Source organism: Homalodisca vitripennis, chromosome 2, assembly GCF_021130785.1.
Source record: "Homalodisca vitripennis isolate AUS2020 chromosome 2, UT_GWSS_2.1, whole genome shotgun sequence".
Classification (NCBI taxonomy): Eukaryota; Metazoa; Arthropoda; class Insecta; order Hemiptera; family Cicadellidae; genus Homalodisca; species Homalodisca vitripennis.
In genome coordinates, this window is record NC_060208.1 from 19,920,048 (window position 1) to 19,976,179 (window position 56,132).

The following is a 56,132-nucleotide window of genomic DNA, read 5'->3' on the forward strand; positions in this document are numbered from 1 at the left end:
GTTACTTTAAAATAATTAATTTTAATGTGGATTTTATTCTTTGATATAAAATATATATTGCCTTAATGTGAAGATATAAAGTTTGTTAGGTGCGAAGTGTGGAAGTATATTTCAGAAAGAAACATATACAAATTTATTTTAGTAGTATTAAAGTAATATGCATATACAATAATAATATACAAATATACTAAAATGTGAGTCATCCAGACCCTGAAATCCTGTGAGTATGAGATGAAATGTTTTTGCTCTGGTTTTTTGTAATTTTGAGTATTTACTGAAATGTACAATACGAAAATAACTATTACAATGCGGTGACTATAACTTAGTTTTTGTTTTAGTGTATGTATTGTTCACTTTAAAATTAATAATTTACTATTGTTTGGGATACAACAATGTATAGCTTTATTTGTATAGTTTATTTTTAGTACAAAGTGACAACATTAATTTTCATTTACTAAGAAAATAAAGAAATGCCACGAATTCAAACATTGTATTACACACACACACAAAAATATAAAAGTGAATAATTAGGAATTTAGTTATTTATGATCAATAAAAATTAATGTTCTTGCACAATCTTTTATTAAATTTAGAAAATGAAAAGGCAAATAACTCGAGCAGATTATTTTTATACTGTTTATCATTATAGAGCTTCATCGTCACCTTTTAAATTAGAATTCTGATGAGTAGAATAAAAATAATATTCACAGCTTTTATACGTATAAACTTCAATTACTTTATACATTTTATAATTACATGAGAATATTTTAAATTTAAAGAATAACATTGCACTTCTTCAGTTATGTTATACCGTATTAAGATCAATGTACTAACAACAGAGAAAATACCTTTTCTGTGATCCTTTTAGGTTTAATTGGAATTTTTAATTTTTAAATAGTCTTATTTTTATATCAGTCTAAATATTTATTCACAGAGTTAAATAAGGCAATGGATAGAGAGAAACAAATTAGAGTGCTTAATTGTATAATTCATTAATTGTTCCTCATTAATGAATTATGATTATTTGTAGCTATAAAAAATGCAGGCAGGCATATATAATATATACAAAATATACACAAAAGTTTGTTCTTATTCCTTTGCTTGTAGTTAATTATTGATGATGGATAGTTTGAAAATACATGTAACTAGATTTCAGACGTTTTCAATTTCTTTTGTTACAAAAATAGAACAGTACTTTTCGAGAATTGGGTATTAACCTCGGTTTCAGGTATCCAAAACTTCTATGGTATAAAATAAAGCAAACCAAAAAGAGTAAAAACCAATCAATGTAGGCCTATAAACTCGCCAAGTTGAAAACTTGGCAACAGAACAAGTTGCAGAATCAAGTATATATCTGGAAGTCCTGTCTCTTACTTTCTCTGGGGTATGCAACATGGATTTGTGCAATTCATTTAACTATTGCACCTACTTTATCAACATAAAATTGCGTCATAATGTTCCTGTATTGAGGTAGAAATGTGAACTTTGGTAGTGCATGAAGAGGCCAACGTATACTTTTCAGAACAAAGTCAAAGAAAGTCTTATTTTACCAGATTAAGTTAGAGCTCTCTAATACTTGAACTTAGAACCACTGGCTTAAAGGTGACTTCCGAATCACCACCAATGGTCGGGCAGGCGGGCTGCTTGCAAGGACAGGATCGCTCAGCGGCCACTCATCCAAGCAGCAGTCACGCTCGACGTTGCCAGATTTGGTTATCTTGCGATAACCGCCGTACCCGCTACACTGCGCCATTGGATAAATAGAGCACTGGAGTAATTTGAAAGATATGAAGTTAATCGTACTGTAGCTAGTAAGTAAAATAATTTTCACAGAGCGTCATAATTTTTTGATTTGGAGACGTTTACTACTGATCGTAAAATACACTATTTAAATACATTAAAGCGTAAATATTTGAATACTATCAATTTTATAGTTACAGTGGTTGTGACAATGTTGTATTGCTATATGCATAGTGAGGAGATGTAGTGATATGATCGCTCTTTTATAAATTAATATAGTTCGATATGACACAACTAAATAATATTACAGTTAAATAATAGTGAAAGAAAAAGATTTGTCCGGACATTTGCTATCGTTCAGTGGAACAAAAAATCAGTAACACTACGTTTTGAGATCTGCAATCTGATCTCTTCTTCAGGTAAATACTAACCTAAAACAACAAACAAGGCTAAAATAAACAATAGACTTTTTGCCAAAAGCCTAATTTTTGTTTCACTGAACGATGGCAAATGTCCGGAAAAAATCCTTTTTCCTTTAAAATCCTTCCATTGTCAAAAATAAACTTCAAATAAATAATAGTAATAATTAAATATAAAAAATTAATAATAAAACCAAATCAAAACTATTATAACCTATAGTCAGACAATAAATTAAAACAAAATAATTAAAAAAATGTAAATAATTATAATTATGAATTAAAATTATTAATTTATTCCCAACAAATAACATTGAAATAATTAAGTAAAAAGGTTCCGATACAATGATGATTAAACATGAAGTAAGGACGGAAGTACCGAGTTTCACAAGGACAGGTACCGTCGTGATTCTGTGTGAGGCGAGATTTATAGCAGAACTTGGCTCGGTGGCGGGGCAACTTTGGCGGGAATAAGGCAAGTTTTCAAATTAAAGCGCATTTCCACATCACATATACCGTGTGAGAGACGAGTTAAACTCAAGTCCGACTCTGTGCAGATCTGTTCTTCTTCGGAGATCTACTCGTACTTTGAATAAGTAGTTTGTCGAGAACGAGGTCGTTGCGACTACATATATTGTACAGGGTGTTCCGGAACTCATCTGTGATAAATTGGGGGATAGTGCTTTTGGTCAAGGTAGGCCCAAAATGTTATCTACGGATCGGAAATGGCAAGTCTACTGCATGTCTTTCTGTACGAATGAGTTTCTTTCACATTAAAAATCAAACGATTTCTGAGAAATAGTAATTTACACGCATTTTTAAAGTCCTCTTGTGTAATAATGTATTTTGTATAATAATGTCGTTTTTATAATTTTTACTAACTGAAACCCAACAATTAAGATAGGGCCTCGTATTTTAAAAGTAACTTGGAAAGAAACTAAGAAAACTCATTTGATTATGTGTATTTTTATAAGAAAATAAAAACTGTATTTTTCAACGTCTTTAACATTCTTTCGTTTTATTTCATGTCCAACCCAAAATATAAATAATAATAAAACTCCAAAGGAATAAAGAAGTTCAACAAAATTACCCTAGAGCCTGCTATTTTTAAGACATTTTAAAAATAAACTAAGAAAACTAATTTGTGCTGATAATATACTTTTTATGAAACTTCGTTTGAGATATTTAGGCTGGTTCAACCAAGAAAATTATTTTTAGCCAACCCTAATTAACAAAGTACTAAGATAATTTTGTTTTCTTCGATATTTGCAATATCTTAAGAGTATGGATCTTTTTCAATAATATAACATAACAATATCAAATACTACATTTCGTTATGGGTAATTAGTGTTTCCTCCTTAAGGACAGTTTATTAAAATTGTCCAATTTACTCCAAAGCGTATTTTCCAATTTGACTGTTGGTTGAGTGGTTTTGAAGATTTTACAATTTCAAGGTATGTTAGTGTTTTTAATCCCACCCTCTCCCCCAATTTGTCAATTGTTAAAACCAAAATCAACACTGTGTTTTCCATTCAAACAACCAGTTGTAACTAATTAAACACACTGCAAAATGATGTTCATATGAATTGCACCTGTATGTCAAGACTTAAAATTGGCCGTAAACTGACGAAACCCAAGGTCAGGGCAGTAAGAATCCTTAAGGCCACGCGCTGTTTAATATTTTCCGTCATAATTTTGTTTTCTCCCCTGCTGACCGGTTTCCATATGTAGGTTTTAATCTCGGATGAACAGCCGCAATAGAATGAGTAAGTGGAGAGGCTGCCAGTAAACAAGTTTACGGCCACCTACAAGCCGTAGTATGCATCCTATTGTGCGACGGTGGCGCCCCTAGCGACTGATCCACCTACATATCCAGAGCACGTGACCGCTTCACATCATGTACAAGTACAATGTACTGAAATACGCACGTGGCACGAGAACTATAACATTGCGGTTTTGCAAATCTGAAACTGTAAATTGTTAAGTCTTTCTTGACCAACGTGTGATTGTCTGTCTGTCTGTCTGTCCGTATGTGTGGTAACCTTGATAGAAAGGACCTGCAGTTTTGGAACTTGGTACATATGGTTCTCTTAGTCTAAGGAAGAAACCTATTGATTTTGAGGGCAATAGATAAAAGGACAGTCTGCCTGTCCGTCCGTTTGTCGGTGCGATGCTTCTATCGCTTCGTACAGCTGGACTCTTCGATACTTTTGTATGGATTTATTCTTCTCAATCACAGCAGATTTTTGTTACAAATATTCAAGGGCAAGTATTCGTGAAACACATTACAGAACTCAAAATTCGTATTTATAAATCAAAAACTATATTTACGAAAACTACCTACTTAAATTGACAATACACCTCAAAAGTTAAAATAATATTTTGTGATTCAAAAAGAAAATTATTTGCTAAAACAGTGATTTTTACGAGTAACCATCCCAGAGTAACCAACCCAAGGTCAGATTTGGCCATTTATAAAGGGGTCAAACAGTCAAATGGTTTTCAATGATTATGCGCCTGGCTGGTATGCAATTAACGAAATACAGCAAATAAGTGGTGTTGCGGGGATGAAATTGAAGGCGTCCCAATAGCCGAAAACTACTGTCAGTTATTCAGGTCTCCGCTCCACATGCCATTAAGGGTTCAAATATAAACTACTGACATATCAGGATATAATTAAAAAATAACACTAAATTTGTAATAACTCATATAATAATAACAACTTGCATATCAATTTCAGTGCTTAGGTAAACTCAAGTTCAGAATTTAAAGTTTTTGTGATTCCAGGAATTAATGGCACAACCACCGTGCAGTTTTGGACAAGTTACTGGTTATTGGAAGAGACTCATTTAAAAATACTAAAGTTTCAGGATTAGTCCTTAAAATACCATAAACATTTGCATAACCTTCCATGTAACTTCGTTTGTGATCACTAGACATAGGGTTGTTCTTCGACCAACGGTATAAATGACAGAGATAACTTTGAAGTCCTTATTTCCTTAAATAATAAATACGTAGCTATCTATCTGACGCTGTCACAGACTTGACTCCTGAAAACTGGAGTCATGTTCGTCTGAAGAGATGCCAAAGAAGTCAATGGCGAAGAAGCTCAAAATTAACTTTGTATGTAGTTTTGATATAAATAGGTGTGGCAGTCTCGTTGTCTAATCAGATGGACAATTGAGTGCATTACGATCTTTTAGATACGATCTCTACGATCTGAACGGGAGCTAAACCCAATATTCACAATAAAGACGTATTTAATTGTATTTCATTTAATTTTCACAGCTTTAAGCAACATCTTAACGAGTAAAAAATATGTCAATAGACAGCGATCGTATTCTACGTATTGTAGGAATGGTCGTGTAGTATTAAAAGGTGGGTGGCCTGTAATTCAGTATGAAAAGCTGAGAGAAACATCTAGTGCAGTAGAATTAAAATTATTCAATTTTTAATATGTGTTTGTGTTTCGTGGTAAATCTAGCTGTTTAAATTGATGAGCTATCGCTTAAACGATATATATTTGTCTCAAAATCAGTTATCTGTTTTACATCGTCTTATCAAATAAGTCTGTTGGTTTCATAAAATGTATTTATCACTATTTATACAATTCGCTTGGGTAAATACTGAATAGGTAATTGTACGAAATACACTATGTAACCGTTCCTAAAAATTATGTATTTTAACATTTTATGGCGACAAGAAACATCCACGTGTTTTTTTATAAATCTAATCATAAACCGGCAGAAGAAGCAAAAATGTTGAAACGGTTTTTATTGAGATCCAGTTAAGACATTGTGTTGAGTCACATAATTGAACAATAACTATAGCTTACTCAATTGCTATCTAAGTTAAACTGTAGCAAGGTTTTCATCTAATTATTAGTATTTATTATTTTCTTACGCAGCGAAATGTGCCTATTTTTTGTTTTCCACAGTAAATATACTTTTCATGAGAATACGCCTGAAATATTAAGATATAATACCTTAAATATCACGTAAATGAATGTTTTGCAAACTCTTTTATGGAATTAATAGCAGTTACTCAATTTCGTAGGCTTTGCACGTTTATGAGCACTTCTGGTTAATGTGAATTGTACTTACGACACCAATGATGAGTTTGCATTGTTACCACGACCAAAAGAATATGTCAAAAAGTGTATATTTATGACCATTGTAATATACTCCAGCCTTAGTATTGTTTGTGCCACAGTTGGTTTTGCTTTGTTCCCCCGATCAAGAACATACATATACACACACACAGGTCTCAGAAGCCTATTTCTGACAAAAGACTAAGATGGGTTTTATAACAGCCTCTAAATTTATAGTAAAGGTTAGACAACTTTATCTTTTATATCTGCATTACAGTACTAATCAAGCACTCCATACTAAAATGTTCAGTTAAAAATACATATTTACTAAAACTTTTAATTTTCTTATCTGGATATGAACTTACTCTGTGCTCATCAGTGGTTGCAGGAAAGGTTGAAATAAGATGTCTTGTTACTATCAAGCTCACTCTTTGCTTTCAACTATAAATGTAAACAAATTGGAAATATTGTTAAATTATATGATTTCACTGTCATAAAACAATGTTTACATAGAACAGTTGATTACATTTAAGAGGCTCTGGCAGATTAATATTTCGCAAATTTTGAGCCCCAGATAGGATTTTCACTACTTTAGAGACCAGTGAGGCGTAGCCCAGAGGGATTTTCGAAATAAGAATAGGCCTATTTTCATACAAAGGAACCTAAGGATTCGCACGTAAAATTTCAGTACAATCGGTTGAATAGTTTACGCGTGAAAGCAAATCAAACAAACAGAGGCACTTTCGTATTTACAATAATATTAGGATTACAAGAACTAAATCCTAAGTTTTAAACCGTGAATTATAATCCAGCCTGTCCTCTCTAAGACGATGTCAGCTAATAAATAATAAAAAAAATTGCTTTTGGCACAAGGCGTAGTGTTGACCAGGAAGCCAGTACTGCTCACTTCCGGTGTGAATAAAACGTTGAGCTTCCGGTTAACATGAAAACCGTCTCCGGACGGGACGAAACTTCAAAAATTATTTTCCTCGGACCTCCCAACCCCTTGTCTTCACGACAGTTTGGTTTCGATAAAATCTTTGTTCGACTAAACGAGCCAGAGGGGGCGCGGTTTAAACTGAAATGTCTGATTGTAAGCAGCGAGGATGACGTGTTTTTGATATGACCACCCTTCTATTCCACACCCTCTCGGCAGGTCTCAAAGAGAACTTTTCAGGGGCTTTGTCAAATCCAAAAGCTGCCCTTGACGGAACTGCCTCCCTTCCATTTTCACAAACTGATTGATTGGCTCCAGAGCTTCATTAGAAGTAGTTTTGACGAAGTTTTATTATTGTCTGGATCTGTGAAAACAGACCTTTGAAAATTAAACTCTTGATGAAAATTGTTACTGATGATCTTTACTTTCCAGCTTTCAAGTTCAAAACATGCTCAAATTCTGGAACATCTCTGTTACTTTCATGCAGTGAGGCAAAAGTTGATATCCTTACCTTGTATTTGTAATAATGAAGTGGACAAAGAAGAATTGCGCAATTTTCCCCCAAAAATCAAAAACTGAGAGAGGGACAGGGATTATTACAAAAAGAGTGATGTGCTATAAAAATAACAAAGTAACTTTGAAGTATTATAGAAAGATTTTAAGATTTAATTTACTCCGGCCCCCCACCACCTAATTCACGTCATAAGTTTAACAACAAGATGGATAAAAGATCAATACGTTTTTAATGTGCAAGAAGGGGCATTAATGTTAAGACGTTTTATGGACCGAATCTATTTACCGATACTTGCTGAACAAACCATTTTATTCCATCAATTACGTAATGACATTGATAACTGCACTATTACGATACGTAACGCCATTTGTTGAACAAACCACCTTATTACATCAATTACATAATGAATATCTTAACTGCACTAATACGATTACGTAACGGCACTTGTTGAATAAACCATCTTATTACATAAATTACGTAATGAATACCTTAACTGCACTAATACGATTACTTAACGCCACTTGTTGAACAAACCACCTTATTACATCAATTACATAATGAATATCTTAACTGCACTAATACGATTACGTAACGCCATTTGTTGAATAAACCACCTTATTACATCAATTACATAATGAATATCTTAACTGCATTAATACGATTACGTAACGCCACTTGTTGAACAAACCACCTTATTACATCAATTACATAATGAATATCTTAACTGCACTAATACGATTACGTAACGCCACTTGTTGAATAAACCATCTTATTACATCAATTACGTAATGAGTACCTTAACTGCACTAATACGATTACTTAACGCCACTTGTTGAACAAACCACCTTATTACATCAATTACATAATGAATATCTTAACTGCACTAATACGATTACGTAACGCCATTTGTTGAATAAACCACCTTATTACATCAATTACATAATGAATATCTTAACTGCACTAATACGATTACGTAACGCCATTTGTTGAATAAACCATCTTATTACATCAATTACGTAATGAATACCTTAACTGCACTAATACGATTACTTAACGCCACTTGTTGAAACAAACCATTTCATTCCATCAATTACGTAATGACTTTCTTAACTGCACCAGTTGATTACGTAAAGCCACTTGTTGAATAAACCATTTTATACCATCAATTACGTAATGACTTTCTTAACCGCACTAGTACGATTATTTAACGTTTCAGCCATTTCGTCAATATCGATTGCTCGATTGTGTGATATTTGATCTAGGGGGTCATAAGATACGTACAGAACAACCTGATGCAGGATGAGGTCAGTTTGGATAGTGAATAACGAACAAGGCACGAGTTTACTACTTACACTGTCAATGTAACTTCAATCATTGTTTATTGGGGAAATGCTTAGTTTTTTTATGGAAAACGTTGGAGCAAGCTCTATAGTGCCTAAAATCAATATGACGCCAATACATCTGCTCTTTGAAAGTTTTGATATAGAAAAGATTAGTGTCGGTTACAGTGTATATGAATTAAATAAGGTCTTAAAATTGCTTTACTGCTTTAATTTATTATTTTTTAACGTGTGCTAGCAATGTAAAAGACCACATGAGAAGTTTATGGCGTACAATTCAAACCTATACGCCTCACTGAAGTTAGTAACCAACCAAGTTGATTAACCAACGACATTCTTTAGTCACTAGGTCTAGTCCACGGTAGTACTAGGTCTAACTGTCGGATCGTGCTGAGGACATTTTTTTCAAGTGAGATTTCTGTATTTTATGGGAAGGACATGGCGTACAATTCAAACCTATACGTCTCATTGAGATTAGTAACTTTGATTATCCACTAGTATTTATTAGTCACTAGGGTCTAGTTAATGGTAATACTAGGTCTAACTGTCGGATCGTGCTGAGGACATTTTTTTTTAATTAAAATTTCTGTATTCTATATTATTATGTTAAGTGTTCACTAACCACTCCTATCATCGCGCAATACTTAATGAAGTTTAAATTAATGAAATTTAAATTGTATCCAAATTTATAAGCAATAAAATAACCATGAATATAGCAATAATGGTTTTTAATAATGCACTATGATAATTAAAATAGTAAGTAAGTAGCTTAGTAGGAGTTTAATTATTCATTCGTACTCTACACAAAATTCATTCTTGGATGTGTACTGTACTTTGCTTTCGCTCTTTTTTTTGTACTTGAGAAAGAACGTTGCGCGTTGGGTAGGGCTAAACTTTACATTGGGTGTGTTATATATATGTATATATAAAAGTACTCTAGGGCAAAAAAATATTTTGAACTATTAATGTTTGGAGGAATTTGAATTTGAGTTCCTCAAACTGGAAGTGGTAGTATCCTAATATCTCTCATGCTTATTTCACTTTCTACTGATAAACCATTATGTGTAACTAACCTTACATGCTCTTTAACTGTCAGTACATTTCTATACGTTATTTCTCAAATAAAAAGGCTATTAACTATTTTTTTTTTTACTTTAAATTTGTATTCAAACTTTGTATTAATTTAATTAGAACAAAGCGTGCTTAAATTTACCAGAGTAGTTTTCATGAGCCCTTGAAAAATAAATAAAATTAATACTGGATTTAGTTTTAATTGTTACAAAACTCTGACTCGGAGCACAAGTGAATGATCGAGGGCATTGTCAACCCGCCAAAGGGAACGCATTGCCTGGGAGTAATGGAGGGCGAGCCCGCTCAGTATATAATGTCAAGAACGAAATGTATTTCTGGAGAGGACAAAGGTTTAATATCTCATCTCGGAGCTAAGACAGGTTTCGGATCGAGCTCTCATTTCATCCGCAAAGCCAGGGCTTAGAAATAATCCGGGCCGGCGGACGAGCGTCCCGGTCCCGTGTTTGTGGGAGGGAGAGAGAGAAACGCAGGTCAGTCAATACATTAATCACCTGAGGGTGGGTGGGAGGGATTGGGTCGTTTATCTAATTGTTGGGACAACCTCCGAGCGGAGACCGATTGGACCGAATTAAGCCGCGATTAGAAGAGACAAGGTCCTCTCGCCCTCGATTGTTGAGTGGAGGTGCACGCTCACGCACGCACGCACGCACGGGCACACACCTCCACAGTTAGGGTCGGGGATAAATGTCCGTGACGATCGGGAACAATTGGGGATCGCTGTTTGGCTGATCGTTCGTCTTGCGGGCGTTTTACTTCAACACGTTGTAGAAGAGGGACTGGTCTAAACATGAATAAGGGTCTAATGATTATGTTGAGCTATTTGTACATTCAGAAGACAAAAATCTTAGTACTAAAACGTTTAAATTATCGAAGTGAACCATTCAAAAAATAAGGCAAAGGGGAAGGCAGAACGGAGAGAGGATTACTAAGAATATATGTATATTTATTCATCTTGTGGAATTTGGCATAATACAAAAAAAAGGCATGGAGAAAAGGTATGATGTACAATGTACTTCGTGATCCATCACTGTAGTAATCGGTAGTATGCTAAGTGACCTATGTTTCGACAGTACCAGCGATATTAGTACCCCAAGAAAACTAAAGAAGGGTCTACCACAAGGATTAGTCCTTGCTCCATTTCTGTTCATATAGTTCAATGCAGATACGCTAATAATTATGTGAAGGAATTTTGAATACGACGATGAATGCATTCTTATAACAACGATGCGTAACTTATTTGAAGGGCAGGAGAAACTCTTTCAAAGATGTAGACACAGTGGAACGACATCTTACGTTATAACTATGACCGTCAAGTTTTAGTCTGAAAAATCAAAAATATTGATCTCATACGAAGGTACTACTAGAGGGATGTCCTTTACAATAGAAATATTGTTACTAACCGTCCATCGAGAGAGCATTTAACAAAATTTCAGTCCAAACGGGCGGATACATATTCTGTAAGGTATTTTTAAATACAGAAAGTTGGGCTACAGGGCACCCTACACTTACGTTGTATGAAAACAGTATAAAAACATACGTGGCCCAAACCAAAACGTCTTACTAAAATTAAGAAACTAGTCTACAGAATCAACTAATGTTGCACTTTCTCGTCAATTGTAGTTCCTAGAACCGGTCGTCGGATAGCGCTGTAAATGATTGTATTATACAACCAACCTATACAACGCAGTAAATAACTAGTCTGAATCTGGCTTATTTTATGCGCCAATCAACCAATTTTATGAATTAGATTAGTTCAGTTTTTTTAGAGTAAAATATTATTCCGTATGTTGCGTATAGAATGCTCTTCGCCAGAGAGCTACAATTTCTTGAACTTATATAAAAAAAAAAAACTGTTTTTGATCACTTTACAATAGTTAGGTTTATTTGATTATACTGCAGTGTTAAGTTTAAAAATTTTCTACTCACTTTGTGATCAACACGAAGAAATATGTGAGGGTCCAGCAGAGTTCCCTGCAACCCCCAAAAATCCCTTACATCTTAATTCCAGTTTTCAAAAAATCGAAATTGGTAACCCAAATTTAGTGATCTTCGGAGTATACAAAAAGCAATGTAACCAGCGCAATTTAATAAAAAATTAAGGTTGGTTATTGTATACATTTTGTTTATTTCTGAAAAAATAAACAACACACATTATTATTGGCGTTTTGCACTTTTATTAGTGATATATGTTTTCAGTGGATGTAAATATGAGCCACTGTTACCAAATGTAGTAATAATTAAATACAACAACACAACATTCAACGAAACTAAATCAAAACACATGAATATAAAAAATACTAACACAAAATATACAAATATAATGTACAAAATACACAAACTCAGATCTTCCAAAAATCTTTCGTGTTATGGTGTATCTTGTAATTGATATCGCTAGGTTTACATTATCACTTGTTTTGTATGTAATTAAAATCTAAATCCTGTTAGCCGAAATGTATAGCTATCTTTTACCTATACTTTTTACTTACATTTTTTTCTGTTTTTATGACAATGTTTTTTATAATAACTGATGGTATCAAGCAGTAGGTAATTGACGATATATACCATTGTGCTTATATTAAGTAGAGTTTGTATGTTTAATACAGCAACAGAGTTGTAGCAACGACTGTTTTACATTACTCATTATTAAACATTACTCAGTGTAATGCGTCCATCAGAAACAGCGCAGACTCAAGTCCAAACCTTAGCGCTTTTTTATCAGTACCATCGACCTTGTACTGTATAGACTTGACAAGATCGTAACCCTTTATTTTGTTTGATAAGATCCTCGCACAGATCAGTAACCCATGAGGACTGGCAGAATATTGCTTAAAAGAGAACGTGCAAGCAATGGAAATATGGTAAAATCAGACAGACAAATCATAAGAATATACTTAAATATGGAAATAAAAATTTCATTCACTAATAAAAATCATTAGTAAACTCAATAATGTCTAATGGAGTACATACACTCTTGGTGTACAGCGTTATATTTTTAGTAGTAGTGTTAATTCAATATCAAGTTTTGTTTTTGTTTTATAGTTATTATTTATTTTTAGTATCTTACATATGCGTATAAAACCCGGAAATAACATTGTTACTAAATATTCTTTTTATCCCCATAAAGGGGTTACATTTTTTAAAAACTAGTTGTTACAATCACATTACATTCATTTAGTTCTTACAATTTTATTAATAGTCTACTTTTTTACTTCTCGCATATTCAGCTTTTACAAAAGCCCATCAGTTGATTGTGTAGAAAACGTACATTTTGTTCCACTATTTCTATTTTGTGACCATATCTTATTATGAATTTCACGTTAAGTAATTAATTTCTGTTAATAGCTGAGGGTTTGGCAGTTCTTCGGAAAGCCCGAAGAGATCGCCACTGTACAAAACGCATTGACTGCACTCTAGCGGCCAACAAGTAAACTTACTCGAGATGGGTTTCAATTGTTCAATGGAAGACCAATTGTCAATGGATAGGCTCATCGCTTCAGTTGTGTTTGAATATTTGAAAAAGTGTTTGTCTACAGAGATTGTTGTTAGATTTACGATTGATCTTTACTACTACTACTCTTGTTACTCACTGTGCGGGGTTCAGTTTTAATTCAAAGGGATTTGGGTTTTAATGTTGAAAAATGTAAACAATACAATATTCTTTATTTTTCACGATTATTCGTAAAGTTGCTCACAACATTTGTTAACACCCGAAGAAAGGTGTGCCAGAAAACAAAAAACACTTTTGATTTTGATTTTATCTTAATGGTCTACACCAATTTTTGAATTATTAAACCGTTTTGAAGGGTAATTCAATCTAAATCTTAAAGATATTTTAGGTGAGATAATTTCACGTGTCCTAGCTTCAAAGTTTTTCATCGCCATCAGTTATTTACTTCATCGTTTACGTATTCAAACCAGACTGTTCAAAAAAGTATGCATCAGCCGGACGTTATCACATTTTATGTGTAATGTATACATTTTATGTATTTTTATTATTTTGACGTGACAACGTCTTAAATTAGGTTGCGGCTCGGAGTCACTCATGAAAAAGTGTAAACGCCCGGTAACGTTACGATGCCCGTCCAGTGGTTCCGCCGCACGGGATAAAGCAGATAACTATGTTTATTCGTGAAAATGTGGAGTGCTTAGATTCGTCATTTACAACAACTACAACAATATAAAGGTAAATAATTGTACACTGATATTTCATTATCGTAAAAATATTGATTGATTATTTGTTAGATTGACACAAAAGTTGAGAAACTGAGTTTATAGGTTATGTCATACTATTGACAAATGTTGATAGTGTTAAGTAAATTATTAGTTTAAATCACTCTGCAATCAATCGTAATTCAGCCGATTGATTGAAGAAACAGCGCGTATTGCTAGTCAAACATTGCTAAAACATTTAACAAACAAATTATAACCTCTAACCTGTCATAACAGTGCGACCAAAACAAACGAACTAAACCGACCAATCACACGCGCGGAGTTAGAATTTAACTGTGTTAGCAAGAATTTCAAATTCCAATTTTAGTAAATGTTTTATTCGACTTTAGCATTTACAATAACAAATTTTAATTAATTTCAAATTATGTACAATGTTTTAGTAAACAAAATATATTTCTATAGTTAAAATTTGTGCAATTCTTATTTTCATTCAATTCCTTGTTCCGCGATTTAATAATATTCATATCAATAAATATTCTACCGAGAAAAAGACGTTGTCACGTAAAATCTTCGCCCCGTAAAACCGACTTTACAGGCAACCATAATTTTTTTTTTTTATTATTTATTTTTTTCTATAATATTATTTGTTAATTAAAAACATTCATTAGCATCAATAACAGCTCATACTTCGAAAAGGGTTATATCAACTGACTTTCTGTCTCAACGCGAATTCAATCGGAGAACTCGAAAAAAGTAACATTCATTCAGCTCAACAACACAGTTGAACACTTTAATGAGCTTAATCTCAAAACCAATTCAACAAAGTCAAATTTTCATCCAATCTGTTTGCGAAACAAAAACGCAGACAAAAGTCCGACAGTAATGTAAGACGATACTGAGATTAAAGAAGTCTACACAACAAAATTTCTTGGAATACACCGTTATCGAGGGTTGACTTGGGACTGTCACGTAGACCACGTTTGCCCAAAACTATCCTCAGGAATATATGTTTTGAGAAAACTATCCGAGTATTTCCCGACCCAGATATTGATGACGGCATACTATGGATTAATCTACCCACATCTATCCTACTGATTAGCTTTGTGGGGAGGTTGCGTAAACTCAAATTTTTTCAAGAATCTCTTCATTCTTAAAAAAAAAGCTATCCGAATAATTGCCCAAATTGCGTAGTAGAGAGTCGTGTAGGCAAGCTTTTAAAGACTAAAACTGTTGACATTGCCCTGCCTCTATATTTTTAGAGACCTATCTTTTTTTAAATCTAATGTAATGCCATAATAGGTAGTGACATACACTCTTATGTTAACTAGAGGCAGGAACAACTTACCGAACTGGGACACACATGACGGTACTGTTTGAACGTTTGCCTTCCCAGGCAGGAGTTCTCTTTCTCAACAGATTACCAAATTCGATAAAAAATCCCCAGTGCCGAAGGCATTTAATGAAATTAACTTTAGTCGCAAACGCTTTTTACAACACGGACGAGTTTATGGCATTTAACTGGGACTAGGCACTGCTCGATTGGCAGACTGACTAGGGACTAGAGATGGACAATTCGAATGAGTGAGAGAGTGTGACGGCAAACAATGTATGTATGAAAGAGAATATTGTGGTAGTGAATGGAAAATTTTAGCTCTCTTAAAATTTGACGATTCCGATACATTTCCTGTAAAAATGTCTTATGGACATTATTATTATTATTATTATTATCAGTATTCAGCAGTTAGCCCAAAACAGGCCTATAAATTACCGTAGAAATTAAAACACGGTATTTGTATAGGCTATACTATTTTCAGCTCTACTAGTAAGTTTTATATTTCCTTGTAATAGGTTCAGTGTTTTATTGTAACTTAGTCAACTGTTCCAAGTACGCACCAACATTCAGTTATCAAAGAACTAAATCATTATTTATCTTAAAAATAATCAGAACAACGCTAGTCCACTAATCAACATAACACTCTCTCTGAGGTTGCGTGCGAAATTTTAAGTCTTTAGCTCATTTTTTTCGAGATGTCATTAGACAGAAAATCAGGCGGAAAAGAAATTTTGACAGTCCTCCAGGCAAACAGGTGAGGAATTTTACTAGCCAACTGATGTATTATGCTTCAATAATGCTCAGCCAAATCCCATGGCTAGAAATGCACCATCATCAAAAATTATTGTTGCCTATGTTAGAAATGAAGTTGTTTTTTCAAAATTTAAAGTGTACAGATGACATCGTTCTCGAGATGTTCTGTAAACACTTAGGCTACGTAAACGCTCTGACAAATCCCATAGAAGGACATGCCATAATCAACACGTTCGATAAGTAGAAATGAAATTACGTGTACAGTCCATCGTGTTTTAGATAGATATCCAGCGGAAAGCAAAACTCATGCGCAAATGGATAGACAAAGAAAAGGAATTTTGCAAGAACCCTTATTAACAGCAAAATATACAAAGTTTACAGCTCAATTCATTATCGACATCACCCTGGGATATAGGCTTTGCCAAGAACGTAGCCAGGAAGAAATTTGGGGGGGGGTCCAGAAGTGGACAGAGAGTAAGGCCCCATTTTGTTCCTTAAAAAAGCTCTTGACCCGTTTCATTGTTGGGAACGATCTTTCAGCAGTACATGTCAGTAATAGTGAATTATAATAATAATCGTTTTACTAAAAAGGTAATTTAAAAGATTTGTAATAACTTATCGAAAATTTGAGGGAATCCGGACCCCTTGGACCCCTTCGCTGGTTACGGCCTTGTGCTTTGCTAACGCTCACCCATATCCCATGGAGGGGCATGCACCATCACCAAACTCTATATTGTCCATATAGGCCTACTAATAAACCGATACAACGAAGTACTGTCAAATCGAAAAAGTAATCTCATTCCATGCGTTACTAAATCGCATGTTAAACACAAAAGACTGTACTCAGTATATTAAATATTGGTTTATTGAACGATTTTCACTCTACCATTATGGTTGTCTACTACACCCATGTCAAATGTTTGCTTAATGATCAGTCAAATCCCATGCAAAATAACTCCATTCATAGTTATTGAAATGTTTCCTACAGAATGAGGCGTCATGCAACATTTCTATAGTTCTTTCTTAAGTCAGTTCTTAAGTAGTTTAAGTCTTAGTTTAGTCAGTTCTTTCAGTAAGATATCGAGCAAACAGAGACAGAAACGAAAATTGTCCCATCCCTCGAGTGATATAATTCAATAATGCCAAGCTAGTAATGGTAATGTAAGTGAATTCAATTTGCTAATTATAATTTAATCGTCTCTAAAATTCATTATAATGATCCTTTCGCTCTAAGAAAGTTTTGAATTTCCAAGCTGGTTTAAAACGAAACATGGGTGTAAAATAAAGATAATAAATATAGAAGGTTACTATAAACATTTCAAGATAATCTGTATACACTTTTAGTGTATATTTGATTTAGAAATTTTTAATAAAATAAATGTAACGAAGGAGGTAATTAGAATTCAATTTTTTTCAACTAATGAATCAGATTGAAATCATTTGTCAATCCGTTTTGGTATTATAAATACTAATATAAAATCTAAAACTTTGCGGATAAGATAATAAGCATTGCAGTAATCCTTACAGTTATGATTATTAGTTTAAAAAATAAATGTAAGGAGATAAGATGCAAAAATATTTTTACATTAATTGTACATAACATATACAGAGGAGCGATTCTGCTGCATCGATTCTGCCAGAAGTGGCTGACTCCAAATCCTGCCTGCACCGCCAGGACACGGGCAAGGACCACCCGAGGACCTGTCGGCATAATGGGCTCTCCGGGGGGCTTCCTGAGACCTATCTTGTTTACATTGGACGAGGAATGTGCCTGCAGACTCCTTTGTTCCCTCTGCCCGAATTGATGTTTGTAAGTGATGTGAGTTGCATCGCTTGGAGATGGAAGAGGTTCAGTGATTTCGGTTCAACGAGTCCGTCACGGTCTCAAAAGTACGATGTAGAATTTTCGACCAATCGTTTTATTTCATTATTTGTTATAAAGTTTAAAAATATAATGGTGCTTGTCATGAGAATGTGTGGATGTTACACTTGTCTTTAAACATGAAAAACTTAAGTGGATTATCTAGTACAGGTGGATTATCTAGGTTCCCTCCAATTTGTTTGAATCAATTACAGAGAAATTTAAAATAAAACTGAAAATATGGAATGAAATTCGTTCCATACCAGCTGAACCAGATTGCCTTAGGATAACACCACTTAAAGCTACTAACAATTTATATTTACCTCTTTGGCTTGTGCTAGACTACAAATTATAAGGTAGAAGATAATTACGAACTAATTATCTTCTAGACGAAGAGGATAGATTCAAATCCTCAAAACGTTGTATTATTTATTTTATAACATATAACGATTGCATTTTCCAAAATCCTATTATATTTTCTAGACTTCCATCGTCAATAAAAAACTTGAAACAAAGAACTACAAATTAATTCTGGCGAAGGCCAATTTTTAGTCATACCTGTTTCCAAAAAATATTCTGTACGCGCTGCAGACTAAAACCCACTAACGAAATACAGAAAGTAGTCTTCCTTGCCTGCTCCGCTCTGTCCTCCAGCAGGCAAAAACTGGATACAAGGGACAAGCCCCCATACTTCAAGATGGGGTGACAGATAGACTGTGGCTATCTTAATCGATCTTCTCGAAATTAATCGTTTTCCTTTTACACAAATACCAATACATGTGGCAACCATTAAAACCACACAAATCTAGAATACAGAAGTATCCCTGGAACATTGTTAACAGCGCTATCCAATGGCCATACCTAGGAACTGCAATTGATGGGACACATTGCATAACTAACGATCCCTATTGACTAGTTCTGGTTACTGACCTCAATGTAACTTTTTGTCTGTATTGTTTTTTATTGTAGGTGTTCATTTATTAAAAGTTATTCAACATGAAAGAAAGGTAAACGAGAACTGTTGTGTTCAGTGTGATTCTTGACTTCAGCCCCAGTTAATCTTCCTCTTAGTGCAGCGTCTGGAATATGACGCTGTCACAGACTTGATTCCTGGAATCTGGAGTCATATTCGTCTGAAGAGATCCAAAAAAGACGGTGACGAAGAAGCTCAAAATGAACTCTTTACATCAGAAACACCTAGACCACAAAATGTAGTGTGATCTAGGTAAATATGTATCCTCATTGTCTCTTTATGCACATAGAGTCAAGTCTTGGACAGCGTCAGATTCCAGACGCTGCACTAAGAGGAAGCTAAACATTCACATTGAATCAACCCTTCCAACCATAGCTACGTAATGTGCATTGTGTTCACTTAGGACTGATCTTAGTTCATATTCTATCGTCTTCACAGTGCAGACAAAAAAGGATTTGAAGGAACTTTAGCCCAATTTTACATGTACTCGTATGCGTAGTACAAGACAAATTATTGTGCAGGCGGAGGAAATGTATTTTGTTATTTTGATGCAAATATAAATCTTTAAAAATGTGGGGGTTTAGAGAAAATTGGATGGATTTTAGTAGAGGCAGGAGACCAAAAGGGTGACACAATGAATAGTAGGCTGAGCTTTACCGATGCTTATCACTTGTGGGGCTGGGAAATTTAATTTCTATCTGTCAGTCTACCTGTCTATCTGTCCGTATCTCGAAAACGAACCGACCTACGTACATACTTGAAGCTGTGCACATGTCTTCGTTTCTATATGAGGAATACTGAGTTCGATGATGGTACAAGGACTGACTTGGATTTGGCTGAGCGTTAGCGAATATTATTATTGATCTTATAGATAACCATGATGGCAATGAGGAAATAGCAGAATAAATACATTTGTAAAAACCCCAGTAGATTGTGATTCTTGAAAAGTGTTATTATTTGCTAAACACCCATGACTGTAGAAGTTATGAAATGTTTGACATTAAGCGGTCAAAGATGTTACACAAATCTTAAAACAGATTTCACTGTAATGAGGCAGTTAGAAATTATGTGCAAAATGATCCCCCCTCTTTTTTTGTAATTTCTAGGATGGTGGAGTTCAAGATAGCCGTCATGTCGCACAGCACCTAAAATGCTCCAAACCAGACGCCGTCAAAATTTTTTTACATTGTTTGACATGTATAATTCCGGACTTTATAATACAGCCTTTTGCTTCACCGTGCAGAAATTTTTCAAGTTCGCAATTTGTTATTTATAGCTTTCCATACACTTTAAAATGTCTAATGTATTCCACAAGTAAGTTATTTTCGCACTACAATTTTTAGTAACACGAAAATCCACCATCTCCTTGGTATCTTTTCCTTTGACAGGTCATCAATCTTAAGATACGAGAATTTTGCAGAATATGGTAGAAGCACCCTTAGGAAATTATAAAATTGGGAACTCCAATCTATCCCTAGCAAGATTTCTAAAATGACAGAGGTAGTTAAAAAATATACTGGGAGATATCGTTCAGTGGCAAACCTATTATGACCTGAATTCTACCTGCAAAGTGCATTAGTTTGATTTTAATAACTAGTTTTTCTTTCATTAAATACATGTTTTAGTATTGTGCATGGAGTTAACACCACAACACGGTGATTGATGACTTATGCATTTCACAACGTTTTAGTATGATTTTTTTTATTTTAACCTAAATTGTAGTTATATGTTAGGTTGGTCATCCAGCTGAAGAAGAGATCAGATTACAGATCGTGAAACGCAGTGTTACTGGATTTTTATCACTAAACTATAGTAAATGTCCTGAAAATTATGGGTCAAATATTAAATAAATAAGTCAATAAAACATAGATACAATTTATTAATACAATTTACAAATTTTACAAGTAAATGTGCAAATTAAAACTCTAATGTTACATTGGCTTGAATATTACGTATAAGCATTACACTAACGATTTATAAACATATTTACAAACGTATGTACAGCACCGTGTTCAATTACATAAACTACGATTTTCGCAATATTCTCAATCGACTTTTAGATCGATTAGAATATTGCTTCATCAGAATATTTCTCTTAGAACTGCTAATGTACTTCAAGTGCACAGTTGAGAAGGTCTGATCAGGAGTAGATAGGCTATATCCATTTCCGAGAATACGAGAATTTCCCATTTTATACATTTAAACGTAATAAATGAAGAGTCTTTGTCGCGAAACCTCAAAATTAAACGTTAATTATGTTCAATTATATGCTTCCACTCATAATTGGGTAGTGTAATTATCGAATTTGAAAACTGCATTGAAATAGGATCAAGTGGCGAATTTAGTACATTTTTTCGGAGGGAGCTGAGATACTGGGGGGTTTACTACGTTTAACTTATACTCTAAAAGCACGGGCTGGGGAATCTTTCCCCGGTAAATTATTAAGCTTACGACCTTATAAATGTGTTTTAGCTTAAAACAAACTACTGGCTGCAATATTAATGTTTATCTTTCAAAATTTCGGAGGCCTAAGCCCGCTGCACCCCTCCCTTCACCCCATGTATCTTTTACACCCAGGATATTTTAAGGATCGAAATACTCGTGGGTGACCTATCTTGTGCACGAATAAATGATAAGTCACATTTCTAGGAATCTTCATTTTTCAATCAACTCCCTATTAGTGTTGTATCTAAAGTTCAGACTTGAGATATTGGTCGTGTATATGGCAACATTAATGTGCTTGTTAATTTGGTGATGAGGAATCATGAGGGTCAGGATAATCTGATGAAAAAGTCTCGAATATTTACCTTAATACAGTTACAAAATAAGTACTTCAATCCCGATTGTTATATGAAAAGAAACTGTTATTCCTTCTAAAATCTTCTTTAGGTTTGTTTTACTTATTGATCATACGAACTTCAATGCAGCTTCATATATATCGTTAGTAATCACGAGCGGCACCAGCAAGTTGCCATCGTTCAGTGATACAAAAAAATCAGTAACTCTACGTTACGAGATCTGCAATCTAATCTCTTCTTCAGGTAAATTACTAACATAACACATAACATCTGCAGTCTGATTTCAAAACGTAGTATTAGTGATTTTTTGTAAATGTCCAGATAATCATGTTTCTTTCACAATCCTTCCATCGTCAAAAACAAACTTTAAACAAAGACCATCAATATCTTTTTGCTTTCATCTTTTTCATTGCTGTCGCGGGGACCTCTACCAATAGAATTGCGTGAAATGTACGAATGCGACGAACCAGAACTGGAGTCTCCAGAACTATGTTACTGTACTATGTTATTGTACACTGTTCCCTACTATCTCGAAACCATTGTTCCTATGAGGACGGTTAATATTAGAGACGCGAAAGACTTCCGGTGGCAACTGGTCTGTCCCGAGATGGCTGAAGGAGATCCTAGGAAGTGGCTGAAGAGTGGAAGCTCGCCCGAGCACTGGACCAAGGGCGGCTGGAAGGCAGTAGGGCGCTCGCGAGGTCCCCATGGGGCGCTGCTGGCGTCCGATTGTCCCAGGAATAGCAGAGGTGTTCCCCGTGGAGATATCTCCACTCGGGCCAGCTCGTACTGTACGGATGGCACAAGGAGACCCAAGGGGGAACAGCCATGCCAGGGGGTCACGTCTCTTGGCACACCAACCTACGGCAGAGGAACTTGGTGTATTTTGAGAGAAAAACACAAAGAGAAAGATAACACGTAATGATAGTAACTAAAAAAGTAAATTAATTAAATAATATAACAGTCAGTAACAATAACTATTTTATCACATATTTATTAAAGAAGCCCTCTCTAACACTTAACCTGGGGAACAACGGCTTAAAGGTGACTTCCGAACCACCACCGACGGCCGGGCAGGCGGGCTGCTTGCAAGGACAGGTTCGCTCAGCGGTCACCCATCCAAGCAGCAGCCACGCTCGACATTTCTTGATCCGGTTATCTTCCCATTACCGTTGTACCCACTACACTGCACCATAATATTAAAAATACTATTTTAACCCTTTTAACCCCAGCCATTTTTCCATGGACTTGCCAGAAAGCCCATGGCGATAAGGGTCCGTAGTGCAGAATTGAGGCTTATTTTTGAAGATAACTTTTTAGGTTTTTGTTTTAAATTGTTCACAAATAAGTGTACTCTTAGATGTAATAGTTAAAAAGTACTTTTACAGAATGATTTGTTTTTTTAGCGTATTTATACATAAAAAAATTTTAATTTTTTTAAATTTTTTATAGTTTGGACATACTTAAAATGGTAGAAAAAAATTGTAGCCCCTGAAATAATGAAGCAATTTTGTTGTACACATATTTCTTACTACACAAACAAAATTTGAAGAACTTTCCTTGATAAATGCAGGAGATATATCCAATTAATTGTATTGCTGCATAAGCACTTCTTCATATATTTCCACATACACGTCAGTTAGAAGTATACAGATATGTCTTGTTACTTGTACACAAAATTCCCTTCTGGCAGGAACATCTTCAAAAAAATTGTAGAGAGCCCTAAGAAATTTAACTAGATTCCACTTAACCCCTGATTTGAACACATTTTTGAGGATGTGCAAACCACAGGTGCCTATAAATAAAAAGTATAGGATCATCATCATTATTCTCAGTCTGAAGTTCCTACTCCAGATCTTTCACAGACTTTAAATTTACATTAAGTCTATCGATAGACAAAGAGAAATGTTTTTTTTTTACATTTATGTGCTTTGATTGACTTCTGAATTTTAAAATCAAATTGCTCCCAGTGCTTTTAGTCAAAGAATTAGAGGTAAAAATATCTTGTGGTCACTTCATGACTTACAGGATCCCAATACCTTAGTGCAATACCCATTTACTATTCTGGCTAACTTTATTCATGCTTTCGTCCAATATAGAAACTAAGGCAGATGATTCCTGGACTTCCTTGTCCAGTAGGTCTCGAAAATACTCAACAATACCAAAGTTCACCAAATAAACCAATTTTAATACGCTCAAGTGAAATTTTTCCTGCGATTTGACTATCCATAAATTGACTCAAACACTTTGGATGCAACTCCTGATAGCAGGAAAACCAGCCTAAAACAGCTACCACAAAATTTTCCAGGACCAACTTTTGAATTTCAATGACTTTCCATGACCTACTTTATTTCCATGACTTTCCAGGAATTCCAGAAGCGTGGCCACACCTATGTATATTGCGATAGAGTTAAATAATTACAGAGTTTTGGAGTTAGACTTGCATCATAACTGAAGTAATGTTAAATCCAATTTACTTCACACTGATCTCCCCACAAATCACTTCAATTTCAAAATCGATAATTAATTATGAGAGTTTACAGCCTTATATATGGCATTTATCTTAGTCAGTTGAAATATTTAAGAAACTTATTCTAGAAATCAAAATAAAACATTGTCTTCTTCAAAGCCTTTATCCACCAAATCACCGGAATCATGTTCATGACCAAATTCAGCCACAGAGATCATTGTAAAATATTCATATTTAATATGTTTATTATGTAATTGTTGAAATTAGTAACTATGGTTATTACACATTCAGCAAAATATCATTCTAAATTCCAAGTTAGTGTGACCTATACATAAAATCTGAAGTATTAGTAAAACATTCACTGGAGGAAAAAAACTACAGTTCACAAGAAATATGCTACACCTATAAACGTTCCATCCGGGTCTGAGATATTTGTTCAATATTTTGAATATTCTGAAATCGGCTAAGCTGAAACGAACACTTTAGATGTCAGTGAGCGGCTGGGACATCAAACCCATGCAGCAAAAATTCTCCGTTGATTAAGAAGATTTTAACGGACACCAACACTAAATGTCAGTGAGCAGCCGGGACAATCAACCCATGCAGCAAAAATTCTCCGTTGATTAAGAAGATTTTAACTGACACCAACACTAAAATGTCAGTGAGCAGCCGGGACATCAACCCATGCAGCAAAAATTCTCCGTTGATTAAGAAGATTTTAACTGACACCAACACTAAATGTTCAGTGAGCAGCCGGGGACATCAACCCATGCAGCAAAAATTCTCCGTTGATTAAGAAGATTTTAACGGACACCAACACTAAATGTCAGTGAGCAAGCCGGGACATCAACCCATGCAGCAAAAATTCTCCGTTGATTAAGAAGATTTTAACGGACACCAACACTAAATGTCAGTGAGCAGCCGGGACATCAACCCATGCAGCAAAAATTCTCCGTTGATTAACAAGATTTTTAACTGACACCAACACAATGTCAGTGAGCAGCCGGGACATCAACCCATGCAGGCAAAAATTCTCCGTTGATTAAGAAGATTTTAACTGACACCAACACTAAATGTCAGTGAGCAGTCGGGACATCAACCCATGCAGCAAAAATTCTCCGTTGATTAAGAAGATTTTAACGGACACCAACACTAAATGTCAGTGAGCAGCCGGGACATCAACCCATGCAGCAAAAATTCTCCGTTGATTAAGAAGATTTTAACGGACACCAACACTAAATGTCAGTGAGCAGCCGGGACATCAATCCATGCAGCAAAAATTCTCTGTTGATTAAGAAGATTTTAACTGACACCAACACTAAATGTCAGTGAGCGGCTGGGACATCAACCCATGCAGCAAAAATTCTTCGTTGATTAAGAAGATTTTAACTGACATCAACACTCTAAATGTCAGTGAGCGGCTGGGACATCAACCCATGCAGCAAAAAATTCTCCGTTGATAAAGAAGATTTTAACTGACACCAACACTAAATGTCAGTGAGCAGCCGGGACATCCAACCCATGCAGCAAAAATTCTCCGTTTGATAAGAAGATTTTAACGGACACCAACACTAAATGTCAGTGAGCAGCCGGGACATCAACCCATGCAGCAAAAATTCTCCGTTGATTAAGAAGATTTAACGGACACCAAACACTAAATGTCAGTGAGCAGGCGGGACATCAACCCATGCAGCAAAAATTCTCCGTTGATTAAGAAGATTTTAACTGACACACCAACACAATGTCAGTGAAGCAGCCGGGACATCAACCCATGCAGCAAAAATTCTCCGTTGATTAAGAAGATTTTAACTGACACCAACACTAAATGTCAGTGAGCAGTCGGGACATCAACCCATGCAGCAAAAATTCTCCGTTGATTAAGAAGATTTTAACGGACACCAACACTAAATGTCAGTGAGCAGCCGGGACATCAGCCCATGCAGCAAAAATTCTCCGTTGATTAAGAAGATTTTAACGGACACCAACACTAAATGTCAGTGAGCAGCCGGGACATCAATCCATGCAGCCAAAAATTCTCTGTTGATTAAGAAGATTTTAACTGACACCAACACTAAATGTCAGTGAGCGGCTGGGACATCAACCCATGCAGCAAAAATTCTTCGTTGATTAAGAAGATTTTAACTGACATCAACACTCTAAATGTCAGTGAGCGGCTGGGACATCAACCCATGCAGCAAAAAATTCTCCGTTGATAAAGAAGATTTTAACTGACACCAACACTAAATGTCAGTGAGCAGCCGGGACATCAACCCATTCAGCAAAAATTCTTCGTTGATTAAGAAGATTTTAACGGACACCAACACTAAATGTCAGTGAGCAGCCGGACATCAACCCATGCAGCAAAAATTCTCCGTTGATTAAGAAGATTTTAACGGACACCAACACTAAATGTCAGTGAGCAGCCGGGACATCAACCCATGCAGCAAAAATTCTCCGTTGATTAAGAAGATTTTAACTGACACCAACACTAAATGTCAGTGAGCAGCCGGGACATCAACCCATGCAGCAAAAAATTCTCCGTTGATTAAGAAGATTTTAACTGACACCAACACTAAATGTCAGTGAGCAGTCGGGACATCAACCCATGCAGCAAAAATTCTCCGTTGATTAAGAAGATTTTTAACGGACACCAACACTAAATGTCAGTGAGCAGCCGGGACATCAACCCATGCAGCAAAAATTCTCCGTTGATTAAGAAGATTTTAACGGACACCAACACTAAATGTCAGTGAGCAGCCGGGACATCAACCCATGCAGCAAAAATTCTCCGTTGATTAAGAAGATTTTTAAGTGACACAAACACTAATGTCAGTGAGCAACCGGGACATCAACCCATGCAGCAAAAATTCTCTGTTGATTAAGAAGATTATAACTGACACCAACACTAAATGTCAGTGAGCGGCTGGGACATCAACCCATGCAGCAAAAAATTCTCCGTTGATTAAGAAGATTTTAACTGACACCAACACTAAATGTCAGTGAGCAGCCGGGACATCAACCCATGCAGCAAAAAATTCTCTGTTGATAAAGAAGATTTTAACTGACACCAACACTAAATGTCAGTGAGCAGCCGGGACATAAACCCATGCAGCTGAAATTGTCCATTGATAATGAAAGATGTTAACTGACACCCAACACTCTAAATGTCTGTGAGCGGCTGGGACGTCAACCCATGCAGCTGAAATTGTCCTTTGATAAAGAAGATTTTAAACTCACCCTCTAAATCTGTCATCAGGCCCGGACCAGAACTCATATCAATAACATATTACTTGCACGACAAACTATGTTTTCCCCAGTGTAAACTTTTCACTAACCCCTAAAATTTTGGTAATTTACTGTTTATAACTAATTCTTAAATTCTGTAATAGCTTAGTGGACTCAAGTATTGCCTGTACTTGGGGGGTGGCGGAGAGTAGCTCGCAAATAAAAATGTTGATAATATTTCTTGTTTTTATTTACAACACTAGTATGAAACTAAAAATGAAATATCTGAGTTTAATGAACCAAAAATTTTAAAAAATTAAATATTACTATAATTAGTGTATTCAAAAGTACGTGAAACTAATATTTTTTTACATTCTTGCTGTCTGAATATTGCCAATGGATACGTGACAGTTTGTTGAATCGTGTAAATATAACACATATACCTTCAAAACCCTTTAATACTTTCTGGAGTAAATATATATATATATATATATATCGTCAGTAGAAGTATACAGATATGTATACTTGTTTTTGCACTTTTGAAATAATAACAATTGTAAAATAACACAAACTAATTGTAATGGTTTGTAAGACTAAAACTTGTTTAATTTTTCAAAAAAGTAAATAAAATAATATTTACAATATATACATTTTATATAAACAACTCAATTCATTGTCTTCAAAAATAGCACAATCACCACTAATAATAGGGTACTTTGGGATTATACCGACCACACCAGTATGAAGAACACAAAAATATAAAATTTATAGAAACAAACATGATAGAACGAAAAAACAACTCTTTAATTAAAAAATTACAAGCATTTCCAGGCATTGTGATTGGTATTGTTGTCGCTGTTATCTTATCTTTCTCGAGAATCCCGATTACGACAGGCCACGCGGCATCACGTGATTTTCACGGTACATAATTGCCTTTCCATTACAATTAAATTTATATTTCTGATCAGATCCTCTAGAATTTGATATTTTACTGATATGTACTATCTCGAGGGATGTTTTTCTTTCGTTGAGATCAGCGCGAAGGCATGGCACTCGCATTTGGGTGGCGGAGTGTGATCAAGAAATAAAAACAAGTTTTGAGTGTTTTTTCAATCAATAAAGAGTTTAGTTTTAGTTTGATCATGTTTGTTTTTATTGAATTTTTGTGTTTGGAGAAATGTAGAGGTAAAACACGGAAGTACAACAAAGCGACGCACCAGCTGAACGGGCGGCGAGACTCTGCAATCACGTTATCTACTACACCGCTCGACTTTGACCTCTGTCTAAGGATGGGGAGGGGTTTGCGATAAGACAATTCCTGTTTTATATTGACGAAATATTTGTTCTACGCTAATCTAGTAATCAGTAGAAGCAAAATGTCAAATAACGATTCATGTCTGGGTTTGGTCGGTATAATCCCAAAGTACCAATAATAGTGTTTATCAAAGTGTTTTTCACTCACTGGTAACTTTTCTCTACGACGTTTACTCATGTTTTTTTTTTACTAATAATACAATAAATCACACGAAAAACAACCGCTTTCAATCACGCAAACTAATTGAGGTTATAAGTCCAGCATACAACAACAATGCAACTGAAGTCGTCTGACAGCTGACATCGACAAATAAACTACGCTCAATGACGACGACATACAATGCCAATTGGAAGGTTTATTGTTTTTGCATGTAGCCCGTTTCTTCACCGACTACTATACCGAAACTGATGGCATTTGGACATATTATTAGCCAGCTACATTAAATTATCAAGACGTCCGGTATATCGGACGTTGGGGCTAAAAGGGTTAATACTGAGTACCTTAATTCATTTTTACTTTCGATTTCATTGATTAAAATGTATTTTTAGACACATTGAATTATATGTTTCAATATATATATATATATATATATATATATATATGTTTTTCTTTGCTGTATTTAACTAGTTTAATATTTGTATTAATACGCTCTAAAGTAATATACGAAATTCGAATTTCGAACTTATCAATAACAACCAATTTATTTTAGAACACTTCTTAATTTTTCTTACAAGTTAAATTTAGAAACAGTGTTAAGAAATCATCTTATCCATATTCATTACAGCTTTGAAATAAATTGTATGTTGCCTGGACACTGAATTGTAAATATGCAATGGAAGTGGTTTAAAATTTCATTTTACGATGGGAATTTACCTGTCCTTTTTAAATTACTCTCATAACTTAATGGTATTATTATTAGACATAAAAAGTTGCAAATAAATTTCCTAATTTTTAAAATTTGTTCTCTCTTTTCTCTGGTCCTACAATTCATTTTCAACTTGGTATGTATGTGTGTTACAATTGAATTGTGTATACGATAGTTTAGCGTACACGCTAGTTCTGAGCTTGTTTACATTACACAATTCTGATTCTAACAAACCTTCCACTCCTCCTCCGTTCCACAACCTCCACTCCGCTGGAGGCTGTCCCTTAGCCCTTGATCCAGCAGGATAACCGAGGCTCCTTCCACGTGGAAGTCGAAGTCGGCGGCCCCATGGACCCTGGAGGGGCCCGGTGTCTGGGAAAAGTGACCCCTTACAGAAGCGGTGAGAGTAGCCTGCGTGCATTTGGGGTCACTGAAAAACCTGCAGACAAGACCTGGAGTCAAGAATCTGAAAGTTTCGCTAAGACCCATAGCTTAAGTTGAAAAAGATGCTTTAAAGCAGGAAAGATTGTTAATTTGGACTTAGGAAGGAAAATTACTTCAACTAGGAATGATTTACATTGAAGTTGTGCTTTAATATTAAAACATAAATACCAATCTTATATTTTTACAAAATGTCGTAGGGAAAAAGAATTGAAACTAAATTAAGGCCTGACAGTAAAATATATAATATTTGCAATTACGGAATAGTTTGCAGAAAATATGGACTAAGGCAAAAGTTTCTTGAAATTTCGATGTAATTTTGAACGAGGTCAAGGCTACAGCTGATACAGGGATCTAATATACTCTTTGATCCATGAACCACGATTGGGAGTTTAAATGTCAAATAAAACTTGAAAATCCTTTATGTTTCCATCTTACCTCTTTCGATACTTTTATGTATTTGTTGCTATTGCTTATTTTTCTCAGGCTCGTAGTGTACTAGGGCTTTAGTATTTTGGCAAGTACCACTATACCAATTCTTTTAAAAATCATTAGATGTAGGCTTATAGTAAAGTATTGTAAGTGTGACTTAGAAACGTCATTTAAGAATTAAACTTTTATCAAATTTGCCATTGAATAAATTTGAAGCCACGTCAGCCGAGATACAGTTTTAACAAATATTATGAGTCTTTAAGGATCACGGGTTTTTTGAAACATTTATTGCGAAAGCTTCAAGCATTAAGTCAATGGGTTTATTTTGCAGTACGAGTTTTTAATTCAATATCGGTGTGTTTACGCGGTTATCCTATAACAAACCTGTAGGTGGCACTCCACTGATGGCCGATCACCAGAAGTCTGCGGCTGAGGAAGATGCCCAAAGGTCGGCTCTCACAGCGTGCGGAAGTCCATTCCCCAGCGAGCAGAGGGGGCAATCGGGGTTGCGACAGAAGCTGGGGTGGCGCTCTCTCCCACCCCTTGGACACGGCATGGCATACGTCACATCCACCTATCTGGAGAAGGTCAACATCGTCAGTTTTTGGAAGAAACTTTATCAAAATTCTGGCTAATAACGATTAAAATTTTACAAGTCCAACAAGGATGTTGCTCTTTCCCACAAATTTCCAAAAGTCCACGTCTATGATGTTAGTGAGATCAAGGGGATGCTAATTTAGTTTAGGAAGGCAAACGAAAAATTAGTTTATGTGGATGCAAGTATGTTTCCAGACAGTAGCGTAAGTTGGGTGGATGAAGGGGATAGATCCACCCTCTCAAAAACCCCCAATTTAAGAATTATACACATAACAACAATCCAACTTATTTTAAATACAGTAATTAATGATTTAACTTCAAAGTAGACCTTCCTAAAAGATAAAAATTTCGATTTAATCCATAACTCCCTCCAGTGTGATGCGCTCTTCAATCAGATTTATGCTTCCCCAAATCCAAGTCTTTTTTACGCCACTGGATCTATAACATTGCTTTAAATAACAACCTTATCTAAATGTTTTCGTTATTTGAAGACCATAAAATAATAATGATGTAAATCAGAACGATAGTGTAGACATTTTAACTTCGTAGCAAAATTTGAGAGTCAAGTCGCGTTTGAGAAGAAAAATCTTTAATAAGTGGGTAACTAAGTGAAGATTATAAAAGAAGGCCCTCACACGCAATATTTAGATGTAATTCCTGAAACATTTTTTAAATTTTAATGCTCCAAGAATGTTTAATTTTATTTCCATTAAAATATATCATCTAGCACCATTAAATTGTTTAGAAAGTTGTTATTTTATTGTATAATTGCGAGTGCGTTCGAAAACTTTTTGAAATTAATAACATCGTATGGTGAACCTTTTAGTTCGTTTTTATACCTTTTAAAGTTATTTCAAATTAGTCTCTTTTATTCTATATTCATGAATTGTTTTATACTATTTGTATGGACTATTAATATAGCGGTTCAATCCTTCTTCGGGTTTTCTTGTACTGTGTTAGTTTGATGTAATGTGCATCCTTCATCTGGCTTTTGCCTATTGAATGTTCCAATTTACTGACAATTTTATTGTGTTTTATTGTGGTCTTAAGTTCTTTTCTATTATTAAGTTTTCATTTGGTTGTTTGAAGATTATATTATTATTTATTTATTTTTAAGCAAATATTGTATGGTTGATGGTTTTGTACTTATGTTTGATTTTTTGTATCAATTTCCTGTAAACGTTGTTAATATTGAGAAATAATACTTTTTTAAATTAAATGAAAATGATTAAATGCTCTACCCTGCATGGTATTTCTCAAAAGCTTCATTTTAACAAAACCCATAATTTTAATAGCAATGATGAAGCGAGGTGTCAGGAAGATGTAACTCCGATTTCTGAGGATTGATAATTAAATGAGTTTCATCGATAGGCGGAATGTATAGATAAGTTGATGATGTTGATGCTGTGATTATATTAGTTACAAAAGTCCCAACATACAGTAGTCCAGCCGTTGTGAACATTAGCAGAATTAAACTTCAAAATTAACTTTTTATTGCATGTATTAAAAGTGTGACCTCCCATCGATATTCTAGATCCTCTCTGCTCTGTGACAACATTGTAGTCTTCTCTCTGCACAGGGGTATGCTCGAGTCCAGACGAGAAAAAGGAAGGTCTCCCAGACAGACAAGACGAACACGGCTCCTGATCCGCCGTACCTCATTACCTCCGACAAGACGAGGTACAGCTGAAGGATGGACAAACGGAACGGCGGACTAGCCGAAATTGATGGGCGCGGCATCTGCTCTGGAGTTCCAAATTCGGAATCGAGGACCTTCTGACTATTTATAAGACATGTCAGACATTCACTACCCGCTTTTCGGAAACTGTTCCCTTATTGAATGGCCTTTTAGAGATTCAACAATCATCCTCCGACTCGTTATCTATCAGTTGGTCACTACTTCTGCGATCCACCTAATGATTTAAATTGGAAAACAATAATGCTTCCGTACATTGTTCCATTTTAGATGAAATATATTTCGGTTTATAACAAGTGAAATGGTAATAGTTCCGAATAACTAAACCATTGATTATGTAAATCAGTATTTTAGATTATCTACCTCAAGTGGGTTACTCAGGACATTGAATATTGAATCGGATAGTTTTTAAATTGAAATTCTAGGTAGTAAACAAATTTACTTAAGTACAGAATATTGAAACAAATATAATTCATTCAGTAAAAAAGAAAGTGTTTTAAACAGAACATAGTATTTATTTTTTATTATTTCCCTCAATCCAGGAAAAATAAATAAAGTAATAAATTCACATAAAAGCATCTTCATTAATAATTTCAAAATTACTTTAAAGAGTTTCTGAAGTACACGTTCTAAATTTTAGTTAAAAAAAACTAAATTGTCACTAGTTTACCAACTCTATCTAACAAAAATAAGTTATTTCAGTATTGTTGTTATATCGCATGTATTTTAATATTGATATCTTTGCTACCAGTAACTGAAACGTTAAGTCTAAACTGCTTTGGTTATCAAAAGTAACTTCCGTAAAGAATGACTCCAGTGAGAAACAAAGATTCCAACTGACGACATGAAAAGCTAAAATAATCTATAGTTTAACGACAGCATTTAGGGAATCATAAAGACTGCATATGGATACATTAATAGCCCTGTTTTTCTAGTTTACTACTATATAAAATACAAAATAATCAATTATAGATGTTATATAATTTACTGTGAACGTCAGCCCAACCTCGCGTACCGCGATTTTAACACTTGGAAGTTACATGGTAAAACTAATGAGGAGTTAAATCCAAACGAAGTGCACATCATCCCAGACCGATCAGAGGTAAAGTAAAGTAAAAGTAAAGATGTATTATTTTACCAGGTGAAGTTAGGGCTGTCTCTAACACTTAACCTGGGGACCAACGGCATAAAGGTGACTTCCGAACCACCACCAATGGCCGGGCAGGCGGGCTGCTGGCAAGGACAGGATCTCTCAGCGGTCACCCATCCAAGCAGCAGCCAGGCTCGACGTTGTTTGATCCGGTTATCCTGCGATAACCGTTGTACCCGCTACACTGCGCCATTGGCAAGAGATAATGGTCATAGCTGATTACTAAGATTTCAAAGATAAATAAAGATGCTAAATAATAAAAATACTTATTAAATTATAAAAAATATGTCCTTTTTTATTCATAATTATTGTTATTCAGTTACAAAACAAGTTTTATATTTACGCTGTTTTTATATTTCATGAGTACAATACAAATATTTAGAGTTAGATTTAAAAATTTTTTTAAAGTGTCTGGTACATGTAATAGATACACAACTCCGGATTTTCCATATGACAACTAGACACTATCATTAACAAGATCTTTTATGTTCACACAATTAATTAATCCAGGATTAAGCCTTAGACGGATTATTTAAACAGGTGTGGATGCTTTAGGCAGATGGAAATAGATGAGCATTCCGCAAGGTCAGAAAGAACAGTTAGTAGGGAGTTGGCAGCAAGGAGAATTCCAGAGGTGGCTTCGGAGTCACCATATCTTGGATAGTATCCAAATAGTTCGTAACCACTTAGACGAAACGAAATCCAAAGGGAAATTTATGAGATAAACGGAGAACTTTGCAACTATCGGTTGGTCTGTTAGTTGAATGTATAAAGCCTCCATTAATGTCTTTTTAAAGAAACGATTTTCCTGACTTATTCATTCCAATTAATACCATGGTCTTTTAAAAACTAGTGTTTTGTTTTCATGAAGTGAATGTTTTAGTGTGCATGAAGGTTATACACGACATGGTTGTTGTGATACCTGACTTATGCGTGTCACAACGCTCTGGTGTGATTTTTCACTTAAACCTAGATCGTAGTTATGTGTTAGGTTAGTCATCAACATGAGGAAGAGATCAGATTGCAGGTCTCGAAACGTAGTGTTACTGATTTTTAGTATCACTGAACGATGGTAAATGTCCGGAACAAGAACGTAGCCAAGAAACAATTTGAGGGGGGTGGGGTCCAGACAACTGATATTTTCCTATAGTGGACAGAGAGTAAGGCCCAATTTTGTTCCTTAAAAAGTTCTTAACCCGTTTCTTTGTTGAGAACGATCTTTCATAAGTACATTTCAGTAATACTGAATTAATTAAATAATAATAATAATATTCGTTTACTATAAAGTAATTGAAAAAATGTGGGGGACCCCTTGCTGGCTACGTCCTTCGTACGGAATGATTCCTTCACTAAATGTTTCCTCAATCACACCAAGTGATGATATTGACATTTTGTAGCACCTTAATGAAAGTACTTTTGGAATTCCAAATGAAATAATTTTTTGTACAATAATAACAAGACGGGATCCTCCATACCTGGTCTGTACGCAAGAGAGGAGTCTGGAAGGAGGTGGGTCGATAGTTGGAGCTTTGGCCAGAGCTAGATTGAACATCCCCTAAGAGTAGCTCCAGCCAGGGGCGGCGCGAGAGAGGGCGGGGATCCGGAGGTCCATGGGGTCGCCGCTGAACCCTCACCAACTGAACTTCATAGAAAGTTGCGTGCAGAGCAGATAAACACTGCATTATCTCAGGCGGTATCAAATTCGCCTTGTGTTTCCCTAAACAGTGATCGTCAAATAAGAAAAGCTGTTGTGAAAATGTTAAATGTATTGTCAAATATAAACTGACGTTCGACAGCTTACCAAGAGAATTGATAGCCAAGGGATTCCTTTTCCTGAAGGAGTTGAAGGCGACCAGAGGCGACAAATTGTCAGGACCCCAGTGCTCTGGTTGAGTGAGGATGACGTGCTCTCGGTAAGGACGCCATCTTCTCCGTACTTGGCCGGGACAAGTGGCGTTGATCCTGGATGCCAGGTTTTCTGCCATCTAACATATTATACGCTTTGAGATATTAGGTAGCCTACAATATTAGTAGTATAACTTAAGCCATACAAGTGGATATTTGAAACCAACTTTTCAATACTACATTTTGAGGGTGATGATTTTTAATTCGCAGTCGGGATTGATGATAACTTTTGTTTGAATAGTGATGCTTCTTTTTTTGTTCTCTTAGGACAAGAAGCGAATAAATTGCACTTAGTCCTGTAAGAACCTTAGCACTGCTTCCGGAGTGATAGGATATTGAGGATGAGTAAGGTTAGGGGGTAGGGGTCGCCTCTTATATAGGAAGAATTGGAGCACTAATCTTAAAGTCATGTTCCCCCCGTAAGAAGGGTTGGCCAGCTCTGAACCAGCCTCTCCAGTCAAAGCAGGCAGGAGGTGGCACACAATTGTTTAGGCTAGCAAGAACCTCTGATACTTAGGGAACGAACCCCTCCTAGGGAATTATGTTTGCACCCCCAAATCTCAACATTTGCGGTTAGTGATGTGGCGCTTCTGGGCATCCATAAAATTACCCAGATTTAAGTGACACATCGGTTTTTGTTGTGCCCAGTGGTAGGTTCAACTGGAGGGTATAAACCAGCCAGAAGTGAACCTTGCGGGTTGTGATGCTTCTTACTGTATTTTGAATAGTTAGTGACTCTTGTTAATTGAATAGGGGGGTAGGGGTCGCCTCTTATATAGGAAGAATTGGAGCACTAATCTTAAAGTCATGTTCCCCCCGTAAGAAGGGTTGGCCAGCTCTGAACCAGCCTCTCCAGTCAAAGCAGGCAGGAGGTGGCACACAATTGAATATATATTCTATATATATATATATTCACAAAACTCTAATATATATTCCTTTATAGGTTTTCTAGAATTGTTGGATTTGAAAAGTGGCATTTGAACCACTGTAATAAACTCAAGGTGCAAGGAATTTATTCTCAAAACCTTATGACTCAGTGAATTCTTCAGTAGACGCTGAAATCATTCAAATATGTGTCCTTCACGGACTTACCTCGGTATTGTGGGCCGTGACGGTGACCCGGGCAAGGGCGTAGTCGACGTCGGTACCACCAGGCGCGAGCCAGGATCGTCCTCGCGGCCAGAACTGACCGTATCCTGACAACGAGTACAGTGGTTGGGAGCAGGACTCGTCGCCATAGTGGAACTCTATCAGATGGAAAGTTCCGTTGGGTAGGAACGTGTGACTACGCAGCAAGAACTCTGGTCCAGGTCTCACCTCACATCTGTTGGGGAAGAGTTGTTGGGTCTTCAATTCTTAGTTAGCTTAGAGTTAAAATCCCTCAAATTAAATTTCAACATAACCTACTCTACATCCTTGCCAGTTCCAGAGAGATTTAGAACACAATGTGGCGGGCGGCAGCAGCATGAATGCAATATAGCGAGGTAGTAAGATGGAAATTATGTTAAAACTGGCTGTAGGGCACTGCTATCCACAATGCAAATCTTAATCAATGCTTCTCGTTATCTAAGGGGGATAAATCAACGTCACATTTCTCTTGAATAGGTGAAGGTTACGTTTCTTATATTCGTTTATGTACAATATAAAAAACTAATAAATCCATGTCACTACCACATCTAAAGGCAATAATTCAAACCAAGGCGAGATTAATAACTAGGAGCTGTCAACAGAGTTCGCTAGTGTCCCAACACTAGTTCCAACATTTGGCCATAGGATGTGCTATGAATAGCAGTGATCCAGTGTGACTTCTGGTTCTATCCTTTCTGTTATGACATCTGTACATAATAATAATAGTGCAAAGGGAAAACGAGATATTTCTGATAATAAAAATGATACTATCAGATTGTATTGTCTTTGTTACTAATTTATCTCTTTTTTTATCCACTAAAATAATTTAAGTAGTTTCTATAACTTATGAACTCTTTTTAGTTTTCAGATGCATTACTTGATCGCTCCTCCCCCCACCACCCGTTAATCGGTATTTTACAAAAAAATCCCATTGTAATTATAAGCAGTAAAATGTAAAGGAGGCATATTTTTACAAATCTACATATTATACATTTGTTAATTAAAAAATATATTCGGTACTTTTTTACGTTCATATTCTCAAAATCGTCACACCTCAGATTAAGTTATTCCTTGTGCCCCAATTACTGTATACTTTCTGGAGAGCAATTAAATCAATTTACATAATATCATTATAATCCTTCATTTATCTAACACTAGCTGACCCGGTGAACTTCGTTTCACTTACCACTTAACCATATTAATTTAAACCCTAATTATGTATTGCAGAACCGGTAACTTTATAAAGGCATCATCATCATAGTATAGGCCATGCTATGGCATCTTAGAACTGTTCAACATTCAATGAATACAGCGCCTTCTACACCGCAGCTGTTGAACAATGCCACAATAATTAATAATAAAAAAAACATTGCAGTTGGGACAGTTGTTATATTTTTGTATGTTGGCCAAGAAGTGTATAAAGTCATTTTCCATCCCATAAATTAATGAGTATAACGGATCAGGTGGTGGGACCAATTGTGGCAATTTTACTTTACCGCCAGCACAACATAAACCTGCAGATTCACCGCTGTTTTTTTAATGCTTTACAATGTTGACAAATGATTGACATTTCCCCAATTGTTACAGATTTGTCGGCACTATAATCGATTTCTGGATCGTAGGAGAATGCTGCTCGTTCTAGGTTCACAGGAGCATTGCGTTTGCGGAATCGGTCAATTTCCTTTTCCCGGGCTCGCTGCTGTTGTGATCCATGTCCCCGAACTCGTTGCGTTCTTTGTTTATCCACTTCATTCTGATTTACTGTAGAACGCAAATGTGCCATACCAATACGGCTGTTATCATTATCAGTCTCTTGCTGGTCATCAGTGCGATTAGCGCGTGAGGTAGCTCGCCGCACATTCCATCTATTTCGACGACCTATTGTTAGTCGTTTTCTTCTCGGCATTGTAAGCAGTATCTGATATTAATGTTTTCTTGCACTAATAATGTTAACCTATAATGGCGACAGCTTTTTTACCCAAAATTGCATGCAGTAGTAAGTAAACATATGATACTGAGACACTTCGTAATTTGTATTTGTTACAGCTGTTAAATTAAATTAAGTTAAACTTGTATTATTTAAATTATTTATTTTTTACTTTAATGATCAAAAGGAATATTTTATAGATGATCTAGCTATAAAGTAGTTAATTTGGCAACATCGGGTCTGCGAATTTCAATGTATATTTCTGAACTCACCCAACACAGACTAATTATGGATACATGAACATTTAATCAAACGTTTGACAGGTAAGAATACTTTGTATGGGAAAATCTAATTGTCGTTTTTAGTATTTTCCTTGGAATTCTGTTATATTTTCTCATCGTTTAAACCTTCCCTGGACTTCCACGAACATTTCAAGACCAAAATTAGCCAAATCGGTTCAGCCGTTCTCGAGTTTTAGCGAGACTAACGAACGGAAATTCATTTTTATTTACATAGAAGATTTGTCCTTAAGTATTAGATAAGGAACTTCAAACATACGCTCAGCTGTGCAATAACGATCAGCTGTTTATATTTCACATTAAAACTCTAAGTTTGAGTTGTTATCCTAATAATAATGTATTGTGTACCAATAACTTGTCCTCTTATGTGTAAACAAGACTACTGATATTTCCCACTTGTGTTATGTTTTATAAGCAAAGAAAAGTAACCTTTAGAGAACTGACACCTGCTCTCTTCTTCAATTGAAAAATCCTAGATTATGCATTAGGTTAAGCATGCAAAGATTAAACATTCAAACACATGTTGATTTTCAAAACAAAATCAAAGTTACCCTACAAACAAAGTTACCTAAGACACAGCACCGCGTTAGTTGAGAAATAACAAGATGATTGATTAGCTGAAACACATGTTTAGTTGTTGGCACTTGAAGAAGTGGCAGATGCAAATCTTCGAAACGCCGTGTTTCAATTTTTGAAGAATCGTCACCTACATGTTACAAATTGGAAATGAATGGACCATAGCTACGTTAAAACCGATTGCTCCGCCTTGCTTGGAATTGTGTTTAAAACATCGCAGAACTTATTGGGCACTTGATGAGACAATGAGAACATCTCTTCACCTAGATTACACTCGGTTTTATACTCTATGATTGTGATGACGAAACTTTTAGAGCTTCTTCTTCGCCGACCTTTTTATATCTGTACAGACAGCTGGGGAGTCTGTGTCAGCGTCAGATTTCAGACGGTGTACTAATTGAAGGGTGAGCTGGAGCTGAACTCAACATTCTCATTGAATCACCCCTTTCCACCATAGCTGCATTAACTTATTTGTTACAGTACTTGGCTAACTACATTGAGATCCCATACAGTAAAACGACAATTATTATTATTAAAATATATAAATAAATATAGATGAAAACTTGATCCATAAAAAAAATATTTTGTTCCAACAAGTCATAATCGCTGTCTAGGACATCCTCTCTCCTGATGAGAATGGTGTACATAGTGATGTTCCACAGATCTCATTTACACCAAGACTCTATTAATTGTCTATCAATCTCCATTAACTCCCTAAATAATCTCCACAGCGCACAGCCACATTAATACTGTCAGCAGCTGGTGTTTTAGCGCAGCAGGAGACAATGCTTGCAGGGCATCGCGATAGGCTACAATTTATTCCTGACAGACCCAGTTTCGAGGAAGCCATGAGAATGGACAATACACCAATGAAAAGTATTTATACCCACTGCATTATTTATACAAGGCACCTCACTGCCGGAATGTCGTCAGAGTGCAAGGTCCTATCCAAGGTCTAATCTTGCTGCTGAAGAGATACGAGACCTCTCCCTCTCGCACTCTTGATCTCTTTTTCTCTTCAATCAGTATTTGGGCAAGTCTTCAGAGCAGGAAAGCATTTCATCATTTTTCAACTAACCCTACTACATGCTAATAATTTTCTTTACAAATGTTTAAACTAGATATCTCTTTCAATTTTCTGATAATGACCTCTCCTTTAATCTTATGATTTTCAATTTTTACGCTACGGTGTTTGAGTATCGGTTATAAGGGACTAGGATTCTCTTTCCCCTGTAAAATAAAACGGTCAAAACTCGTGTTTCTTCATTTTTACTTTCTAAACTCAAATGAAACTCATCACTCACATCGCTCATCTTATAAAACTCTAAAACCAGTTTTGAATTTGGCTGAGATAGTTACAAAGGTTTCATTAGAATTTGTTTATTGAATATTCATGATCTTATGATATCAATGTGTAGAAATAAACTTTAAATTTATTTATACACATTATCTCCTTGGATAAAGTGCCTGCACGTCTAGGAAATTATATTATAACTATATAAATCAGATTTTGGAAGATGACCATGGTGTTTCTTATGCATATGAGCAGAGATATTAAATCAGGAATTGTTAAAATAAAAAAATTCCAACATAGTACTCGTATATAGAAGTTTATGGTGGAAAACATTGATAAAGTAGGAAGTGAAGCGAGACATATTAACAAGAAGAATGCATTATTGAATTTAACCTACGAAACTATTTCCAGACGCTTTGATCCACATTTCCCGTCTTCTTTTACACCATATAGCTTTTACTCGAGGTTTTCTGTAGGAAAATCGAGAAGAACTTGTTCCACCTTTCATCAACGATTAAGTATAATATTGTAGGATTGGGTGGCTCTGTATAAAATCCAGGATACAGCTACACTGTTGGCACGATCCAGTATCTTCCGCCCCATTTCTAACTATCCTCTAAATATACCCTGATTTTAAATATGTTTGCAAAGCTTAAACAGCAAAAGATACTACTGCAGAGTAGTCCTAGTGAGTAGCCTACGTTACTTTCTGCTGATGAAGATCTCGTTACTACAAATCGATTCAATTAGCATATGGAGTAAATGCTGAGATATGCTGGTTGAGGAACCTATGTACCAATTCCTTTTTCCAGAGTTTTCGCAAAGACGGACGGACGGACGGACCTCTCTTTCGATTCGACCCCAATATCAATGGGATTCTTCCCAAGAGGAACCTATTCACCAAGTCCTGTTCATCAAGAGTTATCGTGCAGACAGTCGAACTTTCAGCTACATTGGATAACTTTCATCTCATATTCTTTTACCTTGTAAGACTTTAAACGGTTTGTTGAGAGATGTACGAGAAAGCTAATGTTTGGCCTTGGGACGGAATAATAAACAATGGCAACCCACTAGCATCACCACTGTTGTGTATAATTAGAGCAGACACAACAATTTACCGTAGCTGAAAATAACATTCGCAACGACTTCACGGATATTTTAAGCTCAATAGATCTATTTGTTGTCAATATTTTTTCTTTCTTTTGAAGTTTAACTTAGGATATTTTTATCATTCTCTGTACGTCACAATATATATTTTCAATATGTAAGTACAGTTCGCTTATATTATTAATACGTGTATTATGGAAGATGTGTGTTAATTGGGCGAGCATCAGCCAGTCGAGGGATGGAAAAATATAATTTATGTCTGTCTGTCTGTCTGTCGCACGACATCTTGAGAACGAACCGTCCCATTGACTTCAAATTTTGCACAATGCTTTATTTCCATAAAGGCAACATTAAGTTCGATGATGGTGCATTTCACTGCTTGGAATTTGGCTGAGTATTAGTAAAAATGTTTACATTGTTCTTACCGGCAAAATTATTGCAATGGGAAATCATAGAATAGCTACATTTGTAAACAAACTGTGTACGATCATACGACAATTTAACTTGTAACATAATTATGCATATAGACTAATGAAATTAGCAATAGGCTTGCAATTCTGCATGCAACTTCAGCGAAGACTGTTACGCAACATGTAGTGTAGTGAATCTTGTATTTACAACGTTAGAACAGATCCATTCTTTTACCTACTTCCCAGAGAATAAAAGGACCTTCGAATATTTTTGATAAGGAATACGTAGCTTCTTACAAAGTAGGGAGGAAAGATTACTTGTATTTTCTACTAAATTCACCAAACGGCTCATTGACGTAGCCAAGGAAAGAATAGTGAGCGGTCAAAAATTAGGGCCTCCCCCGGCAAAGTTCAAAATTTTTAAACTTTCAAATTTAAGAAGTAAAATTTTGCACAAAGTTTTTACGTCTTTGAATAGATTGCATTTACGATTGATACTCATAATTGTGGAGGCTCTGATTAGTAGGCTGTGTAGAATTAATAATTGAAATTTAATTGCCTTATGTAGTAAAGTAATTACAAATAAGATGCTTTTATTGTCTGCAAACACAGTACGTAGTATACAAATGTATATTGATAAATTATATTTTGTAAAAGAGTTTTTACAAAAGTAAAATTTGTCTTGACTTCTGAGCCATGGTATCTACTACTTGCTCTGGAGATACTAATATTTTCCCATAGTGGGCAGAGAGTAAGATAAGTGCAGTCAACCGCTCATTCCAAATGTTGTTTCAATTTTGAGAAGGATCTTTTTCAGCAGTACATGTCGACACAGGAACTGTCTCTAACACTTTCAAAACCGAAATATATATTATCACATAATATACTGTCGAGACACTTCCTAATAGAGCTCGTAAAGACAGTCATATAAACATAAGTCGGGCTTTAAGAGGCTGCGAAGTAAAATGATTTTAAACTAATTTGGTAATAAAGTAAGAGCCATTATGGTTAATACTGAATTATTTAAATAATAATAATTGTTTTATAAAAAAATTTACAACATTTTAAATTTGGGGGGTTCAGACCCCCTTGGACACCCTCGCTAGCTACGTCCTTAACGGTGATGGTGAAGCTGTCTGCCGATCACAACGACATAAATCCGGGCAGGTAGGTTCTCCGCGGGGGAGCTCCCCACAAACCAAATTTGGACAGTAACGGGCCGGGGTCATGTTTATGGGACCAAGATGAGTCGCGATATGACCCCGCTGAGAAAGAATCTGTATTAATGAGTCCATAAACCTTGTATTCGACCTGGTTGGTGGACATCAGGAGAAGTAGGGCTTCAGGTATGGACGAGCAACTCAGACCTTTGTTATTATTAACTTAATAGATACTTGGAATAAACAGATAATTCGAATACTTATGATGAATTATTTTTGAAGTTTTCTTACTTCTTTTCTATATTTTCTTACCAAGTTTTGTTTTTAGTTCATGTAGTTCATTTTCAACAGATAACCATATTTTATGATATAGAAAGGAAAATCAGTTATGAGTAAATAAATAAAAGTATTTTAGAGTAAAAGGTACAAGTTGTACTTCAAGAAGAGCTTAGTTTTCTTCTACATTTAATTTTAATTTGGTAGTGTTTTGGATCAGCAGTAGTATATCAGCCTTATCAGCTGTGCCTGATGTGGACGCCACAGAGAGTAGCCCTGATGAAACAATTGAACTCTTACCTGGACGCAGATAAGATACTTGTAATTTAAGTACTCTCACTGGCCACGCTACTTTGAAAAGTGGTCAGTCTTTCCAAAGATTGTATCTTGATAATAACTGTACATATTGCTGTTGGAATAAATTCAATTCAATATTACTGATTGAAATTATTTTGACCAATGCCCTTATTTTTCGCAAATCCTAATAATTTTTCGCTTATTGGTACATTTTCTAAACAAGTTTGTAAAGTATTATCATGCCATCATTGACATGATTCAATGACATTTATATCAAGTTAAACCTTGAGACCCCATACCATATTAAAATTCACAAACACCCTAAAATGAACTCTAGATTGTCCCAAATTCCACTCAGAAGTAGACTTACACAAAGATATATGCAAAATCCCCCATTATTTCCTCGTTAGCCTATTCATTAACTTTACCTCAATTTTGTTTTAAGGTCTATAAGGATCATACCTCTGAGACACCCATTTTCCTGTGAGAGGTGGAGGATGAAGGATCTCAGTATTGAGATCTGCCAAGGACACTTCTCTCTCCAGGACACCGCAGGAATCACTGGTTACAGGTTCTTCTGCAACACCCATAATGGTATGCCATATAAAGCAATTGTAGAATGAATAAAACAGTAGTTATGTGTAAAAGTATGTACAGTTATTTTGTTTGTAGTGTGTCAATTTTAATAACTAACAAAAGCTCGTCATCCATAACGTTCTAATTACTTTTTTATGAAAGGAATAATTCAAACACAATATTTAAATTCATGAAAAAGTCACCTAACAAAATAATTATTCGAGTTTCTGCCAACGATTGAAGTTTTAACGAGAGTAAGTTTCAACAATCCAACCGTTTTTAACTTTGGCGTACTCGAATGCTAAAAATTAATTACATTACTTATTTGTTTTATTTACTAAGACGTGTTAAAAATGTCATTTTTATTTTATAAATACACGAAATGTTCTGGTAGTCTACAGCAAATAATTAAAGGTCTTGTATTCCAAAGAATTTCAGAGTCGATCATAATGGCTGCCATATTGATTTTCATCGCATAAGAACTTACAATAAAAAAATGTAATCCTTATTTTTGGTCATACAGTTTTTCAATGATCTAAGTGGCTGAGCGTTAGTGAACCTTTATCACTCGAGGGGCTGGAAAAATTCTATGCATATACGTTTGCACGATATCTCGAAAACGAACTGACATGTTGGCTAAAAATGTTATATGAAGACTAAAAACAATGTACTACATAGACAGCAATGAGTTAGATGATGGTACATGTTATTCCATGAGATTTGGCTGAGCATTAGAGAATATTTTTATGTTGGCCTTATGAGTAACTATGACGACAAAGAGAATATCAGGATAAATATTTTTTTTAACAAACTGATTACAATCATATGAGATTTAAAGTGAAAATTTTGTATTTATAGAGTAAAAAAATAATAATACTAGAGTGAAAATTCTATGTTATAAGTTGATGACAAGATTTCACTTCAGCGCACTTCTGTGTAGTACCCTCCCTACATCACCGAAACTGGTATTATTTGAGCCTGCTATGAAACCTATCTTGATAAAAGTTGTGAACGCATCACAAGATGTCTCGAAAAAAGATTCATCAGTAGACTTGAATTTTGCTTTAAAACTTCATTTCTACATAGACAAGAATGATTTCTATGATTGTGCATGTCGAACCATGGAATTTGGCTGAGTCCCGGCGTTGAAGCCGTGATACAATTGCTTTTTTTCTGCGGGGAGGATGACAAAATTTCTTTTCTGTACGATTTTCTGTCTATCTGTCCACAGGACATCTCGAGAATGGAATGAGCATACATTTTAAAATTGATTTCAAACTTTCCAAGCGAAGTCTGTTACGTGTCACGTGGTATGGTGTACTCATGCCTTGTTTAAAAGGTACGCATAAAATGTCTTTTATTTTTACATCATTACTACTAATTATTCAAGGGAAAAAGTCTCAACGCTTAATATATTTAATTATAAATACCAAATATAGTTTACATTAAAGTCCCAAATGCCTTAGGGTGTATATAAATAGTATCTTTAAAATGATATATCTCGTATAGCAAAAAGTGAACCAGAAAATAGTTAAGATTAACATTTTCTCATTTTATTTAAAGCTCGTTAGAGTAAGAACCTTGATGTAATAGCACTGATATGAATTTATACGAACAACGAGATAAATTCATTTACATTTATTCATTCATAATACAAGAATTCATTGAATATATTCTACTGTACTGATTAAAGGGTGTTTTTTCTAGGCCTATATAACCATCATATTAAGTAGTTACACATATAAATTGAGTAATGAAGACTAAATTAAACTGTGAAGACTTCAAATTAAGTAGTCAAGACTAAACTCAGTAGTGAAGACTCTAAATTAAGGAGTGAAGATTCTAAATTAAGTAGTGAAGATTGTAAATTAGGTAGTGAAGATTCTAAATTAAGAAGTGAAGGCTTTAAATTAATTAGTAAAGACCAAATTAAGTAACGATAACTTCAAAAGTTTAAGGAATTTAAATCGTGGAGTTAAGACTGTAAATTAAGTATAGGTAGTGGTGGCATTACTACGTTTGAAAAGTTTACCTAAATATTACGTGGAATCAACAAATTTTAACTAAATATTAATTAATTTTTTTAGGTAAAGTGGTGGCCACGCAGGTTTTGGAGTACGATATGTACAGTTCAAAATCTTATCTGCACCGAACCTTTTTTCCCAGCGCTATCCTACTCGTTCATCACCGAATCCTCTAGTAGCACTGGGTGAAAAGATGCGAATTGACCAAAGATACATTTTTCATCTTAAAGTTTGTATGGCTAAAACACTTCAGATAGATCTACAAGAAGGTGTAGGGGAATTTTCAACCTTACTTGTTCCCAAAACTTGGAGAATTTTGTTTTTAAAAGTGGCTCAGTTTATTATAACGTTAAAGTTCCAAAACCTTTTCTGTTACAGTCTTACCCATTGTTACAGTGAGCTACACAGATTTATTTTAAAACATTCAAATAAATTCAAATTAGAACGCCTCCTTGTCTGATATAATTGAGCAAATGAGGCTTCGGTAACCGAAAACACGCTCTTGGCAGCGAGGGAGGTAAGGGAGGCTTCTGTTTTTAATTGGGAGGAAGGGAGGGAGTGTGATCGATGGGAGGGTCCAGACAGATAGACAGACGGACAGACAGACATTTGTCACTCAAGTAACCAACTCCCGTAGAACAGCTGGGGACAATGTCTGAACTATATGAAGAGTGTTAAATACTTCTAGCTGGTTTCTCCCTCTTACATGTACATGGCGACCATAGGCATAATACCCCAAACAACACCATTTCCAGTATTCAACTGTGTCGGAAACCAATAATTTCAAATTTTAAGGGAAATGGAATAGATTGAACTCTTCTTTTTAATTATTAAAACACAAAATTATGTAGTGACTTTACAGGTTGTTTAGAATTTGGATTAACAATTTGAGGAATGTTAACAACAAAGCTAATGATTAAATACTCTTAAAAGCCGTTCATAAAATGTCTAAGTTAAGTTAAACTCAATAATGCTCTATTGATTTTATTTAATAATACGGCTTTTAAATGTCAGAATTATATACACTGTTTCAGAATGTTATTGTTTTCTCAGATATATTGGATGACGGTTTTTTGAATTCTAAGCATGAATTCTTTTCCTAATCAATCCTAAAACGCGATGATTTAAAAAAAAAATTAAAAAAATTGACCATTTGCTTTGATTAAATTTGGTTGAATACAAATATACCTTTGTTGAAGCGATGTTATTTGCAACTGAGATACTGCAAAATTGCTTACAGGCGAATGAATTTATTAGTTCAATTTCATATGTTCATGGAATTATGAACATGCTAATAAACACAAGCAGTCAATGAGTGTACTACGTTATACAGTGCTAGTATTAGGAGAGTTAACTTAACATAAATGCATATAAGTTACAAGCTTTACAAAAATATGATATTTTAACTGTTAATATTTTACTTTCTTGATCTGATTTAATACACCCTTCGATTAAAGTTTGTTTTGGGGATGGAAGATTTTTGAAGGTACCAACATTTTTGGGGCATTTTCAATCATTAAGTGAAAACAACGTTTCGAGATCTGCAATCTGATTTCTTCATCAGGTGGATAAATAACCTAACATTTAGATTACGAGATTTAACCTATATTAAACGTTGTGTTGTGGGTTTTCACCTAATAATAGCTCATACATTTATAAATAAAGGACCAGATTTCATTAAATTATTAAAGTTATATTTATGTTTAACAAAGATGTAACAGTACATTTACAAAATATATATTTGTTCATACTACTTTTATGTAATAAACAAATTAATGATTATGTTGACAATGTTTTGTGATTTCTCAATTCTACAATATCTACGACTGTCAGTTTTATTTATTCACCTAAATAATTATATTAATTTTAATATAATGTGGACGTAAGCATTACAATTCCGATGCATAAATGTACTTTAGGATTATAATTTTGTTTGCAATTGACTTTAAGTGCGTAGAAAAATACAAAGACCAAAAGTACCCATTCGTTTGAATATTTAGTACTGTGAGCATGAACTTGTGCATTAAAATGTTTATGTTATATAATGGTCATAAAATTACTGAAAAAACTAATATGTTACATATCTAAAGTACGCTTACTCATACATTAAATTTATTGAGTTAAACAGCCGAATTTGTATTCATAATTTATTTTGTACCGTAATTATTATACGTTGAATTATTACGTATTTATTACGTTAAATATACAAATTTTAGTTACGACTTCACAAAGTTATATTTGTATTACAAGTCATAAAGAGCACCAATCAATTTAAGGGAACTAATAAACATCCGCTACTTCATATTTTATTGAATTCATACTTGCTCAAAGTAAATTCAAATGACTTGACACAAGCCATTGGTACATTGTTATATTGCTGTTACGTTTATGTTTTTTTTTTATTTTATTTTGAGATTATTTATAGAATATTATTGATTTTGGATTAATGCATTGTGCCATTATTGAAGATTCGAGTTGTAATTTCCTAGTAAATTCATATGTATGAAAAACAATATCTATTTCACTTTGTAAATTGCCATTTGCTAATGGCTTTAATGAGGAAACTTGGTTTAAGAATGAGTAATATACACACTTACCCCTAGATTGCGAACACGATACAAGCACCGATAAAAGGAGGGTCGCGAACTTACACATTGTAACAGAGTTGGCGCGTTTGTATAACATATAACAGGCCGATCCAGACTTGGTCAGCGACCGCACCAGTCTGCTCTTGCCGCGACCAGACACTGGTCCACAGTTCCTTTTCGGTCTTCCTTTCCCCTTCCCCTCTCCCCGCGGCCCCTTCGGAAAAAACAACCATGACCATCTCAAGCTGAAATGTCCGTGGTAAGATTCCTGAGGTTTTTGCATCATTTGACACCAGTCCTTTCAATTTCATCTATCGCTCAATCAGAGACTTGTGGCTCGATCGGTTTGCTAAACGAATCTATCGTTAAAATGAAACTGGAGGAATATTTTGTCCAGCTTTTTGCGTCAGGTTCACTTCAGGTAAAACAGCTTTTGAATTTTCATTAGACTTACACATAATTTGTTTTATCATGCTATTTGTTCAATAGGTCAACAAAACACGTAAGGCAATGTTTGCTCATATTTTTATAAATATGTTGATCGGCTGGTATGATTACCTTTTATACATGGAAAGTTCAAAAGTCGTAAACCTCGTTTATTGTTTGAGGTCATTAAAAGCATGCTATATTTGGTTTCGTTTAGCGTATAAGGAAAAATGGACAATTTAATAAAGGTTTAAAATGTAAAAAGATGCGTTTCCACAGAAAAATTGTTTTATTAGGGACAAGACATGTCCTATTTGAAGTCTTGCCATTTTTTGTCCTGCCGTCTCGTCTGTGCGATAATGACATGAAGGTCCACCATACTTGAACGTTGGCACATAAGTTCCACGTGATCTAAGGTGACTTCTCTTGATTTTGGGACTAAAAGGACACATCAGTCTCTTCCGAAGTATAGCACAGCATTGTAATGATGGACTAAACAATTTTATAGATACATATGTTATACCTGCATATAACATTAACGATGGTAGTAAAACAGTATCACTATTGAATTTAGCTGGCGACGAGTGCCATATATATATTTGATAGTTTTTTTTTCTTTCGAGATGGGGGAAAAAACCTTACATTGGCACCACCTAGCCCGTAGTAGGTGGTAGTGTGGGATTCTTACTCACTAAAATAACCCTTTCTCCGCTTCACTTTGGGATCACCTTGTTGGTATTGCTTCAAAATGAAGGGACTGTTTCTTCTACTCCTCTGTATCAATCGGGCATCTCATCATACTATATTTATCCTTTTCCTTACATTATTTTTCTTGTGTAGTTGTTAATCTCTTCCCATTTTTCTTTAGAGTCTAACATTAGAGGCACTAATGTATCCACGGTCAGCACACCATGTATCACTCCCTCTACCTCCCTTTTTTCTGCAGTCCATCTCTGGCAAGCAAAAAGTGTATGCTCCGGTGTGTCAGTCTCAGTGCAGTAATCACACAACTCATCATCTGCCAAGTGAAACCTCTTTAGGTACGACTTAAAGCAGCCGTGTCCGCTCAAAGCTTGCGTGAGGTAATAGTTGCATTCTCCATGTTCTCTATCGACCCATGCTCTAAGGTCGGGAATTAGGCGTTTGGTCCATCCAGCTTTCCCTGTGTCCTGGCTCCATTCCATTTGCCATTTGGCCATGTATTCTTCTGTCCTACAACTTCCTTCCCGGTATGTTTCGGTTCTTGCCTCAGCCTGCAGATCTATTGGAAGTGTCCCCGCCAGAACCAAAACTGCTTCCGTAGAAACTGTACGATGGGCGCTGCAGACGCGCAAAGCCATTCTTCTTTGAGCTCTTTTAAGTTCTTCTTTATTTTTTGTACTGAAGCGCTCTTTGCCATATAGGTGCGGCGTACAGCAGTAGGCCCTACTGAACTCACTACTGAACTAAGCACCTTGCGCTTGCTCGCCCTTGCTCCTCCATCATTTTGGCATAATCCTTAAAATGTGGCACAATTCCTCTCGAAAGTAACACCCAGATATTTGACCCTGTCTTTAGTTTGCAGCTTTACACCGTCCAACTCAATTGTAACATTCCTGATTTTCCTTCCTGCATATATCAGCATGGCTTCCGTCTGTTCCGAGGCCAGCACAAGTCCCTTACTTGCTATTGCTCTTGAAATCATAAAAAGGGCATAGTTTGCATTTCATACTAACTGCTCCTCATCCCTTCATCTCACAATTAAAGCCGTATCATCAGCATATCCTACGACTGTTACTTTCTCTGGAAGCCCAATCCTCAGGACACCATCATAGAAAATATTCCACAGATGTAGCCCAAGAACAGACCCTTGTGGAACGCCGCAGGTTATCTCCAAGCAATCAATTTCACCTACCAAGATCTTTCTCTTTGAGAAATAGTCTGCGATGATTCTTTGGAGATATCTTGGTAGTCTTCTTCAGATATATCCTCATCAGTTCTTCTTTGATTCCCTTTCATGAAGCGCTATTGAAAGCGTTATTTATGTGTAGCAAAATCAACAAGCACAAGTCACGATACTGGTACGCCTTTCGTTTAATATTATCAACAGTATTGATAACCTGCTGCAGAGCATCAATTGTTCATCTACCTTTTCGGAAGCCATATTGGTTATCTCCTAATCCATCTTCACCTATTTCAGATAGCAATCGTCTAGTCTAGCTATAAGGTGCTCAAAGAGCTTACCAAAGACATCTATCATACATGATGGTCTGTACTTCTTTTCCCCATCTAAACCTCGTTTTTTCTTAGAAAGGACTAGTCTAGCAACTATCTGGAAATTTCCCGGCCATAAGTTGACTATTGATTGCCTGGAGTACTTCCTTCGGGTAGCGTTGTGCAATAATATTAACCAGGTCTGGAGGTATCATGTCTGGTCCAGGAGCTTTCCCTATCTTAATACTTTTTACAACAGTTTGGAGATCCTCTTCACTAAATGGTATGCATTCATTTCGTTCCTATTCTCCCTATTCTTCGATTTGTAAGTCATATCCTGGATCTCCCATTGGGAATAACTCTTTGGCAATCTTTATCTGCTCTTCATCACTAGGTTTACTCTTCACGGGTCTAATTTTACCCATTACAATCCGATACCCTAGGCCCCATATGTCTCTATCTATTTCCTCACACACTTCTTTCCATGCCCTGTTCTTAGCTTCAAAAATTGCCTTTTTTAAATTATTCCTCTTCTCTCTATAAATAACCAGTCGTGTCTCTCTATCATGAAGATCAAGATTCAAGCGGTTTCCTCGGGTAACTTGTTTATAGTTAGCCGTTATAAATACAGTGCGCAGTAGGCTATACTGTGCAGGAAACAATTGTTAACTGATTATCCTTCACTCCTTCAAAGAATTTACTTTCTGTAATGATTAATTTCAGGAAATGTAAACCGACAGAAGTAGAGTCCTTCAACTCGTTCTATTCCCGACCTAGCACATATCCAGCGAGGGGTCAAGCGACCCCCTCCAAAGAAACGGGCCAAGAACTTTTTAAGAAACAAAATGGGGCCTTACTCTCTGTCCACTACGGAAAAATATCAATTATCTGGACCTCCCCCTGGCCTTAAAATTTTTTCCTGCTACGTTCTTGTTCCCGACTAAATACGTTAGCCACAGAATTTTGAATAGTGAATTCAAGAATTTTGATAATAAGTCTTAAGGGGAGATGTACGCCTATATTGAAAAATTTTATATTTTTATCTTAAAGTATAGATTTTTCTGAGTTCAGTGATATATAATACATATATATATATATATATATTTGGGTTATATTTATATGCTAAAAAAAATTATAAACATGCTAGTCGGGCGCACGGATCCGTGGTCAGACGTATCGAAGACGTTCTGAACGATAGGATATTGTTTTGAGCATTTTAATATACATAACTTGCACTTTTTAATATTACTTAATATTATTTTAATAATATTTTAATATTATTTTCACCAGACCTGCTTAAAAAATGTCTCAATGGTCAAACACAGAAAGTAAACGAAAGTTTTAATTCTGTGTTGTGGACGCGTATACCTAAATTAAATTTTGTAGGCCTGCAAATACTAAGATTTGGTGTTTTTGACAGTATTATTACTTTTAATGAAGGAAGTCAAGGCAGAATAAAAAGTGCTTAATGATCTAGGTATAAAGCTAGGCCAAAACTGTGTTTATACCCTACGTCAGATTGATGAGGACCGAGTGAGGAAAGTCGAAAAAGCTGGTGAAGAAGAGACAAAGCAAGCTAGGAAACGGGCAAGAATGGTGAGGAAGAAACTAATTATTGATGATGATAAGGCCAAGGAACAAGACTATGAAGCAGGAAGGTTTTAAAAGGTACTTTTGAATCATATTTTTGTATACATAAAAGTGTTTTGTGAATTACCGAAAATTTACTTTTTTGACATAAATGTTCCTTTTTCTCAGGAACTAGTTGTCCAATCTTCATGAAATTTATATCATATATATAACGTACCTATTCATACAAGCCCTGCCACTTTCATAAGTCTAGGTCAAAATAAAAAAAAAATAAAAATTTTTTTAAAAACAAATAATTGAAAGAAATATTGAGTATCCTTAAAGAATTTCTAAAGCCAAAAATATTGATTGGAAATCTTTAAAAGTGGCAGGGCTTGTGTGTAATAGTATGTTTTAGAAGTGCTAAAAATTTCAATTCGTTAGGTATCATAGTTTTTGAGAAAAATGAACATAAATATTTGAAAATTAACATGAGCTGGTATAGGGCGTACATCCCCCCTTAATGCAAATTTTGGTTATCAGTAACAGTGACAAATTTCACAAGACACAAACATTAAACTTCAATTCGTTCTATTCCCACCTAAGTAAGTTAGCTACAAATAGTGAATTGTAGGATTTGGAAAGTCTTAATGCAAATTCTCATTGGCACCAACAGTGACAAATTTCACAAGACCCTAACATTAAACTTCAACTCTTTCTATTGCCGGCTAAGTAGGTTAGTCTCTAGTAGTGAATTCAAAGATTTCTACAGGGATCTCTTAATGCAAATTCTGATTGGCACTAAAAGTGTAAAACGTCAAAAGGCCCTAACATTAAACTTCAAGGTTGTCAAACATCTGTTCAGCTGGTGTTGTTTAGATATTGTCATGAAGCTTATGGAAAGTCAAATGTACTTTTCTAGAACAAAGGAGCTTTCGTATGAGAGTTCAAGTTCCTTAGTTACAACTTCAAATCGTAAGTTTGTTAGTACGAACGTGTATACCTAAAGGATGTCTTCTTTGTGGGTTAAGACATTACTGAAGGAGCTGTCCCCATCCTCAAAACTGTAACCTTTATAAGAAAATAAGAACCCTCACCTAGCGTGAGTCTGTAGTGGAAAAAAATTGTGTCATAAAGAATATTGTAGTCATAAACATAAGTTTGGCAGTACACCTGCACTTGAAGTTTCTTCATATGAAGCTCGCTCCGAATTTCAGAATCTATTCAGGAGTAAGTAGACTACTTTAAATGTGTAACGCTTCAATAGGATAAATAGTTTTAAAATTCCTGAGCGACACACAAAGGTGAGTATTACAATCATACAGTTTTTATGGAAGTTGCACCATACTAGTGCATATTTTTCTATTATAGGTGAGGAACTTTGGAGTGAGTTGCTCAGATAAACTCAAAATTACGATATGGTCCGTGGAAACTGAAAGATTACAATAGTAAACATGTCTATGTATTAGATTTAGCTAAAATGCATGTGATATACAGAAAGTTCATGTAATATATTTGGGTTACTGCTTCTTGTTGTATTTGAAGTAAATAGGAATATTTTATTAGGGTGAAACTAATTCAAAAGTCTTAAGTTAACTTTATAGATGTTAAAAACTAGCTGTAAACTTTACGTAGACTACCAATGTAGGCCAAAAAAATATTCTGCAACTCATACAGCATAAGGGGTTTAAAAAACAACGTAATGAAAGGAAAATGTACAGGAAATCGTTATTTTAAAGCCTTTGAAGATCCTTCAAATGCCCTTCAAATCCGTGATATAAAAAAGTTTAACTATTGAATTAGATTATATTTTAAATATAATTCCTGAATATTAAAAAATTGCAGTAACCTTTTTGAATAGAATACAACAAATAATGAAGGTTTCCAAACGTTATTTTTATCTTTATACGTTACCCTACTATTAATAAAATAATAGCTGTATGTATTCATAAAAAGTGCCATTTTTTGTTTGATCAAGACGAATTAAGAAACAGACTGGTTCATATTGATGCTAATAGTTCCTAATGATATTACTCTGTTTTAATGTGTACCGTTTTATTTAACAGTGATAACAGAGCAACGTAATGTCTAATGGTACTCACATCACAGAGTACTTCTAAAACCGTTGGTAGCAAAAGTGTTAATTTTAAATTATAAAGTTAGGTGAGC

The 56,132-nt window shown here is 35.2% G+C and overlaps 1 protein-coding gene across 1 annotated transcript; it reads right to left on the reverse strand.

Annotated features, from left to right (window-relative positions):
- Positions 1–21,780: 21,780 nt before the first annotated feature.
- LOC124355550 (protein APCDD1-like) lies at positions 21,781–51,541 on the reverse strand. The gene is made up of 9 exons (XM_046806714.1): positions 51,131–51,541; positions 49,785–49,989; positions 45,050–45,164; positions 37,206–37,437; positions 36,010–36,193; positions 35,684–35,925; positions 31,150–31,343; positions 30,127–30,331; positions 21,781–22,878 (listed from the first exon to the last, which is right to left on the reverse strand). The coding sequence occupies exons 1-9, from the start codon at positions 51,539–51,541 to the stop codon at positions 22,543–22,545; spliced, it is 2,124 nt and encodes a 707-aa protein (XP_046662670.1). The 3' UTR covers positions 21,781–22,542.
- Positions 51,542–56,132: the final 4,591 nt, after the last annotated feature.

Bases quoted from the DNA above. Each gene is read 5' to 3' on its own strand.
- LOC124355550 (XM_046806714.1), bottom strand. From the start codon at position 51,541: ATGGCTTTGCGCGTCTGCAGCGCCCATCGTACAGTTTCTACGGAAGCA. The intron at 37,438-45,049 runs GTATGATCCTTA...CTTCCCCAACAG, and splicing joins GGAAAATGGGTGTCTCAGAG to ATGTGAGGTGAGACCTGGAC. The intron at 36,194-37,205 runs GTAAGTCCGTGA...ATAATATGTTAG, and splicing joins TCACGGCCCACAATACCGAG to ATGGCAGAAAACCTGGCATC.